The sequence below is a fragment of the Pelobates fuscus genome, chromosome 10 (genome assembly GCF_036172605.1).
Source record: "Pelobates fuscus isolate aPelFus1 chromosome 10, aPelFus1.pri, whole genome shotgun sequence".
NCBI classification, from domain to species: Eukaryota; Metazoa; Chordata; class Amphibia; order Anura; family Pelobatidae; genus Pelobates; species Pelobates fuscus.
The window spans coordinates 36,192,900-36,264,988 of NC_086326.1; positions in this window are offsets into that span (position 1 = coordinate 36,192,900).

Here is a 72,089-nt window from a genome sequence, read left to right on the forward strand (position 1 = left end):
TATATTAAAGATTCTGAGGGTTCTCCACTCCACGATACTTAACCCTCTTGGGTTTTCTTTGAGCCATTCAGACGATTACCTAATATATACGTAATCACACTGTTACAAACTGCTTCTAATACCTCACTGAACTACTGTGTATTGTTCTCTAAGCTGACAACAATGTATTTTAGGAATTTGTCAAGCTAGGACTACCCTAAAGTTTGAAACTTCTGTACCACTCGTGCATACTGTAAAGTATTACATGTTATGAGATGTATGACTCCTATATCCTTTTCACATGATGTCAAGTGCAAAATTAAACAATAAAAGTTATAAAAAAAAAAAAAGAAAAAGGAATAGGGTAAAAGATCAAATGTAAGATGTGAAATAAAACCATAAGATTAAACATAGTAAAAGAATGAAGGAAACTAATGTAAGAGAAAAGGATAAGAAAAACAGAAGCTAGAATGAGTATAAATACAAAATGTTGTATTTATACTCATTCTAGCTTCTGTTTTTCTTATCACTTTCTCTGATGTCTTTTTATTAAACATTATCTTTTGCTGCACTTTGAGTGATTGTCACTGGGGGGTTAACAGGATATATCTCTGCCAGACCTGATGCAGCTAATAATCTAAATTATAGCTGTACAAAATTAAAGAGATGGTTTTGAATGCTTGCAAATATATGTGCGTTGACAGTAACTCTGTCATGTCTATTGTTAGTTTATCTAAGTTACACCATTGCATATGGCTGGTGGCTATCTTGATCTTTGAAGCACATGATCAGCAGCCATTTTGTTGCTCCTGAAAACACAGGATCGGTGGCCATATTGGTGCTCCTGGAAGCACATGTTTGGTGGCCATCTTGGAATTCCCAAGTCACATGGCCAGAAACCATCTTGTAACTCTATAAAGACACATTACATTTTAGCACAGCAGTTATTATGAAACCCTTTAATTTTGTGCAAGCTAATTCATTCAAAACCACAAACCACAACACATACAAAATAAGAAATATTATAAACTAGACTTGTGCATGGCAGAACATTTTTGGTTTATTTAAGATTTAAGATAAAAAACATTTTAGTTTAGATGACTAGGTTTTTGTGGTGTTTCAGTTTGGATACATTTATTTATGTGATTGTTTCAGGAAAAATATTAAAATGAGCCAAAAGGAGCAGAAATTAGCCTATTAGTGTACTGCAAATGCAGAAATACTAAAATATTGCCTGGCCTATAGATTACACAATATCAGGGATTGTTGCAATTCCAATTGTAAGTTGTCATAATTGTCATAATTCTGTATTAAGTAAAAATATTAAATGAGAACTTTCTCATGTAATATACATATGGCATTTCCTGTCATTTAATTCACAGATCCAGCGAGAAACCAATAGAGGAAAATATTGTAGGAGCAGTAAAAAAATCTATATTTTTGTCACACTCTCTTTTAAAAAATAAAATTTAAACAGCAAGTTGAAAACATGCAAGTGATAACATTTTTAAATGTATTTTATTTATTTTGCAGCAGAGATAAACAAGTCTTACTCACACTCATTTATAGTCAGTTATGATTACCAGCATGTAGAAAAATTATTTTTTCTGACAGAAGCCACTGGTCATTGGTATAATATCTGTACATTTGTTGAAAAAAAAAAAAAATTGTTGATAACTTTCAAAAAGAAGTTTCGATGGGTCATATCATTCCTATACTCAGGGAAAGGGAGAAGTGACTGGACTCTACCATTTCACTTTCAGCATTACATTAACAGTTCAGATATTGATAAAGATTGTTATAGTAGTTTAAATTACCTTTTTGTTTTAGAAATATATTTAACAGCATTTACTCTGTGGGCATTATGGTCAAATACAGACATTCTTTTCACATTCTGTTGCAATATTTAGTAAGCTTTGTTGCTAGTGATGTCTTCAGAGTCCTGGCAAATACCTATAAGCAAGGTATTTGACCATTTCTATTTATCTATTTTTTTTGTTTTGTTATTGTATGTGAGAAAAATTGAATGTTTGCTTTTATGCTAACATTCCAGATCCTGTGTGAAATATTGCAAGATTAGGGACACTGTTTTTTAAAGCTTTTAATTCCCCAAATATCATGACGTATTATGACGTAAATATGAAGACGTAAAGCAAATTTACATAATGTAAATTTTTAAGTGTGTCTATAAAGCAATCTATACACAAGATTGCTGTTTTATCATATGCTTGTATGCTAGCAATAAAACTGTATGCCAATAATTTTTCAATCAGAAAGTGCTCAGTAGTGAAGGGGTTATTAAGTTACATCTAAAAAAAAAATAAAAAAAATTCCACTGTGGTACTTACAGCAAGATTTTCCCAAGAAATATCAAATGTAAACACCATTATTTAGTTATAGAGTCAAAGCACGATTAAGTTGGAGAGTGATTTCTAGAAGATTTTGCAAACTAAAAGTGTTCTCGTCCCATGAGCTTGCAATCTGTCAACTTCCATAAGAATATCAAATTACTTGTCCAAGGTCACTATTCAGCATTATATGAGGAGATATGTGTATATGTGTGAGAAGCAGTATTAATGATGTTGTCTAATGGTAGATCTTTGCATATAGATTGTTTAGAATATTTTCAGTATTCCCTTTCGTATTGCATAGGATACTCATGGATTATTACATTTGAGGAATTTGCAATAAGCACTGAATCCTCTTGTTAGAGTTGTTTTGCGGCTGTAAAATAACATAAATTTTCATAAATTACCATAACATATTTTTTTTCTTAAAAAATGATTGATTTGTTAGCATATATAACAGGAGAGAACAAAATAAAGCAAAGAGCTTTTGGCATTAAGAAAGGTCAGAGAGTGCTAGAGTCCAAACATTCTATATACATAGAGGATCTGTCTCTTTCCAAGATCGCTCCTAATTTGTAATTTGATTATTTGGTCAACATCCAGTTCGGCAAAGGAACATCATCCACAGTGCAAATAAGTGCACTAGCCCTCTTCCAAAATCAAAAATCCTTATTCAGTATACATTTAAAAAAATTACCGCCAGAGGGGACACTACAATAATAAAAAAACAGACAAACAGAATTTGTGTAAATTCCATTCTATCCACACTGAGAAAAAAATAATGGCTTAAAGTTAATTCCCTATGGAATGGTGTAAAAGGTTAGCAAAATTTAGACAGAAAAGATATCATCAAATGTTGGCCAAACTATGTTCACTCTTTGGGAAATAGCATAATAATAAATGTTATGCATTTTAATAATGAATATAATATAGTTAAACTTAAGTAGAAATGTAAATCTAATGTATCAGTTTTTTTCTAATTAAAGGTCTATAATTATAGGGCCAAATTCAGAGACAAAGTAAAAAGAAAACCGTATGATTGCAATTGCAATGGAAAACATATCTGATATTTATAACTGTATTTATGGTTCCTATAGAAAATCCCATGTGCTGTTTAATAAATACATTTGAAAATTAAAGTCCAAAAAATTATCATATGAACTCAAATTACTTTTTATTTTCTTCTTCTATAAAAAATATAAAAAAAGCAACAACAATATTTGCAATTCAAACATTATATCAGTTTTTATCACATTACATTAAAGCACAATACAGCTGGGCAATAAAGATGAAAAATATCCAGAACAAACAACCATTAAACACCTGGTATAAATCAAAGTGCAGCTGGCTAATAGACATACAGGAATAAGGCCTGAATAAGCTAGCATCAGTAGGAGATTGGTATAAAGCCTGGAACAGCAACACCCAGCACAGTTAACACTAATTGGGGGCAATTTCAGGGACATTGTACAGATGGCAAGTTGGAAATGATGGGCTTAATGTGTGCTTCAGGTGGCATAAAGAGGGTCAACATATGGCTTGGCATAAGGCCTGCACATAATTAAAGAAACTGTAGTAATTTAAAGGAACATACCCCAAAAATACAAAAGAAAAAGTGAAAGTGTACAAAATACATGCAACAACTGCCCTTCAATATTTTCCAGGGGCTGTAATGAAGAAACAATACATAGTAATACACGTATTTATTACAGCCACAGGAAATCCCTGAAGGGCAGTTGTTGCATGTATGTTGTGCGCTTTTACTTTTTCTTTTCTATTTGGGATTTAGTGATTAGTTTCACGGGTGATTATAGCTTTACTTATTTTGTTGGTATTTTATTATTATTATTTTTAAATGAACACAAATTCAGCTTGTATAATTTAGTAATTGAAAAAAAAAGGGTGTAAACAGCAAATAAAAGCACTAACGCATTTCGCTCAACGGCTTTATAAAAGTGTCAAAATGCTTTGGCAAACTGTTCCAGTTTCATCAGGTTTCTTTAAAGAAAAGTTTAGTTTTTTTACATTTCAAATCTTTAAAACCCCAAATAAAAAAACAACGATCCTGTTTATACCGAGTTATCAATAAGGTCATGTTCAAACATTAAATTACTCTTGTTTGTCTCCAGTTATCATTAAATATGACTCACATGCCACATGCAACATAGTCATAAAGCTTCTAAGCAGTCAAAGTGCATGAGAATCTAGCACTCACGAATCACAGAAAGACAAAGACAAAATACAAGTCATATGATTTCTATGGTTTGGGATCGTAGAACATTACTATATGTAGGCTAACAAGCTACTCTAGACTAGTACAAGCTAAAGTGATTTTTGTATATTAAAGGAATCCAGAAACAGAATAGAACAAAGAGCAATCTGGTTACTGAAGATTATTGTCCTTGAAAAAGAATGACCAAACACCAAGCCAAGGATGGCTCACTGTAAAATATGAATCATCGTACACCAATAATCACCATTTAAAAGTTTTCTTGATGAACAAAAGCTAAATTGAAAAAATACATTTCAGACATATTTTACAAAGGAACATAATAAAAAATCTTTGTTTTGCTTTTTTGGAGACATTTGTTACCCTACATTCCAGCCTATGGTGAAATATATTTCTGTCACTGCCAATCATTAATGGCTTCTGGCCTAGACTTTGATATATTGCTAGTGAGGGTTGTATTGTTCCTGTCAGTAAAAATGTACATTCACAAATTAGGCTAGTGAAAAAAAAATATTAAAGGGACATTCTAAGCAGCAAAACAACTTTTCCTTAAAGTAACGCTTCAGGAACAATAACAACTCAATTGCCTCACATCTCCTGGTTGTGACTCACCCAGTCTCCCTACACACTTCCTGAAAAAGAATCAACATGTTTTAGCTTCCCTTACTTATTAAGTGTTTAATTGACAATGTGTCTCTTGCTCTTTTAATTGCATTCTACAGCTTGCAAAAGCCTTGCATGCGTGATCAAAAGGTAATTTAACAGAGCTGGATATAAGAAATTCTAAAAGAAACACACTGTGCTGTAAGATATGATTGAAAACTAAAATATTTTTTTTTCATGGAGGTTGTGTGAGTCAGTGTGGGTTGCATAAAGAGAAATAAAAGTGAATTAACTCCTAAACCTCAGAGAATTGAACAGTTTACAGAGATTGCAGGGGCATGATCTATACACCAAAACTGCTTAAGTAAACAAAATTTGTGTTGGTCCCTTTATGTTTTAAAGACTTAGATTGATTTATTATGAATATTGGTTAGAGATTGTGTAAGCAATTATTTCTAATAAACTCATCTGTATTTTTACACAATATTCATCATAACATTTATTTTTTGCAGAGCTTTTTTTTTCTTATTATTCAATAAAACTTGATATTATAAAAGCACTTGCACATTGTTTTTTCTAATAAAAAAACAAATCACTATAATAATGTTATCTTTAGAGGAAAACTTTACTTTCTACATACATGCTCATAAACGTAGATTGATTAAAAGTGCTCCAAGGGTTCTCTACATATTGTAAGATATTTATTTTCAGCTGTTTGGCATAATTAGATTTTCGAAAGGTTCATCTGTCCAATGCTGATAGTTTTAAATCGTGCTAGAATTTAATCCAATATTTAATCATCCGAGATTGTCCTGCAAACATGAATATTTATTTATTATAGGTTAAAGGGTTATCGCATTGAGGAATGTTAATAACCTGCAATAAACTACAGGTTGCATGTTTAGCTAGCATAGTCTTTGGAGTTTATTGTATATCTTATATATATATATACAGTATTTTTCTGTGTATAAGACACCCCCATGTACAAGACTACCCTTATTTTTTTAGCCCAAAAATAAGAAATAAATATTTTAAACATCAAATAGAACATCTTTTATATTTTAGAGGTGACTTCTGAGGAGAACAACGCACTCCTGATTCTCATTCTTCCCCTGTGAAGTTAAAGGCTCCATAGTGCATGCTGGGAGACTACTGCTCCCACAATACAGCAGGTGGTGTGAGGGCATGCTGGGACATCATAGTTGTTTTCCCTCTGCTCCCTGATCTCCATTTCATCCCCATAAATATCAATCAGGAAGCAAGACCTACCTGAGGTGGAGTAATACCTTTATACGGCTACTCCTTTTATGGTGTGGCATGTCTCTGGAACTCCATTGGTGGTAAGTGCTGATGTCTGCTGCAGCTCCCACGTATATAGGGACCTCTTCCTCTTTTCCACAGCATTCATCAGTGGATCGGCGAGAGGGAGGCCAGGTATGTGTATGTGTGGGCCGGGGCACACTGAAATGCGACTGGCACCATCTTGGCTTAGGCCCTGGCACAAGTGTTTTTTTTTTAACCCCTGCAGTGACATTCCGTGTAGAAGACGACCCCCCAATTTTAGATTTTTTTTTTTAGAAAAAACGGTACATGTTTTATCAGTAATCATATTAAATATAAAGTTCAATATTTTTTTTTTTAAAATGTTTAATCAATGTTATAGTGATACTATAAGGTTCCAATAATTTCATAAATAACATCACAGATATGCTGAGGTGACCATCCCATTTTTTTTAATTTATGGAATGACCTCCTTATACAGTTTGACGTTTGGATGTTTTGAATACAATCTTAATTTTTAGTAGCGGGAATACTTCTGTAATATTAAATTTTATCAACAAAATAATATTTATATTGAAGTGGCAAAATACTTCCATCACTGATAGGTTGTCTTTTCTCCCAGCTGTTTCTAGCATTTTGCAGCTCAGAAGGAACTCGACTAGGGTGTCATCTACTAGCTTCCACTATTCTCCTCTTATAAGTATGAGGGAACAATAATATTTTATCATAGATGTCCTGTCAGTTGGGGTAATTTTTAGTGGTTTCAGACTGACAGATGCTTTGTACAGAGTACTCAAGTTGAGTGCTGCATACAGCCATTTACGTGGGGATTTAAATCCCCATTGCTGCAATGTTGTGTGAGCAAGGTTAAAACCATGCTCACACCAGGGAGACCCAGTGTGACTGTCAGCTGGGTCACATTTAGTGGCACCAGACTGTCCAATGAGCTGTAGGCAGTGCTCAAAGTGAATGCTACATTCAGCCCTTTAAATTCTTTGAGAACACCAAGGCTGAGCGATCGCTCCCAGCAGTGATTCTTGGAATTCGACTCCTCAAGGGAAGCCCCCAGGGTCTAAACAAGTCTACTTGCATGCCCCCAAGCCAATCCTGTTATTCAGCATGTATCAGAGTGTAATGGACTGAGAAAGCATGCTTAATTTCAGTATTATAGTAAGATCTCTCTGTAATACTAAAAAAACAACCAGTAGATGGTGGTCACAAGTTCCTCTCTGCTGATATTAGTACTGATATTAGCAGAGAGGTTTAGAGTTTAGGGTTAGGAGTAGGGTTATGGGTAGTTTTAGGGGTAGAGTGAGAGTTAGGGATATTTGTAGTGTTAGGGTTAGTGTAGTTTTATTGATAGTGTGAATGTTGGTAAAGATTAATGCTGTGATAGGGTTAGGGATAGTGTAGGGTAAGGTTAGAGTAGGCATGCAGTTAGTGCTTGTGTAAGCATATGGTTAGGCATAGTGTTGGTATAGTGTTGGTATAGTGTTGGTATAGTGTTGGGTGGTGGGGGGGTAATATAGGGTTAGCTGCAACTATTAAAACATTTTTCTTGCCGTGGATGTGTAGAAAGTATGCAAAAATGTGAAAACATGAATTTGGTCAATTTAGTTTTACAATTTCTAAAATGTTTATCCTCACTTAATGTTGCATTATGTATAAATATTGACTATTAAAATAAACCCCTTTCTGTCTTTTATAAATATATTTAATATGTATGGGGCACTACAAAAAAAAACCTTAAATAATGGTGAAACATTTTTTGAAAAAGAAGGCTGCAAACCTTGCTGAGTCCAAAGAGATTAGGTAAATCACTGTAAATTCATTATTCAAAGGGAGCTATATCACAGTCTTTCAGAAACAAATACAGTGTATTGATAAGGTAAACACAAAGGCCTCAATTTAATATTTTGGGAAAAATTCTTCAAATGATTTAAGGATTTTTTAGATAGATGTTTACAATTTGTTTTCAAAATATTAAACATAAACGTTAAATCATATATTAAAATATATGTATTTAATATTTTTATATATATTTTTAAAACTATTTAATATTATAAAAAATATTTTTATATATTTTTTTTTTAATTCTTTATTTTTCGTGTGCATGGTATATCGTACATGCTGTAAAATGCCATGTTAGTTGTAACAAATGCATTGATAACTTTCAATATTGGTCAAGTACATGGTAATACGTAGTCTGCAGATTTTTTTTGAAAGAAAACATAAACTGAATAATATGACAATAGAGTAACACGGTAGTTCTACAGGTGTGCATTGGAGTCGATGTGCGTGCCCTTACAGTGGCGATATAATATATGCAGCAAACAATAATTTGTCTGAGTAGTATCGTGTCGGTATGACCTGCTGCTTGCGTATGCCTTGTCTAGTCGTCTATATAGAGTGCACGGTAGTCCGCTTATCTGGTGTGTGGGGTCTACCTGGGTAACTTACGTGGAGCGTTTCTTGGGGGGGGGGGGGTTCGATAGGCTTGCAGTCTGTCAGACAGGCTAGTGTCCCCTGTAACCCTGGGGTGGAGGGGGGGGGGTGCGGCGTAGGGGCCAAGGGGTGAACCTCTTCCATGTGGCCTGGTCTCTGTTGGCGAGCTATGTGGGTGCGGGGGTTAATAAAGCAGTTTGACCGCTTAGTGGGCTTAGTAGTGTGACGAGTACGTCCCTTTAGGGCCTATCATGGAGTGTCTAGGGCAGTAATGAAGTTAGATCCATAGGCATATCGGAAAGGTTATAACGAGGAAAAAAAAAAAAAATAAGCAATGCTAATCATAAAAAACATAGAAACAAGAAATACAGTAAAATAAAACCAGCGGAAAGCCGATTGGTTGTTTTTTCAGCGCCTCTTTACGAGATTAGAGGTGTACTGGACTATACAGTCAGGGTGTCAGTCCCGTAAAGCTTCCTCCAAGTATGATGGAGGACGTGTCGTTGCAGGTGCTGGGCCTTCATGTGGTCGCTGCTACTTTCTCAGGTTTCCCTGTTCCTCGTGGGATGAAGGGGATCGTCTTCGCTGGGTCCCATCTCGGAGCTGCTACTGTTGTTGTTTCCCGTGCTGTGATGGGTGGTAGCCCCTCCAGAGGCAGGCCCAGTAACCTCAGCAAGGCCGGAGCCTCTTGGATGTCCGAAATGGAGTGAGCCTTGTTGTCGTGTAGTACGTGTAGGGTGCGTGGCATGCGCCAGCGGTAGGTAATCTGCTTTTCTCGGAGCAGTTTGGTAACGGGTAGCAGGGACCTGCGCCATTGCAGAGTTTCCCCCGATAGGTCAGCAAAGAAGGATAGGGTCATCGATTCAAAGCTGTAGGTGGCAGCTCCCTTCAGGGCCGTAAGTACCGCTAGTTTGTCCGCCGCGCTTCTGTATTTCACCACCAGGTCACGGGGGGCCGCTTCAGGGGCTCTCCGAGGTTTTGGGACCCGGAAGGCCGCTTCAAAGCCGATGTTCCTGGCTTGCTTAGGTGTCAATAGGGCTCCTGAGAGCCTTCTTAGTAGATGTGGGATTTCCTCAGTGGGTATGTCCTCCCGGATCCCGCGTATCTTTAAATTGTTGCGGCGTCTGTCATCCTCCAGTGCCGCAAAGCGTTGATCAGTTTTGGCCTGCCTTTGCCGCAGTGCCTGTAGTTCCTGCCTGAGCTCTGTTATTTCTTGTGCCTGTCTCGTAGAGGCGACCTCGACCGCCTCAGTACGGCCTACCAGGCCCGTGAGGTCTGCACGTAGCTGAGCGACGTCCGCCTGGAGGGTTTTCTGTAGGTCCCCCAGGAGAGTCTTCAGCAACGTCGCTGTCACCTGTTCTGTAGCCGTCGTGCTTGGCGCTGGTTGTTGGGATCTCGCTGGAGGTAAGGTAGTATCTTCCTCAGGGTAGAAATCCCCCGAGGAGTCAGAGAAGTCCCCGAGGTCGGCGGCCATCTTGGGGCCATATGCGCCGTGCGCCTGGTTGAAGAGATCCCGTATACTGGGCCCTTGGTTGGGTCGGTCCGGTTTTTGTTTTTTGGTTTTCCTTCCCATTTTCGTTCTGGGTTGTTTGGGTGTTAGTATCAGTTGTAATGTGGCTGAAAATAGTCAGTTTGCTTCGGATAGGCACGGAGCCCATCTACCCTGCGTCCGTTCGGATCGGCTGCCATATTTTTATATTTTCACATTTTGGTATACATATATATGTATCAAAATGTGAAAATATGAAAAAAAAATATTTTTCATGATACTAAATTGTTTTAAAAAATGTATTAAAAATATTACATCATTCAAAAAGCTTATAAAAAATATTAAATTTAGTCAAGGTTAGTTAAATAAATGATATCAGTAATATTGGTGAAGATCGAGAACTGAACAGAAGACTGTGAAAACTCAAGGAAAGTCTAAAGCTTGGGGGATGAGATAATATATTCCAAAGAAATGTCCAAATCCAAAGATAGTGTTTCACTCAGGTGACCAAGCAGTGCCCGCTATCACTCCTGGAGGACCCCTTAGAGATATTCAAATTCAGAATCCAAAGGCTTCACAGTATGGTGCAAAAAGTGATATTTATTGATCAGAAGAACCAAATCATATATACGATGTCTCGACATCAATCATGACTAAGGCCTGATGCCGAAATGTCGTATATAATTTTGTTCTTCTGATCTTCAATAAATTATCACCTCTGCATCATACTGTGAAGCCTTTGGATTCTGACTTTCAATATTCTGAAGAAATGAATTACACTTTTTAGAAAGAGCGTCAGTTCCCTTAAGAGAAAGAGATTTTTTTTTTTTTTTAAATACAAAAAATTGAGTGTTTCTATGCTATGTTTCGGAGCTGTGACTTGTCAATAACTCACTTTGAATTTATATTGAATTACTGACAGTTCACATCCTAGTGAATAACTTTCATAGGACAGAGCTTTGTAAACTCATTTACATTCTGACTCAATAGTTATCTTTGATGAACGTTTTTGTTCCTCTATTTCTCTAAAAGTAGCACTTTACTTCAAACCACTCCAGTCAGCTTTTTTTTTTAAGTGGTAGTTTACTTATGGTTACTTTGCCCACACTTGGCTGCAATACATGTACATTGCTCTGTGATGACTGTAGAAGAATGGTGATGCACTCTGCTTAAACAATGCGTACATCTAAAATTACCTCCTACAGGAAAAAAATCTCATTATTACATAATACTTTTATCCCATAAATGACATGAGTGACAGATCAATGTATACATAACTTAAGACATATTAAGCCATCAAGCTGTCATATACAGAGCTGAGAAAACTTAAAGTGTATTATTTTTCCAGCTAAATAGTGTCCTTTGAGGGACCCTAATGTTGAATGAAAATGGTGGCTTAATACAGCAATGGTTTTCTGTCAAATGCTTCAGTAGCTCTTTGCCTCAGAGATGCCCTTGGGGTCCTGTGTTCTGTGATGGTTGTCCTATAAGAAAATGCTTTTAGTGATTGCTTCTTCCCCCCCCACTGCTCCCACTGATCTCGGAGCATTGCAGCCGTATTACTGACAGATACATTTCATCATTCCACCTCTCTCACTTACAAATACTCCCCTTATCATGCCACCTCTCGCTAACAAATAATCCTTCAGGATATCTAACTGCAGATCAGGCTGACATCTCTGCAACTTACACAATGAAACCCTGACTATTGGGAAATGGAACTTTTTAAGACAAAAAGCAATGATGATTGTATTAAATTTTTTGCTGAAAAGTCAGGATGCAGAATAAAATGCTTTCACAAGTATTTCAAGCAGCCCTGTCACATGAAACAATGCCACATTAATCACTGCAGGTTTACAATGGTTACTGATCACTGACTTTTAATAATACATTTATACTTTCATTAGAGAACTGATGCATAGAGTATAATGGCATGCTATTCAATTCAAGGGACGTTCCAAACACCTTAACCACTACATCCTGTTTTAGTGGTCATGGAGGTAGGAAACTGCTATTAAAAAAGGTTATCTTTAATTTTATCACATTTTCTTTTTTTTTTCTTTAAGCTTAATCTGTGACACTAAAGTTATGTGGTGCAAGTTGCCTCCTTCACTATTAGAAACAGTGCTATGTGCAGACACATACTCCTAACACAGCTTTGCATACGTGTGTCAATGAATCTTCCTCTTCTACTGTTTCAATATGTCTTTCTTTGTTTGTGTTTGTTACTGGTGAAAATTGTGTTTGTGCACTTACGTCTGTGCATTTATGTATATATAAGCACAAACAATAGGGTAAGTGGCGCTAAACAATATACGAAAATAAAAACAAATCCCAGTGCGTCTAAAACCAAACCAGTGTTTTAGTCACCCTTAAAATACTTACATTAGTACAAATGGATACAGGAAAAGGTGGTTTTGCGCACACAATGGATAACTGATGAGATAATCTGTAACATAAACAACTAACATAGGGCAATATGCATACAACCAGTATCTGGTATGAAAAATAATTAGGAGCACTCATACTTTAGAGAGCCATATAAGTCGTCTCTCTACTGTAGTAGCATGTATAATACTCAGTACTGTAGTTGGAATGGTCCCCCAGGAACAAGAATCAAATTCTGTCTGGATACAATCAGGAACCAAAATAAAATATAAATAAAATATTTTATTAAAAGTAAAAGCTGGATAAGCACAATGCGTTTCGACCACTGGCTTTGGTCTTCCTAAGGTGCAATACTAGTACAAACATATAGCATGCTTTTATACCTTACAAAATTCAAAAACAACACACATATGTGTAATGGGTGGGGTTTGTATAATACACATATGTGTGTTATTTTTTCATTTTGTAAGGAACATACATGTATTTCTGACCCTATAGTGTTAAAAACACTATTTAGGCTCTAGGCCCCCTCTTATCCCACTTAAAAAGAATACAAATCCACCTTTATTCCAGTGTTGCCCAGGTCCACCGACACTGGCTTCACCCCTTTGGCTGAGTTAATCAAAATGGGCGATCTCAGCCAATCCAGTGCTTTCTCGTAGGAGAGCATTGGGAGGGTAATGTGCACATGCATTAACTCAATACACCTCTATTAGAAAAGTTCAGATGGAGATGCTGAACGTCAGTGACAGCCACTAGGGATGTCCCTTTCTCTAAAGGCAGTGTTTACAGCAAAAAGCCTATAGAGCCAGGCTATATACACCAGAACAACTACATTAAGCTGTAGTTGTTCTGGTGACTATAGCGTCCCTTTAAATCACTAGAAACACAATTATTTAATTTCCCCTCATTGAGGAATAAAGGGAGTTTTGGTTTCTTCATTAAACTTACTTAAACTTATTTTATTTAAAAAACTATTTTTTATTTAAAAAACTATTTGAGTTTGCATGTATATTCACATTTCCAGAACAAGCTCCAGACTTTGGGAAAACATTTTTTGTCTCCCATGAAAAGTCCGCCACATTGTAAATAATGACAGCAACAGGAAGTACACACATTGTATTGCTTGTCTGAGGCTTAGATGATTGATCGAACCTTTAATTACCACCACTGAGCACGCTTTTTTTTTATATGTAGATTCAATGTGCTTAATCACTAAACAGTGATTTTGGATAACGCACATGCTGCCCAAAAAAATGAGATGATTGATGTCTAGGCGACAGTCTCTAAATATTCATTTTATTCGCAGATTCAGTGAAAAAGTGAGCAATAGACAGGAAAAAAAGGAAGAAGAGTAAAAAAAAAGAAAAAAAAGAACAAAAAATTAATGAATAAAAGTATTTCCCTCTGCTAACTTTTTCTTGCTTCGTCTATGAACCATATTCTATGAACCACATTTCTATAGTTACAATAAATGGCTTGGCCAGGCCAAATGTTCACGCAAATATAGTGCCTATTGTCTTCCATTAGATAAAGAACGTTTTTTTCTGAATAAAAAGACTAATACATACATGACTTTCCCAATACTGCATGGATAAGTCATGAAACGCCTTAAAAAGAGGTATTCAATTATTTGTATGCCCTACAAGAGACTTCAAGTAAAGCTGAGAACGTCCCTGTAGTAGCTTTCTATCCGTGTTGTATAGATAGGGAATTTGGTATTTTACCTTTCACATAAATATACATTTTACGATGGGGTATATTCTAACAGGTTTTATGTTAGTGTGTTATTATCTGCTACTTTAGATTTGTAATAGGAACATCATGTTTTGTAATTATAATAATGTATTTTATGCTGATCTATCAGAAGTGAACATTGCATATTCGTTTTTTTTTTTGTCAAATGACTCAAAAATTTCTTGACAGTAAACTAGTGGATGGCTCCCATAAGCTAATGGCACCATAACTGTACAAAATGCATTGCAGTAGTTATAGTGCGTACATTTTCCTTTACATGTGATCTAAAACCATAGGTAGAAAGACAGTTCTGAAATGATGTCTGTTATGAAAGTGTAATTGAGGTTATTTTATTTTTTGTTATAAAACAATATTTTGTGTCTAACCTTGAAATATCTGCTGTTTGCCTCCCCTGTCCTTTGAGTATAAGTATGTAGTACTGATGTTCTGCTTCACCTAAGGTTTAATGTCATATCTTGTATTTATTTGAGTAGTTATAAGATCTAGGTTTTATGAAATACTATTTTTTATTTTTGTGCAAGTTCTATATTTGAAAGATACTGTTATGTACTCCCAATCCACACTCTTCATATTAATTGCAAGACATGTTCTGGGTAACAGGAATACAGGAAAAATGTAGCCATTTCAAAGCATTTCGAGCTGATGTCTTGTAATTCTCACATTATATATTTAAAGATCTTATAATCACGGTTATTCCCTGGACGTTCTGCTGAAAGCAGACATTAACACGTACAGTACAAATTATACGTTTCCTTTGAGATCTCTCATTATTGCATGCAGAAGTAACTTACAGTACATTGTATGTCATTTTCCAACATGAGCTGGTGAAATAATTCTAATTAGAGAAATTGAGTGGCCGTATTAAGCACTGCATGTTGATACATAACATCCTGTAGGCAACCTTTTACTGTGGCATATTATACTGTGATTGTGTTATGAGTACAAAACACATATGTGAAAAGATTCCATTCCACTTGAAGTTCTTTAATATTGCAACTGTAACCCTTTCTTGCACCAACCTGACTTCAGAGATCCACATTATGTCAAGGAGGTCAATTATGGGAAGGTAAACCACGGTCTTGTTTGGTAAAACCCCCCAAAAAGTGCTCTGTGCAAATAAAGGCGCTTACTATCAATAAGAAAGACTATCTTATATATCAGCTACAACACACATGCCAGTACCCTCACACTTAGCACACATGCATGCAAAGAAAAAGGGGATGTAAACTGACGTAAAACGTAAACATAGTGGAGCGCTATTTATAATAAACTTACCCTTAAAGTATAGGGTGCAATAATGGTCTTAACAAAGTGTAATAAAGGGAAAAATAAATATATAATAGTGTAGTAAGTCCAAAATAAAAAGGATCAAGTGCGGTGGTGATGGATGCACTCACATGGGGCAGAGCCTGACGGGGATAGGCTCAAATCACACCAACGTTGGTAAGTTATGCAATACCAGGGCCTCTTCTATTTTCAGGTGCAGGGGAGCTCGAACAAAAAGATAAAAAGAGAAGGGAGCGCAGCTTCTCATGTAAACCCTTCTAGAACATTGAAACATTGATTCTAGAAGGTTTTACATGAGAAGCTGCTCTCCATTCTCTTTTTATCTTTTTATCTTCATCAGGCTCTGCCCAATGTGAGTGCACCCATCACCACCGCACTTAAGTTTTTTTATTTTAGACTTATTATACTATTATATATATATATATATATATATATATATATATATATTGTTTTCCCTTTAGTACACTTTGTTAAATCAAATTTTGCACCTTATTGTTTAAAGGTAAGTTTTTTATATTTAGCGCACCGCTAGGTTTATGTACGTGGGTTTGTCCCACTCAGTTTACCTCCCTTTTTCTTTGCATGGTCTTGTTTGGTACCTGACATTCTTAATTTAATGAAGTGATATATTGATAGCAAGCTGGCAAGTAGAGAGTTAAGAAAAATCAGTAGCTCAAAGGGTATCAGCACTCCAATGTGCTGCAAGTGGCACACTCATACTCCATTTAGAAGAATGCTTGTTGGCAGGCTCACTCATACGAAGAGATTTAAAGAAAAACAGGCCGGCAGGCACACTGAGACGCCTGGCACATTAATACTTCTTGATTTAGAGAAAAGGAGTCTTACTCTCAAATTCATGTGCTGATTTACATAGTCAAAGAGGTCTACATACTGTGTGAAGCACCATCTAATAACAAAATCTAAGTTACAGATGTTAGGATTAGGGTGTTTTTTTAAATGTCCTGTAATTCCTTATGTATATTATTGCTTGTGGTTGGATAATTTGTTTACCCAATGTTTTCCTCTTTCTCTTTTGTACCTCTTCTCATTGTTTAAGGAAAGAAAAACAAGTAGCAAGAGAGGTGAGAACGGAAAACCGCTCAATTAGCCTGCCGTTCGGTAGGTGCCCGCTCAGATCTCAAGCTGGTTTTAGCTCATCTTGTGCCATTACAGAGAGAATATCTCTGAAGCATATCAGACTGGTCCCACCCGTATGGACAGTTCATATCTGAAATGCCAGCAAGTTCCCACTGCACGAGAGATACAGCAACCCCAGATGATTGTTTCAACCTTGTAAGGTATCATCAGTGAGGTATAGCCAATCTGAGGACATGAAGGTTTGAAATGTTGTGTGTGAAATAGTGACAATTCTTTTTTCTCTCATCTGAGCAGATAATATAGAAATATAATTAATTAATTAATTAATACGATGAGTCTTACTTCAGCAGCATATCCAAGTAATCAATACTGCAATCTTCCCACAATGCTTTGCATTTATATCTTCTTTCTATGACTCTAGACTAATGAAATCATGAGTAGAAGTTTTACCAGTGTACAATAGTATTAAAACACACACATATATACGGCTAATAGCAAGTAGTAAGTGCAATTACTTCTGAAGTGATAAATCATCATGATTAAATATTGCTCAGCCTATGGACTCCTCATATATTCACCAATACACCAGTAAAGGTCTGTGGGCAAAAAACCTAACGATATACCTATCTCAAATCTTAATAGATTGTAAACTCATTTAAGCATGGACTTCCTCACCTCTAAATATCCTTTTTTGTATAATTGTAAAGGGCTGTGGGATATGTTTGAGCAACATAAATGGTAATAATAATAATCTCTTTCAATATAGCTATGTTCTTTTGCAACTTTATAAAAACTCTCAGTACAGAAACACAATGGCTTCTGTGGAGAACTTGCTCACGGACAGCAATTTTCCTTTTATTTTGTAGATTTTTAGAATTCAGTGTGACCTATAAAGTTATATGTAAAGTTATATGTATATCTGTGATTAAGCCCTCATAATCTATACCTACAGATTTAGATAAAAACAGACTTTATAAAGTACAGTTTGTGCCACTATCACTTTACATAATGCATGCTTTAAGATTACCCGTGACGGCAATGTGCTGCAAGCAAGTGGGAGTTTAATGCTTAACGCTGTAATATCATTTTAGACTTCTGTTTAATCTACATACCTTAAGCTACTTATCCCGCTCACAAGTCATCATGTGCTTTCAGCTTCTAAACAGCTGCACACTCTGAGCTGGGGGTGTTAATCTATCAGTAGGTAGATAATGATTATATCTGTGACAGGGTCTCATGTTAACTGAAACTAGTTTGTTCTTAACCTAAAATACTTCGCAATTTATCTAACATTCAAAATCTAAATATAGTTTATACTATATTTTTTCTCTCCTTTCGCTACGTGTTTGGTGTGTTCGGTGTGTGTGTGATGCGAATGGTTAATATATAAACATTCCTGTTGCATGCTCTTACAGTTGGCACTGCAATCTAGGTATTCCATCTCTCCTTATCTCTTCCTCCTCCCTTGCTCAAATTTTCCCTCTGTGGGTGTCTGAAACTTAGGACAAGAGTTGCCAAGTGCCTTCTCTGGAAATTGATCTTCCTTTACGTTAAATGGTATGTAAAGTGGCAGTACAACAAACAATAAAGGAATAAGAGTCCTGCGCATCCAGTATATTTGAGGACAAAATCCAAACAGTTAGCATTAAGAAAGGGCTGTCGCCCAAAACGTCTGCTGTTTGGATTTTGTCCTCAAATAAGCTGTGGTAGCACCTGGGTGTGCACGACTTATTCCTTTATTGTTTGATATAATCATTCTAGATCTCTGTTTTCTATTGTTGCCACTGTTCTCCACACTGTCATCCTATTCACTAGATTGCAGAACCACAAACCACAGGCAAAAGACAATGTTCTTTGATGTAGTCTGGATCTTCTATGGACAGGAAGAACTCCAGGTACCACTCACACTAATGACCACTGAGACCCTGGTAGGTATGTCACTGGCTAAAAAGTTTGTAAAAGAAGAAAAGTAATCTGCATTATAACAATTATGGGGCATGGATCTGTACCAAGATTTTGCTGTTACCTGTCTGTGGTAGCATAAAAAAACATAATGGATTTATAACAGGAAATTAATGACAGAAAATTCACATTTTTATTGATACTCACTAAATCTTGCTTGAGGGACATGCTGATCAACCCTGTGGCACTCAAAGAAATACATTCTATTAAATTATTTTTGTGACATAATTTAAAATAATTAGAAGCAGTATTGTTGATTTTATGTTTTGGCCTCTTACTGTTTCACTAATTAGTCTTCTCTGTTCATTTCAGCTTCATGTTGAGAACCACAAAAATATTGCAAGAAACAAAATATGTTATCTTCATATTTCCTCTTATTTGGTTTTTAATAATAAATACTGCTTGCTGACATTAAATATCTGGTCCATTTACCTATCTGCACCTACTATGCTCTGCTGCTGTTAAAATGTCACTGTTACCCAAACTCCTCTACTTACTCAAGGCACTCCAGAAAGACCTGCAACCCACTTACTTGAAGTCGCTTTCAAGAATATTTCTGAAATTTATATGGCAAAACAAAAAAGTTAGTTTCCACAAAAATCCTGAATACACCGGTGACTGAGGGGGGGCTGGGGATATCTGTATCTGCAACAGTACCACAAAGCAGCGTTGTTGAGTATGATACTCGACCTGCACGGCAAACCCCGTGTTCACAGTCCTCCGGAATTGAAGCGCATTGGCTAAAACTCACCTCACCGCACCTAATATTTTGAATAGACCGTAGACAGAGACCAAAAACTAATAATTGCTTATGAACACATGGAACGGGGTGAGGAAGTCATTGACTGACTACCCCGACATACCTATGGCGACACCTCTACAAGCCATTAATCTCACAATCCTAACATTCAACCCAAAACCTTGGATAGTCAGAGGTATAACACACATTCTGCAGTTGTATCAAGAGGATTGCCTCAAACCATTCCCACACTTGCAAAAGCAATATATTCTCCCTTCCAGGCTCAAATACATATTTATTAGTGACGTACGGAACTGTTCGCTGGCGAATAGTTCCCGGCGAACATAGCGTGTTCGCGTTCGCAACGGCGGGCGAACACATGCGTGGTTCGATCCGCCCCCTATTCGTCATCATTGACTAAACTTTGACCCTGTGCCTCACAGTCAGCAGACACATTCCAGCCAATCAGCAGCAGACCCTTCCTTCCAGACCCTCCCACCTCCTGTACAGCATCCATTTTAGATTCATTCTGAAGCTGCATTCTTAGATAGAGGAGGGAAAGTTTAGCTGCTGCTCATTTGATAGGGAAATGTATAGCTAGGCTAGTGTATTCAGTGTCCACTACAGTCCTGAAGGACTCATCTGATCTCTGCTGTAAGGACAGAACCCCAAAAAGCCCTTTTTAGGGCTAGAACATCAGTCTGCTTTTTTTTTGTGTGTAATATAATTGCAGTTGCCTGCCTGCCTGCTAGCTTCTGTGTCAGGCTCACAGTGGATACTGTGCCCACTTGCTCAGTGCCACCAATCATATCTGGTCTCACAATAGCTTGCATTTAAAAACATTTTTTTTTTCACTGTAATAGATTGAATAGCAGTTAGTTGTCTGCAAGCGTCTGTGTGTCAGGCCTACAGCGTGTACTCTGACAACCTCTGCCAGTGCACAGTGCCACTCATATCTGGTGTCACAATAGTGTGCATTTAAAAACAAAAACATTTTTTCACTGTTATAGATTGAATAGCAGTTAGTTGTCTGCAAGCGGGTGTCAGGCCTACAGCGTGTACTCTGCCAGTGCACAGTGCCACTCATATCTGGTGGCACAATAGCGTGCATTTAAAAACCCCAAAACATTTTTTTCACTGTTATAGATTGAATAGCAGTTACTTGTCTGCAAGCGGGTGTCAGGCCTACAGCGTGTACTCTGCTAACCTCTGCAAGTGCACATTGCCACTCATATCTGGTGTCACAATACCGTGCATTTAAAACCCAAAAACTTTTTTCACTGTTATAGATTGAATAGCAGTTAGTTGTCTTCAAGCGGGTGTGTCAGGCCTACAGCGTGTATTCTGCCAACCTCTGCAAGTGCACATTGCCACTAATATCTGGTGTCACAATAGCGTGCATTTAAAACCAAAAACTTTTTTCACTGTTATAGATTGAATAGCAGTTACTTGTCTGCAAGCGTGTGTCAGGCCTACAGCGTGTACTCTGCCAACCTCTGCAAGTGCACATTGCTACTCATATCTGGTGTCACAATAGCGTGCATTTAAAACCCAAAAACGTTTTTCACTGTTATAGATTGAATAGCAGTTACTTGTCTTCAAGCGGGTGTGTCAGGCCTACAGCGTGTACTCTGCCAACCTCTGCAAGTGCACATTGCCACTCATATCTGGTGTCACAATAGCGTGCATTTAAAACCCAAAAACTTTTTTCACTGTTATAGATTGAATAGCAGTTACTTGTCTTCAAGCGGGTGTGTCAGGCCTACAGCGTGTACTCTTCCAACCTCTGCCACTGCACAGTGCCACTCATATCTGGTGTCACAGTAGCTTGCACGCATAGTACCACTAATCCAAAAAAAAATGACAGGCAGAGGCAGGCCACACCGCAGGGGCAGTCATGGTCGTGGTGCTGTGATTCCCTTTTGCCCTAGAATAATGCCCAATTTTCAGAGGCCACGTACCCTGAACTTGAAAAGTTCTGAGGACATAGTTGACTGGCTAACACAGGACACCCAATCTTCTACAGCTTCCGCTCGGAACCTTGACGCACCATCCTCCTCCAGCTTAGCTTCGGGCACCTCTCAAGATACCACTCACCCGGCTGCCGCCACCACCAACACTAGCACCACAGCCGCTTCACTTTATCTGTCAGAGGAGTTATTTACACATCCGTTTGAAGAAAAGAGTGATGCACAACCATTATTGCCAGTGGATGTAGATAACAGGGATATGTCTCAGTCAGGCAGCATTAAACACATGGAGGTACGGTGTGATGATGATGATGTTGTACCAGCTGCTGCTTCCTTTTCTGAGTTGTCAGATACAAGTGAAGCGGTTGATGATGACGATGCGTCCATGGATGTCACGTGGGTGCCCACTCGGCAAGAAGAAGAACAGGGCGAAAGTTCAGATGGGGAGACAGAGAGGAGGAGGAGACGAGTTGGAAGCAGGGGGAGGTCGTCTCAAGGAGCTAGTGGCACAGTCAGACAGCATGCATCGGCACCCGGGGCCAGCCCGACAGCACGTCAATCAACGCATGCTGTGTCCACCACCAGAATGCCGTCATTGCAGAGCTCAGCAGTGTGGCATTTATTTTGTGTGTCTGCCTCTGACAACAGTGATGCCATTTGCAACCTGTGCCAAAAGAAACTGAGTCGTGGGAAATCCAACACCCACCTAGGTACAACTGCTTTGCGTAGGCACATGATCGCACATCACAAACACGTATGGGATCAACACATGAGTACAAGCAGCAAACAAACTCAAAGCCGCCATCCTCCTCCTGGTCCAGCATCTTCAGCCACGTCAACCACTGCTGTCCTCCTTGCCCCCTCTCAACCATCCGCCACTCCGTCTCTCGCTTTGAGCAGTTCCCGCTCATCTGCCCACAGTCAGGTGTCTGTCAAGGACATGTTTGAGCGTAAGAAGCCAATGTCACAAAGTAACCCCCTTGCCCAGCATCTGACAGCTGGCTTGTCTGAACTATTAGCCCGCCAGCTTTTTCCATACAAGCTGGTGGAGTCTGAGGCGTTCATAAAATGTGTGGCTATTGGACACCGCAGTGGAAGGTACCCGGACGAAATTTCTTTTCACAAAAGGCAATCCCCAACCTGTACTCGATTGTGCAAAAGGAAGTAATGGCATGTCTGGCACACAGTGTTGGGGCAAGAGTCCATCTGACCACTGATACCTGGTCTACAAAGCATGGTCAGGGCGGGTATATCACCTACACTGCGCATTGGGTAAACCTGCTGATGGCTGCCAAGCATGGAATGCGTGGCTCTGCAGAGGAGTTGGTGACACCGCCATGACTTGAAGGCAGGCCTGCTGCCACCTCCTCTACTCCTCCTACTCCATCCTCTTCCATAACCTCCTCGGCTGAGTCCTCTTCTGCTGCTGCGTCTTGCTCCCCATCAACGGCACCCCCCCAGCTCCCCAGGTACTATTCCACATCCCGGATACGGCAGTGTCACGCCGTCTTGGGTTTGACTTGCTTGAAAGCAGAGAGTCACACCGGACAAGCACTCCTGTCCGCCCTGAACGCACAGGTGGAAAAGTGTCTGACTCTGCAGCAATTGGATATCGGCAAAGTGGTTTGTGACAACGGAACAAATTTGTTGGCGGCATTGAAGTTGGGCAAGTTGACACATGTGCCGTGCACATAAACGATTCGACCGACAGGTAGCAGACTACCTCGCCTTAACTGCAGATATCGACACTCTGAGGAGCGATGAACCCCTTGACTACTGGGTGTGCAGGCTTGACCTGTGGCCTGAGCTATCCCAATTTGCCATAGAACTTCTGGCCTGCCCCGCTTCAATTGCCCTGTCAGAAAGGACCTTCAGTGCAGCAGGAGGTATTGTCACTGAGAAGAGAAGTGGCCTAGGTAAAAAATGTCTAGATTACTTCACCTTTATTAAGATGAATGAGGGATGATCCCGAAGGGACTGACAGTGGGTGATACATTCGACTAAAAAAGGTCTGATGAGATGAGCTGCCTTGGGCTAAAAATGGTGACCCTATGTAGGAGGGACAGTCCCTATTCTGCTCTGTGTCAGTGTGTATCAGGGTCCCTGAGGACAGGTGTCAATCCATCTCTGCCAAGTGACCCTATGTAGGGGGAACAGTCCCTATTCTGCTCTGTGTCAGTGTGTATCAGGGTCCCTGAGGACAGGTGTCAATCCATATCTGCCAAGTGACCCTATGTAGGGGGAACAGTCCCTATTCTGCTCTGTGTCAGTGTGTATCAGGGTCCCTGAGGACAGGTGTCAATCCATATCTGCCAAGTGACCCTATGTAGGAGGAGCAGTCCCTATTCTGCTCTGTGTCAGTGTGTATCAGGGTCCCTGAGGACAGGTGTCAATCCATATCTGCCAAGTGACCTTATGTAGGGGGAACAGTCCCTATTCTGCTCTGTGTCAGTGTGTATCAGGGTCTCTGAGGACAGGTGTTAATCCATATGTCAAAGTGTCAATATGTCATATGTCAGGTGTCAATCCATATCCATTGTGATTTAGGAATGCTAGGTGATTTATGCCCTTTATGGATTAAAACCAGACTCTGCATCAACTGTGTAATTTTCCCTGGGAGTTTTGCCATGGATCCCCCTCCGGCATGCCACAGTCCAGGTGTTAGTCCCCTCGAAACAACTTTTCCATCACTATTGTGGCCAGAAAGTATTAAAATTCTCTGCCCATTGAAGTCTATGGCGGTTCGCCCGGTTCGCCGGTTCGCGAACGTTTGCGGAAGTTCGCGTTCGCCGTTCGCGAACCGAAAATGTTATGTTCGCGACATCACTATTTATATACATATAGTTAATGCAATGTTAAACACAAATACACACACCAGTCAAGCCATGCCTTTCTTTTCCCACAGAAGCCTCATTTTAACAGTGCTCTCACTACTGCAAGGGATTCTGGGTAGGCATATGCAAATGAGCTCAACAAAGAACCACATTTTTGCCTCATAATTCCACATAATACATGGATTCCTTGGAGTATGTGTCTGCTGCATACAACAGCTTTGAAACACAACTTAGGGAAAGATGCAAAGCCAGTGAACCACTCATGGACAAAATTTCTATTTTCTAAAAAGGCATTACCTTGAACACGGATCATGTTTATTGGTGTTTATTAAATAAGACTTCCACTGTTTTCCTTGTTGTTAATATGCATCACTAGACATTTTTATTAACTTTCATTCAGCACCAATAAACTAAACAACCAATGCTTCTTCAATGATCTCCTACCAAGCCAAAAACAAAACCAGTTACTTAAAGTTCCATAGAATTTGGGAGTTTATTCCTTAAGTATGTGCTTTATCAACACAGCAGCATTTTTGGGGATTCATAGTTCAATTTCAAAACTACAAATCCCAGAACTTTAAGTCAAGTAAAAATGTGCGGCAGTGTTTTTGGAAAAAAGAATGAAACATTGCCCAGTGGGAGGGAGAGTTAGAAAGGATGAGCTTAAAGAACAAACACATAATAATTAAATACATTTTAGTTGGACACAATACAAGGAATGTGTCAATTATCCTGAAATGACCAACTAGTCTAATGAATTAACATGCCTTGTACTCCTCTCTGATTCGCTGGAATCTACTCAAGAGTTTAGGCAACTATGACAACAACCAGATCAAAGCCTACATCCTCTCCTTTCCTGACTTGTATTGAGTGACAGACAAGAGAGCATGGAAGATAGTTCCTATCTCATGTGCCCACTTCTTTTCATGTTTTATAAAATTACTGCTATAAATACACTGCTCAAAAAAATAAAGGGAACACTTAAACAACACAATGTAACTCCCAGTCAATCACACTTCTGTGAAATCAAACCGTCCACTTAGGAAGCAACACTGAGTGACAATCAATTTCACATGTTGTTGTGCAAATGGGATAGACAACAGGTGGAAATTATAGGCAATTAGCAAGACACCCCCAATAAAGGAGTGGTTCTGAAGGTGGTGACCACAGACCACTTCTCATTTCCTATACTTCCTGGCTGATGTTTTGGTCACTTTTAAATGCTGGCGGTGCTTTCTCTCTGGTGGTAGCATGAGACAGAGTCTACAACCCACACAAGTGGCTCAGGTAGTGCAACTCATTCAGGATGGCACATCAATGCGAACTGTGAAGAAAGTTTGCTGTGTCTGTCAGCGTAGTGTTCAGAGCATGGAGGCGCTACCAGGAGGCAGGCCAGTACATCAGGAGACGTGGAGGAGGCCGTAGGAGGGCAACAACCCAGCAGCAGGACCGATACCTCCACCTTTGTGCAAGGAGGAACAGGAGGAGCACTGCCAGAGCCCTGCAAAATGAACTCCAGCAGGCCACAAATGTGCATGTGTCTGCTCAAACGGTCAGAAACAGACTCCATGAGAGTGGTATGAGGGCCTGACGTCCACAGGTGGGGGTTGTGCTTACAGCTCAACACCGTGCAGGACGTTTGGCATTTGCCAGAGAACACCAAGATTAGCAAATTCGCCACTGGCGCCCTGTGCTCTTCACAGATGAAAGCAGGTTCACACTGAGCACATGTGACAGACGTGACAGAGTCTTGCTGCCTACAACATCCTCCAGCATGACCGGTTTGGCAGTGGGTCAATAATGGTGTGGGGTGGCATTTCTTTGGGGCGGCCACACAGCCCTCCATGTGCTCGCCAGCGGTAGCCTGACTGCCATTAGGTACCGAGATGAGATCCTCAGACCCCTTGTGAGACCATATGCTGGTGCGGTTAGCCCTGGGTTCCTCCTAATGCAAGACAATGCTAGACCTGGAGTGGGTCAGCAGTTCCTGCAAGACAAAGGCATTGATGTTATGGACAGGCCCGCCCGTTCCCCAGACCTGAATCCAATTGAGCACATCTGGGACATCATGTCTCACACCATCCACCAACGTCACATTGCACCACAGACTGTCCAGGAGTTGGCAGATGCTTTAGTGCAGGTCTAGAGGAGATCCCTCAGGAGACCATCCACCACCCCATCAGGAGCATGCACAGGAATTGTAGGGAGTTCACACAGGCCCATGGAGGCCACACACACTACTAAGCCTCATTTTGACTTGTTTTAAGGACATTACATCAAATTTTGATCAGCCTGTAGTGTGTTTTTCCACTTAAATTTTGAGTGTGACTCCAAATCCAGACCTCCATGGTTGAAAAATATGATTTCCATTTTTACATTTTTTGTGTGATTTTGTTGTTAGCACATTCAACTATGTAAAGAACAAAGTATTTCAGAAGAATATTTAATTCATTCAGATCTAGGATGTGTTATTTTTGTGTTCCCTTTATTTTTTTGAGCAGCGTATATAACCTAATTTTTTAACCTAATGGGCAATGTCCCTCCATACATGAACTTGTAGTTTGTGTGTTCATTTTTGTGTTGTTTTTGTTCCTTTGAAGGCTGATATATTTGTGAGAGGTTGAAAGAAAGTAGCCAGAAAATGGAAGACCAGACTATTCAGAATACATTATTCCTTTCGAACATTCACTTAACTGAATGGAGAGCTTCTACAAAGCACTGTGCAAAGATAATAACTTTAAAACCTTTAAAGTGATTTTTTATTACTTTATTCCCCCTCATATATTCATATTTCTCTGTAGGAGATGGATCATAAAAGCACAATGTACTTTTATACATTCTCTTTTGCTCGTGGAAATATACGGAGACCCAGATGGATTGTGCTGAAAATCTAAGCTTCTCAGGGAGATTAATACGACTATTGTGTGCATCCTAATCACATTAAAAAATATAAACCTTCATAACACTCAATCTCTAAATTTATTATAGTTTAATTTAGTCTTCATGTCTGTGAGCCCCCATATGATGGACACATTTTGTTGATTTACACCAGATCACCAGCGTAGGGGATGAACCTCAACGAGGTCTACATTCCATTGCTGAAAATCTGTAACGAGAACAGAGGTGATTGTTTAGGAAAGAAAGGACTGGTGGTGCCCATGTAAAATTGAGTTTGTTTATCATCCCTCAAACATCTTTATTCAATATTTCTATGAGAATTGAATGACATTTAACTAAACACTAACGTTTTATGATCATTTTAGAGAGAGGTATAAAGACGGCATCATAATTATTGTATTGAAAGAAGAAACGTGAAAATGCATAGCAGATGTGAGCCCACCTCGACTGTTGCTACAGCATTTGAACCGGATAAATAAATATTTTATTTCCCTCATGAAAAGTGCATTCATATTTTAATTTTTAAAGTAACAGTGTTATCATTTTCTCACGTCTGCCTTGACAACACATGCAAGTCGGTCTCTGACGATGTGGGAAGACTAATGTATTTCATGATTTAAATAAAGAAGAACATTTATTCTGACATGATGATGATTTATTAAGCTTTCCAAGAGCAGGCAAACAGAAATATGCCTTATGCCTCTACAACACCATATCTTGCTGTTATCTTTTAACATGTTTGAAACGAGGTAGCCTTAGATCACCCCAGTGCCACAGTTAACGTCTTTTGGAAAATCGATTTTTGCATAGAATACTTGCCTTATAAATTGACTTGTTAATGACGATATTAAATCGTGTTATGAACATGGAGGAATGTGATCGGTTTCATAATGCTAAGTGATGTGAAGCTGCCTTTAGTAGTTTAGATGTCAGATATTACACAAATTAGATAATTAAGAAAGACACAGAAGTGGAAACATAGCTGGGAGATATGTCTTGCAAATAGCACATTCTCCATTAAACAAGAGCATTACTCACAAATATATAATGCGTGTAGAATAGAAATAAAATCTAATACAGAAGGTATTTGTGCAAGCAAACGTGAAATGAGACGAGAAAAAAAATGCTTTGCTAAGAAGTTTGACTTTTCAGTGCCAACGCAGCTTTTGTAAGATTTATAAAGGAAAAAAATACAAATGGGGATCTATTAACCCAACAATGAAAGGCAGTAGGATGGCATTTTGTTGTCCAAATTTAACTGTTACAACCGAACCTTTGTTAAATAGCGCCAATTAAGCTATTCACAAAAAGCTAATTAGTTATTAGAGCTAGATTTCCACTTCTATTCATTGTCATTTGGTTAACTGTTAAAATACTATCCTTATATTTGTTAGCTTATTTTTCAATTTAAAAACAATTAAAATGTAACCAAATTCCTGTCAATAATAATATCGTACTAATCTGATGCACACCAGGGAAATTACACCTAGGGCCACCATCATTGAGCTACAGCCTTTAAGGGGTCCAGCCAAGCCGTGAGACCCCCATGATGCTGTGCAGAAATTCATGATATAGAGGTTTAGGAGATATAAATATCTTCCCTAACTGGACAACATTGCTGAACTCCAACAGTACAGGCTCCCTTTCATCTCTTGCATACTAACGCCAAGAGGAAGGGATGTAATACAATTTCTTCCCTATGTATGAAGGAGGCCATCAAGGAGAAAAATAGATCCTACAATGTTTGCAGCAGGATCCCCTCTGAACCTCTGGGAAGCCACCTTCCTGTTTTAAAATAGACAACCAATAGACAACCAGAAGAGCAATAAAGCTACATAGTTTTTTGGGTTTACTGTGCGTTGCAGTGTAAGCTTGTGTGTATCTATCTGACAGTGTGTGTGTGTATGTGTCTGGCAGTGTCTGAATGTATCTGGCAGTGTGTGTATGTGTCGAGAAGTGTGTGTATGTATTTGGGAATGTGTTTGTGTCTGCAAGTGTGTGTATGTATCTAGCAGTGTGCATGTGTGCTTAGCACAGTGTTTGTGAATGAATGTGCATGGCCATATCAGTGTATGAGATTGCTAGTCGGTATTAGTGTGTGTTTGTGTCTGGCAGTGTGTACTGGTATCTGTGCTTGTGTATGGCAATGAGTATCCATGTGTGTGTGTGTGTGTCTATCTATTAGTGTATTTAATGCATATCTGTGTGTGTCTTTAAGTTGGTATCTGTATCTAGGAGTGTGATTGTCTGGAACTATATTTGGAGGGAACCCAGACAGTTTGGTTGTAAGGGTCCAAAGAGTTATGATGACAGCTTGGATTACACCAATAAAGTACTACTCTTATCTTAAAATAATCTTGTTTTTCTTATGTCAGTGAAATCTACCTGGTATTATAATTCAGTTGCAATTCAATCTCAATTCAATTGAGTTCAAGCAGCGCCTAGAAGTGACAGCGTGATAATAGTAGGCAAAGTATTTAACTCTCCCTCTTGGATTCTCCATAGAATAACAAGGCTAAGCTAATGGCTACAAAGACACATATTTTAGAACAGAACATCACATGTACATTCAGGTTGACTCATTAGACAGAGAGTTATGACAGCAAGGTTAATGGACCAATCGCCACATTCTAGCTTTTGATACATGGCATTCTATGCTTGACTTAGCCACAGCCAGAGTCTGAATTTGTGATGTGACGGTTGATTTTATTAGATTTTATCTTCAGACAATGGACATGTACATTTGCCTAACCACAGGTGCGTAACCTACAAAAACGTAGCTGCAGTGACATATCTATAATTACAGGTTCACATACACATATGCATACAAATGACCAAATGGTCTATAGCCTCATATAATTAGTGTTATGCTACCTATGGATTTGGAACTCAACTGCAGAAATTCTTAATAGGATAAACCTTAGAGGATGATCAGAATAAGAATTATAATTTAAATAGAACAATTCCTAATAAGGGAATTTGATTTTAAGGTGGATTACTGAGAAGAGTACCAGTAGCTTTAAGGAATACAATATGAGGATAGTTTGTTGAGAAGAGTTTCTGTAGCTTTAAGGAATACAATATGAAGATAGTTTGCTGAGAAGAGTTCCTGTAGCTTTAAGGACTACAAGATGAAGATAGTTTGTTGAGAAGGGTACCTGTAGCTTTACGGAATACAATATGAGGATAGTTTGTTGAGAAGAGTTCCTGTAGCTTTAAGGAATACAATATGAATATAGTTTGCTGAAAAGAGTTCCTGTAGCTTTAAGGAATACAATATGAGGATAGTTTGTTGAGAAGAGTTCCTGTAGCTTTAAGGAATACAATGTGAGGATAGTTTGTTGAGAAGAGTTCCTGTAGCTTTAAGGAATACAATATGAAGAAAATTTGCTGAGAAGAGTTCATGTAGCTTTAAGGAATACAATATGAAGATAGTTTGCTGAGAAGAGTTCCTGTAGCTTTAAGGAATACAATATGAAGATAGTTTGCTGAGAAGAGTTCCTGTAGCTTTAAGGAATACAATATGAAGATATTTTGTTGAGAAGAGTACCTGTAGCTTTATGGAATAGGGTTAACACAGTAAAGGAGTTTAAGCATGCGTGGGATAGGCATAAGGCTATCCTAACTATAAGATAATGCCAGGGACTAATGAAAGTATTTAGAAAACTGGGCAGACTAGATGGGCCGAATGGTTCTTATCTGCTGTCACATTCTATGTTTCTATGTTTCTATGTTTCTATGAATACAATATGAGGATAGTTTGTTGAGAAGAGTTCCTGTAGCTTTAAGGAATACAATATGAAGGTAGAAGCTGGAACAATTAAGCAGAGTGGTTGCTGCAGATGGATTAGGTAAGCGAAGACCAGTTTATAGATGAAATATCAAGGATTAGATATTTCATTAGTTGAACTCAGGAGGTGAGGAAATAGATTTGCAATAGTATTGAAATGCCAGAGGAATGATACAATCCAACTTATATAACTTGCCGTTTCATTGAAAGGTTCTCCAGTAATGTAATCTGACTAGCGGAAGTAGAACAATATCACAGGTAGTCCGAGGTCAAGGGAAGGAGAATGGAGATGAGTGGTTTAACAGTCCAGGTTCCGTACACGTGTAGAGAAGTTTAGCAAGAGAATTGTTTGTAGCCGGTCAGAAGATCTAGGAAGCTTCAAAATAACCAAGCACTTTGAAACTGGTGCAGTTCCCCTATGTAGCAGGAGGAAGCCGCTGTTGTTCCATCAACCCAAAAGTGTCGGAATAGCGAGAAGCCGACAGTTAAGTTCTGACAATTAGCCACACAGACAGATACAACATGGCTACAGGCATTTGATGGTGGTAGTCACTCAATCAGCACCTGCTGCTGGTTTCTCGGGGGAAACATTTGCCATAGTGCTCTTCCCTTGGACCTGCTAATGTATCAGGTTCATATACAGAGATCACTCCATGAAAAATAAAAAGGATGGATCATAAAAACTTTTTTAAATTCCACATTGCATCGTCTCCACCCGTAACAGTTTTGCGCAAACAGAGGCCATCAAAGAAATGTCAGCGGTAACAATTAGGTAAGTTTTCACAGATTTTAATAGTATATATTTTCATACGTGCAACTCACATGTGGATATTGTGAATGTTCCTTTAATCTCGGAAAATAAATATCACTGTTGACGGATAGTTTAAATTATGCAAATATACAATTAAAAAGTTGCTAATTGAAGGACCAGAGCCACAACAAAACTTCAGCTAACACTTATCTGGCATGAAAGGAATATCACTGTTTGATGAATTTAAGGTTTTTGAGAACCTATGTTCAATGACACTACAGTTACTTTAATAAACCTGATTTAAGAAGGTCTTTGAAATCTAAATGTGTTTTGAAAACTAATTACATAACGAAGGTACTAATTAGCAATAAACAAGTAAATAAGTACATAGAGTGAAACTAACAGCCTCTTGAGGTTAAAACCTTATTTACATTAAGTAAACCTCAATCGATAGTCTTATATCAAAGGACATTGGATGGTGGATTTTTAACCACTCTTTTTAAGTATGTTATGGACATAATGCATCAAAAAGCATTTAATAAAAATAAAATAACTTTAAAATATTATTCACTGATGCCTTATCGTCAGCATATTCTTGGTATTTGATTGTCTTCCACTAATCTCTTTATCAACCATGGGGTTAGTAAATTGTCTTGGCTCTACCTTCCTATAAAACCTATTGGTTGGAAGATGACCGGATCCAGATGACCGGATCATTATGGGACAAAATTTCAGCTTATTCAAATACAAATAAGTTATATACCGTATTTTTCGCTCCATAAGACGCACCTCACCATAAGACGCACCTAGTTTTTAGAGGAAGAAACCCAGAAAAAAAATATTCTGAACAAACTGTCCCATAGTGTTTCTTACTATGGGACAGTTTGTACAGAATATTTTTTTTCTCCCCTGTCCCATAGTGTCCCCCCCTTCCATAGTCTTCTCCTCTCTCCCATAGTCTTCACCCAGCCCCTCCCCATAGACTTCATCCCCCCCCCTCCCCATAGACTTCATCCCCCCCTCCCCATAGACTTCAATCCCCCCTTCCCCATAGACTTCATCCCCCCCCCTCCCCATAGACTTCATCCCCCCCCCCTCCCCATAGACTTCATCCCCCCCTCCCCATAGACTTCATCCCCCCCTCCCCATAGACTTCATCCCCCCCTCCCCATAGACTTTCATCCCCCCCTCCCCATAGACTTTCATCCCCCCCTCCCCATAGACTTTCATCCCCCCCTCCCCATAGACTTTCATCCCCCCCTCCCCATAGACTTTCATCCCCCCCCTCCCCATAGACTTTCATCCCCCCCTCCCCATAGACTTCATCCCCCCCTCCCCATAGACTTCATCCCCCCCTCCCCATAGACTTCATCCCCCCCTCCCCATAGACTTCATCCCCCCCTCCCCATAGACTTCATCCCCCCCTCCCCATAGACTTCATCCCCCCCTCCCCATAGACTTCATCCCCCCCCTCCCCATAGACTTTCATCCCCCCCCCTCCCCATAGACTTTCATCCCCCCCCCTCCCCATAGACTTTCATCCCCCCCCCTCCCCATAGACTTTCATCCCCCCCTCCCCATAGACTTCCATCCCCCCCCTCCCCATAGACTTCATCCCCCCCTCCCCATAGACTTCCACCCCCCCCTCCCCATAGACTTCCACCCCCCCCCTCCCCATAGACTTCATCCCCCTCCCATACTGTCCCCCTCCCCTTGTCCTATAATTACTTACCTGTCTTGCAGCGTTGGCCGGCAGCACAGGGCGCACCGCGGTAGTGGAACTTGAATTTCATGTTCCGGTTTCCGGCGGGACTGAAAGGAAGTGCGCACTCAGCTTGTGCGCACTTCCTTTCAGTCCCGCCGGAAACCGGAACATGAAATTCAAGTTCCACTACCGCGGTGCGCCCTGTGCTGCCGGCCAACGCTGCAAGACAGGTAAGTAAAGCATCATATTCGCTCCATAAGACGCACATACATTTCCCCTCACTTTTGAGGGGAAAAAAAGTGCGTCTTATGGAGCGAAAAATACGGTATATTTTTTGAATCTGAGAAATGTTATTTTATTTTAAGCTGGCAGAAGAGCTCTGTTGTTAAAATGTACAGTATTACATTTTAGAGGACATTTTAACGGTCAGTCCTATAAGGCTGTTGCACACCATCATGGATTAGACGTTGTTGGGAAAAATTGGTTTAATTCAAAAGGATTCTTTGAATTTTAAAGAAACTTTGAGGAGATTAAGAATGCTGTCATTTTCTGATGACCACCGACTTGGTATAAAAGGTGATCCCATTTTGAGGCATAGGTTATATTAACATCTCCTAATTTTCCGACTTCTAGAGATCCATGGGTATTAGAACGTTCTAGGGCAGTGGTTCCCATACAGTCCCTCATACAGTACAGGATTTAGGGATTACCCAGTTGTGTCTAAGGTGTTTTTAGAAGAAAAAAAAAAAACACTTTAGACACAACATGGTAATCCCTAAATCCTGGACTGATAGGGGGTACTTGAGAACTGGTTTGGGAACCACTTTTCGAGGGCATAAGCTGCATTAATTTTAGCTGCAACAAGGGCTTTGTTTAAAGACATCAGCATCTTCACACAAGCCAGGCACATGACTACGCGTATAGATTAACTGTAGGGATTAAGCATGTCCCCAACTATTGCCAATCCTAGAACCAGAGCTCAAATAAAATACCATATACCAAAATTTAAATATTTTCCGTCTTTTTAGTTGATTTAAGATATTAAAGCTTTCATCGACGTACCTTTTTACCTATTTATCTATTTTCTTACTTGTATTGTTGAATAATTTAAATAGACCGTCAGACACTGTGAGGAAGTGGAGCTAATCTACGAAACGCGTTAGGCAGACTCGCTCCATTTCCCGGTGACACACATTTCATCGCTGTGAACAGTGCGTTCCTCACTCTTAGATTCGATTCCGGTATCCGCCGAACAACAAGCTTGAGTTTGGATCTTGTAAGTGCGTTTTTACTTGCGCAGTAATGGATTTGTTTTTATGGTAACTACTATGTTGTGCTTTGCTTTCTTACAGGTCACTTGCTATATGTTGATCTCTATGGTTGTTTAGAAGAGTGTTTAGTGGTCACTCTTGAGTTCTCCCCCACCCCTCATCCCTTTTCTTCTTCATTTTTGTGTCTTCTATAAATTACCAGTAAGTATTGGGATTTAAGTCACTACCCAGACAGACTATTACTCTGGCATTAAGCATTTCCCTTGCTTTTGATTGTTTTAGCCTCAGGATGTAAGCGTTTGTAGGGAGCAACAGCAGAACATTTTGTCTTTGGCCAGAGCGATGATTTCTCATCACTTATTTCTTCCAGGTATCTCACAGAATGTGCTCCTAATTCTGGACCCAACTCTGCACATTTCATGGGACTAAGGACTTGAGGACTTGATTTAATATTTTTTGGACAAGCTTTTCAAATGATTCCAAACTGTTACAAAACAATTTTAAATAATTAATCTACAGAATTCACCCATTAGAACTATTAGAATTGCTGTAGTTAAAACATTTGTAAAGATTTACAAACAGATCAAAATTAAAAAGAAAGAGACAATGCTGGGGGGCAAGTTCAAAAATAGAGAGTTAGCAGCAAAAAATTCCCAATGATACAAACGGTAAAAATAAATACCTTAACAATCAGTATAAATTTAGAACTTAAAGTACAAGGTAACAGGATATTGTCAGTAGTCCAAAATTGAAGCCATCTGTTTAACACTCAACTTTATTTATCCATAGTAAGGAACCTGTAGGTAGTCCCCGTGTAGGTCAGAGTCTCTGTCCAGTACTGACTCTGTGTGGCCCCAAATAGAGATTACAGATAATATGACCAGGTCCAGTAGAACTTCTCCTCCAATAGTGGAACTCCAGATATGTCCACAGTCTTCTGTTGCCAAATGCATTTCACCCCTTTGCTCCTAGGCTTTATCAATGGCTTCATGCTAGTAACTTCTCTCCTGGTCTTTTTAAATTGCACGCTCTTACGTGACGGCTATAAAAGGCGGGGAGAGAGGAGGTACATTTATCGATCATAATCAGCTAATTCCGTGCTCCTTCAGAAGCCTAATTAAGTTAAATGAGTCCATTCACAATCACATAAGAATAATTTGAAAAGTTCATCCAAAATATTAAATTAAGGCTTAATTTAATCACTGGTTATTGTGTTTATAAAGGTAATGGGCATATTACCACTTTGTTAATCACGTCTTAAATCGGACCTTGTATATTGCAGTGACATTTGGGGCATATGTTCATAAGAATTATGTTACAGAAGTAGAGAGGATTAATAGATTTCACAATCAGATTTTAATAGCTGGTTATAGCTCTAACTTTTAAACGAGGACTGCTTAAAAACTGACTATTTTACTGTGAAGAAAATGACATTTAACGTGTAAAGAATTACTTTGTTTCATGACCGATGTGAGACTGATGCATTACCTGCATTCTAAAATCCTAAATATATTTCCATGTTAATGGTGGTGTTCAAGGACTGTAGATTGGAGGCAAAATCAACTGTCCTTTACAAAGTACATATTCTTCTCCAATCTCCATTCATTTTTATCATTGAAAAAACGAACACGCTCTTACTATTGAAATAACTCTACGGCTGACTTTCATAGATACTGCATAGATCTTTATAAGATTATGAGTCAAAAGGATCAAACTTTCACAAAGATACCAATAATCATCTGGTTACTGTCACGGAAAAAATACCATGCTTGAGATCATAGATTAACCCTACACTCTCAGAATAACATCTGATCCTATTTTTGCATGCATCTCATTTCTGATAATTTATGCCTTAAATATTAACTTTATTATTTACATGAATATATTCTATAACATCTGTCTTCCATCTGCCACGTTTGGTCTGTTTCAGAGATTTGAGTTGATATAACTGTCTCATTGTTAGGTGATGTCCTGGAAATGAACATCCTCTCTGCAATTTTGCTGGCTGTTTACAGAATATATTTTTTGCATTTATCGTTAATTGTGGCGGAGTACTTTGTAGTGGGAATTTAAATGTTTTTTTTGTTGCCGTTTGTTACTTTGATTCCTTCATATACTTCATCTACCCTTGTAGTAGATTACGGCCTTGATTTAATATTTTTGAATAAGCTTTTCAAATGATTTTATTTTTGTGGATAAACTTAAAATTATATGATATTTAAAAAAATATTTTATTATTGATATGTTTTTATATATTTAGACATATTTTAAATATGATGTATTTTTTATATATTAATATTTTGAAAAAAATATTTTAAAGTTGTATCCATAAATATTAAGTCATTTGAAATATGTATAAAAAATTATTGCATTGAGGCCCACGTCGATCATTCTCCGGTCAAAGGGCGGGATATATATATATATATATATATATATATATATATATATATATATATATATATATATATTATTATTATTATTATTTTTTTTTATTTATTTTTTTAAAGAGAAAAAAATACCCTAATAGTCAGTCATTTTACAAAATTTAGGAGACAATGGGGGATATTTATCATGACAAAACAGGTACTACTATGGAAACCAAAATAATGTATTTCAACTCTCACAGTCTATAACATGCATGTTCCACAATAGCACTTGTAAAGTATGACTAAAACAGGTTTATATTGTGAAAAATACAATTACTGTGTATCTGTGCCTTCACACAATTACTGTGTAGTAATACTGTGCAGTTAATGCACTTTATGTCCTCCTTCTATTGTAATGTAAACTGTGCTAAGTGCATTGTACGTTTGTTAGTGTTATATAAATAGAATGTACATACACTGTGTACCTACTACGCATGTTGTACCATCTTGTACTGTAACTTAACGTGTAAAGTGTTAAGTACACCAATAAGGATTATATAAATTAAATATACATATGATGTATACCAACTGCACTTACTGTACCTCCCTCTAATGCAATGTAACCTGTAAAGTGTTGAGTATACATGTTACATAAATAAAATATACATATACTGTATACGTACAGTGCTTATGGTACCTCCCTCTACTTTAATGTCAAGTAAAATAAAATGCTAAGTACACAAAGTCAAAAACAAACACACTTGTAGTACCACTTGAGAGCTACGTATACCCTATTCTCCTAGTAATAATAAGCTCTTTGTAAAAGGGTTGGCAAATTATTATTTCTTTGTGTTCTGAGATACAAACAACTAGTTTTGGTTAACAGATGCAGGGCCTCGATTTAATATTTTTTTAATATGATTGACGTGTGGCTCGATTTAATATTTTGTAATACATTTTTCAAATAGCTTACTATATATGGATACAATTTTAAAATATATATTTTTCTAAATATTAAAATTGTCATCACAAGTTGTCATTGCTATCAAAAAATATATCATGCAGGGGTTACTTGGAACCATCTAAAGTGAATTCTCCACTATATTGCACTGCTGGCTATTCTTAACTTGACTCACAAGAAACACCGCGTCTCCTTCATTAAAGATTGATAGAAGATTGCGGTATTTTGTTCAGTCCTTTGACCAAGCAAATCACATGGAGCTGTTTGGTGGGGGCCTTTTCCAGTTTACTGCTGGGTTCGAGCTTTGCTTCAATAAATCTTCAATTGAAGCAGAGTTGCTGCTATTTTATTTTTAATTTAGTTGGCTTCTCTGGAGCTTGGTTGCTCCTTTCATTGGAAGCAAGTAAAGAAAGCAGTATTTTCGTGGAGAGCATTTTGATCAGCTCAAGGTGTCAGCTTCATGGATATCCCAGCTAAGTGAGCCTCATTTCTTGTCTTTTTTAATTGGTAACTTGAATTGGTTACAGATTCTGTTGAAATAGTTCACTGGTCAAGTGTGAAAGAAAATCTCAAATAAATAGAGTACCATCCACTAATTTCGCACGACTGATAAATATGAGCAAAAAAGGCTGTGAAAATGTGTCTTTATTATTTAATCTTCTGTTAAAAAGAAATTTAAAATAAAAACTCTCATGGATATCAAACAGTTTCAAACACAGGTTTATAAAAAATAAAAACATCTTTGCTAAATATATGTGTGGCATAACTCCCTTTGTCAATATAATAGATCTGAGCCTTTTCCTATAATGTGTGATGTGGTTCTCCCAGATACTTCATATTTGGAGATCAACACTGATGGACTCTCCCCTTCAGGTCACCCTACAGGTTTTCCATAGGGATCAAGACATGGGACTGGGATGGCCATGACAGGACCTTGGTCTGCAAACCATTTTTGTGTCGAGTTTGATGTATGTTTTGGATCATTGTCCTGTTAAAAGATCCACCCACAGCCCATTTTAAGCTTTATGGCAGAGGCAGTCAGGTGTTCATTGTATATCTGTTGATTTTGATATATTCCATGAAACCACAATTTTTCACAGCCTTCTTTATTCATATTTTCAAATGGTTCCCAGCAATGACCCAGTCCCACAATTTCATAATGTGCTCAATATTGGGGGAACTTGCTAAGAAGACGGCTGTCATTTGCATTCACTATACATGTGGGTTATACATTTTAGCTAAAATGTAAACAAAAGAAAACATTTTGTCAATTTCCTAGCAATTTAGCGAACACCACTTACAGTGTTATACATTATTTTTTAACTTTAGGCCGCATAAAGAACAGATTACGAGAGGTCCAAAAACAGAGCATTATGGAATCTAACATCTGATTCTTCAAACTGAAAAATAAAACCACTAACCACACAGCAGCTTAAAGCGACACTCTGGGCAACTTTAATGTATTTGAAAGGTTTTGGCCTCATTAAACCCTTAAGGACACATGACATGTGTGACATGTCATGATTCCATTTTATTCCAGAAGTTTGGTCCTTAAGGGGTTAATATGCTGTATTTTTTGCATGCTCAAATCTTTATCATTTTTGCTGAAAATTTTTTTTGCAAAATGCTTCACTAGCAAACTTGTATCCCTTGCCATGCTCCACCATGCCAGAAAGACTTTGTTATTATTATTATTATTATTATTATTATTTTATTATTATTTATATACAGCCAGCAAATTCCGTAGCTCTACACAATGGTGGACTAACAGACACGTAATTGTAATCAGACAAATGGACGCACAGGAACAGAGGGGTTGAGGGTCCTGCTTACATGCTAGAGGGAGTGGGGTATAGTGACACAAAGAGTATAAGTAGGGGTAACGAAATAGGTTGCTAGAAAAGTATTTAATAACAGTGAAAAAAAAACAGAGAAAAAAGGGAGAACGAATACTGAAGGGAATGCTCAATATCACCAAGTGTGTATCACTCCAAATCACACAAATAAAATCAACAATATATAATATACAATATGGTGAGAGCAAAGTAAGTGGTGAATATACCAAATGTGAATAATGAATAAAACATGCAATATTACCATGTATCTGTGTATCCTAAATATATAAAACACAAGACATAGTATAGCCTGTATATATAAATGAAAAAAGTGGAGAAGAAATAATCTCACCCACATATTGCTGAGCCTATAAAAGTGGCTCAGACTATAAGCGCCTTAGGGTAAATAGGAGACCAGATTGCTGGATGTAGTATAGAAAATCCACTGCAGATCCTCTGTTTTCCTCCTGGGTGATTAAACAAATACCAAACGAAGGTGCTGATGCAGGGACAAAATCTTTATTTGACAGCATAAAAAAGGATCTCCAATCAATAAAATGCACAACGCGTTTCGACCGATGGTCTTTTTCAAAGTGCTAAATCTTGTGACTACTTGTCAGGTTTAAATATCCGAAAAAGGCGCGTTTTTTCGGCTTTGTTGTATCGCTTCCGGTTTCCGGTTGCGTCATATCCTCTCTGAATACTTCCGGGTCAGCGGCCGTTTTCTCTATCTCTTGATGACGAACTTCCGGTATTATGGAGAGATTTTCTTTAGCATAAAACAGTTCAAAGTGCGCATGTGCGCTAAAAAATTCCGTGAAAACTTCTAAGTTCATTATAAAATATCGGACTACATATAAATAACATTAAAAGGTAACAGTTACCAATACAACATATTTTACAATTATACATTATAAAAAGGAGTATATAATAAAAGACTCAAATCATAACAAAGAGAGGAGAGAGGGAGAAGAGAATAAATAGTTAGATAAACAATCAATATATTATAAGAGGCAAAAAATATCATACAAATATCTAAAAAACATAAATGAATCTAAATACTAATAAGAATGTAAATATTAGGAAACCTATTATAAAAAAGAAGTAATCTCAAAATCTACGTTTAAACCCTCTGGGGTTAATGTATTTAGGTTAAACATCCACTTCATCTCTGCTCTGCTTAGAATGTTATCCTTACATCCTCCTCTCCAGTGGACTTTAATTTTTTCTATACCTAGAAATGAAAGGCCTTCAGGACTGTCTCCATGATATTCTAAAAACTGTTTAGAGACACTATGATTCGTAAATTTCTTTTTTATATTGGTAATATGTTCACCTATTCTTATCTTTAGCTTTCTGGTAGTCTTCCCAACGTATTGATATCCCCATGGGCAAGTTAGAAGATATATTACATTAGTTGTATTGCACGTAATTAATGTGTGGATTTTATATCCTACTTCTGAATTTCTTAATCTACATCCTGTGCAATCATTACAATAATAAAAACCCTTTTGTCCGTCTAAAAAATTGGTTACTTTTTTCTTTGTATCTAAAAAACAGTTTGTTAAAATCTGTCTAAAATTCTTTGCCCCTCTAAAAATAAATTTAGTTTTTTCAGTTATAAAAGGTAAAATATCCGAATCTTCTTTTAAGACATGCCAATGTTTTTTAAAAATATTGCAGACTGATTTATTATTATTACTAAAATTTAAAATAAGGGGAATGGACTCACTATTTTCCCTTTTTTTGTTATTATATTTCAAGAGTTGGTTTCTATCCTTCCTACCTATCTCTTCTATAATATTTGCAATGGAGGTTGGATCATATCCCTTATCTATAAATTGATGTGCTAAATTTCTTGATTGGTTCTGATAATCTTTAAAATCTGTACAGTTTCTTGACATTGAAAGAAATGGCAGTAGTGATACAGGGCGGTAGTTTGACAGGGAGTTGGGGTAAAGGTTGGACTTTTTCAGAATCAGCGTTATAGTTGCATGCTTGAAGGGTGAACGAAATGTGCCAGAGGAAAAGGAGAGATTAAATTTTTTAGTGAGAGGAAGAACAAGAGAGGGAGACAGAGTGCATGTGAGATATGAGTGAATAGGATCAAGGGAACAGGTGGTGGGGCGGGAGGACAGGAGCAAAGCAGAAACCTCTTCCATTGTAGTAGGTGCAAATGATCATAGAACAGTGGAGTGGGGTTGGGTGATGTTTTGGAAGATGTATTGGAAGGGGAGTGAGAGAGGTTAGAGATATCTTCCCTGATTGAAGAAATCTACTCAGTGAAGTGAGTTGCAAAATTTGAGGCAGAAAGGGTGGTAGGGGGTGGGGGAGCAACAGGGCAAAGGAGAGCATTAAAAGTGTGAAATAGGCATTTGGGTTGGCAGGACAGTATGCTTATGAGGGTGTTGAAACAATTTACTTTTGCAGAGGAAAGAGCCAGAGTGTAGGAGTGCAGCATCAATTTATAGTGGAGGAATTCCGGTGGCAGAAAGTGAGACTATCTCCAACAGTGTTCAGCAGTTCTGGAACATATCGGGTCAGCTTAGTGTGCCAAGGTTGTTAGTGGAAGCAAAAGGCTCAGCACTAAACCAACTGTCTTTAAATGTATTATATTTCCCATGCTCCATTCTCACTAACGTTGATTGATATCCTGTGTGAGCATATGAGTGTATGTGTACTCTACAGTCCAGAAGGCAAAAGGACCAACTGTCAAAAAAATCACATGAGCCTACATTTGACTTTTATTTTCTGTCAAACACATTCTGTAGCACTATATTTAAGTAGGTAGGCATGTATGATTGGGTATCTTTCACAATAACACTTAATGTTGAGGTGGTCTGTCCAGGATTCAAGCCTAAGTTTCCACGCTCAAAAGCAGTGATGTTATCACTGTTCTCACCAGATATTATAACAGCCAATTCAGTGATGTGTGTGAAATCAGAGAGGTAGCAGTGTGGAGGCAATTGTACTTTGTTCAATTAAAAGAGGGTTTCTTAAAGGGAAACTCCAGTGCCAGAAAAACAATCTGTTTTTCTGGCACTGGAGGGTCCCTCTCCATCCCACCCCCCAATCCCCGGTTACTGAAGGGGTGAAAACCCCTTCAGTGACTTACCTGGGACAGCGGTGATGTCCCTCGCCGCTGTCTCCGCCTCCACAACGCTCCTCCTGGTGATTACATCGGCCGGTGGGCGAGACTAATCTCGCCCACCGGCCGAGGAGACCTAATGCGCATGCGCGGAAATGCAGCGCATGCGCATTACGTCTCCCCATAGGAAAGCATTGAAAAATCATTTCAATGCTTTCCTATGGGGTTTTGAGCGACGCTGGAGGTCCTCACACAGCGTGAGGACGTCCAGCGATTCTCTAGCACAGGAAACCTGTGCTAGAAACTAGGAAGTGACCTCTAGTGGCTGTCTAGTAGACAGCCACTAGAGGTGGAGTTAACCCTGCAATGTAATTATTGCAGTTTATGAAAAACTGCAATAATTACACTTGCAGGGTTAAGGGTAGTGGGAGTTGGCACCCAGACCACTCCAATGAGCAGAAGTGGTCTGGGTGCCTAGAGTGTCCCTTTAATGAAAAACATCTGGAAACAAAGTTTAACATTGTATATTTGTTTTACTGTAGTCTAACAGTTTGTAGTTTGTTAAATGTTTTTTTTTTAAAGTGCATAATCTACACTTCTATTAAATAGTCCCTAGGGACTTATTAGCTCAAGAGATGACCCATTTTGTTCATTTACAACCAAAGGATTATGTTACATTTTTAAAGCAAGCATTTTTTTATGAAAGAAGTGAGGTCTTTTAAGGATGCTTTGATCTCTGATGATATGGGATATGACAGTGTACAGCTCTGGTTACTGATCAGGACACCTGAAGTTGAGTAAATGCTATGCCCAATTTTCATCAGACACTATGTGTCACAGTGATTGTTACTTGGCATATATGCACATCTACAGCAGCTGGGGGACGCCACCTTGCCCTGTGCCTTTGGCATATTCTGCAAACGGTGAGGAAATGCAATTTATCCCATTGATTTTCATGTGATAGGAAAAATCTCATTCGTGGTTATCCATTAAAGTGACAATTCAAAGTACATTTTGAAATTTAAGGGCAAAATAGACACATTGGAAAAAAAATACCTAACTCAGTTATGCTTCTGGTTCAGCTTTGTCTATTACCTCAATTTAATAAGCTTTCCAAATGATTCAATACTGTCAGAAAAACTTTTCATAATGATTTATCTACAGAAGTCACTACTAAAGTCGATTTTGCAGATAAATCATTTGGAAAAAATTCTTCTAACAGCATTGAATCTTTTGGAAAGCTTATTAAATCAAGCCCTGGGTGAGTGAACACATTTTTATAAGCAAACTAAATACTGAAAAAATCAATACATTCTGTAGATAGGAAAAAAAATATCACTAAGAGAGTTATGAATTTATAAATTTTGTCTAAAATGGCCAAACTGAACTTTTTACCTGGAACTTAAAATTCCCTAATTAAACATTTTAAGTGAGTTCCCTGCTGAATTTAGCATTTATTATTTTTTTCCAACCGAGTGAATTCACCATGTACCTGTCAATAAACCCCTTCTTATTAGGATTTATTTCTAACAAAAAAATATTTATATATTGATTCTGTTTATATATTGATTCAACAAAAAAAATAAGAACTATATGTAAAAGTGTATAAATAAATAGGTAAATAGTGTGTCCCATACACACACACAAACAGATACACACATTGGCACATACAAACACAGATACACACACTTTGACACAAGATACACATACCTTGACACACAGATACACACCTTGACACACAGATACACACACACATACAGATACATACTGTGTGTTAAGGTGTGTGTATCTGTGTGTCAAGGTATGTGTATCCGTGTGCCACTATGTGCATCTGTGTGTCAGATACATACACATACACAATTACACATTGACACCCAGATACACACACTGGCACATACAAACACAGATACACACACCTTGAAACACAGACACGCACTGGCACATACAAACATAGATACACACACTTTGACACACAGATACACACCTTGACACACAGATAGATACATACATAAATACACACACTGATACACACACCTTGACACACAGTGTGTATCTGTGTGTCAGATACACACACACAGATACACACTGACACACAGATACACACACTGGCACATACAAACACAGATACATACACCTTGACACGCAGACACACACCAGCATATAAAAAAACGTTTATGCAGCACAAAATAGTTTTTTTTTCTTTTGGGGGGGGGGGGGGAGTGGGTAAGGGGGAGGGAGGGGTTCCACGATGTTGATACACATATATGTCTGTATATATATATATATATATATATATATATATATATATATATATATATATATATATAGTTGTAATCAAAAGTATTCAACCCCACATTGAAAATCAGGATATTGTCAAAATTTACAGACTTTCAGCTGTTTGCAATGAACAAATCAAACAAAAGCAATTGTAATAGCTTAACACAATAAATGCTTCTAGTGGTTTCCCCAAATTCACCTGAATATTGAATGGGCTGAATATTTATTTAACAATTTTGAGACTTGGCAATAAGTATTGACATCCATAATTGTTCTCAAATTTGTGCATTAGGTATGATCCCTGTAGAATCTTGGAGCAATGACAAAAACCTTGGTAGCTGCCTTTCAATGTATATTGTACTAACGGGAGTCACACAGAGACAGTTTTCTGCAATTACTCCCTACAGGATGACCTCCACAGTTCAGCTTGATTGCAATAGATGACACCAAGTGCCTTAGACGTAAATGCCACTTGGAGGGAGATTCTAATGAGCCCACGGCTAGATGCACCTGAGTTCATTTTTTCTCCAATCTTTCCCTTTTTGATTTAGTTTTGGTATACCTTTTCAGTTTGCTATGTGGTAATTGTATTTCCTTTATTAGGGCTTGAAAGACATAATTCTTGGCTTTCATGTAAATACTTCAAGTCATGGATCGAGCATGGATCAAGGAACAGAGAAGTGAACTTTTGGAGGGTGCTAGTGAAGCCTAAAAATTATACACCTATGGGTCTCTGAAATGTCAATCAGACCCAGAGTAAATCACATCTGCATGTGAGATGTAAGGAGTTCACAAATAACTTCTGAAATTCAAGGGTGTTTTTGACATTTTTCTGAGTTTGCAATTTTAGCATTCCTTTTGTCCATCTTGCCACAATAAATAAGGCTTTTTTTTTGGACGATTCAGCTCTAATTACAATAACTATATATCAAGCTATGTGTCTTAAATTGTTTACACTGGATGGAAAAAAACATAGTGTTCTAAAAGCAGCAACAGTTGAGAAAATACAAAGTTTACGCACATATGGATGGAATTACAAATTCCTTAAAATAAACATATGGCCATGTACAATACCTGGAATGGTTCAAAGATGATTATCATGACATTTTGACTTGAAAACATGTTAAACGTATTTGTACATTTTTAAACAAAGGAATGTAAAATCTAATTTTAGAAAACTATTTGTCCTGACATTAACTCCATTTTTATTATTTTTATTCTGAACTGATAGATTTTTCCACTGGAAGAAGTGGTAGTTACCGCAGGCTAAGCTCTGACTCTTAATTATAAAACCCATGGCTTTATTTCAATTGAAATAATATTGAATGTCTTTTTCCTAGCTCTTAACTTATACTGTGTTGACCAACACATTATTTGATTATGAGAATTATCAGCCCACTAGTATACATATGTCTACAAGACAAAATTCCTGATATCTATAGACAGTATTTTAGTAAACATGTGATTTCTTCACTAACATGTGACTATGGAGAATTGACAAGATAATTTCAGACAATAAGTCAAAATAATTGTACTGGAAAAATAGATGAGTTTGAGAATTATTCCATCTTGCTGTTTGGTCCTAGAAAATAATTCTTGGATGGCAGAATTTCATGCATCTGGAAGTTCAGCTCATTGGAATTTTGTTTGCCAGTAAAGATTTGGGAAAATGAATTGGATTTTTTTTATTTATTACTGGTATTTATAAAGTGCGAACATTCGCGAAAGTGCGAATTCTGCAGCGCTGTACAATAAGTGGAGGACGTACAATATACACAGACAAATACAAAAGGTTTAGAGAGCCCTTCCCGTAAGCTGAGATCTAGCCATTAAATCTCTTTTATACAAAGTGCTTAGCTAGAAAGTCTGTGAGCTTACAATCTAAAGGACACAGTGGGGATTTGAAACAAGAGGTAGCAGGGGAAATTTGGAAGTGATGGATCTGGGATTTAATGTTGCAGCGTTCAAATGTAGAGGCTTGTTGAACCAAAAGGCTACAAAAATGGGCCAATCAGTGTACTGCAAAATATATACACAAATTAATAAATTGGGAGGAGGTCCTATTGTCCCCGCAGCCTGTTATTTCCACCTCAGCCCACACCCATCAGAGGTTGCGGGGGTGGACCTATTGCCCCCTCCCAGTCCCTCACCCATTGGTGGCGGCTGAGGGCCTTAAATATTAAAGTGAGAGGGGGGCGATTGTATCACCCTAGCCACCACCTATTGGGGAATAGGTATCTCCAAATCCCTAGTCAACCCCCCTCCCCCCAATAAAAAAATACCTTACAATTATTTATATACAATTATTCCTGGATAAGTAATAATACAGAAAGCACATAGCTAACATATTATGAAGATGTATCAAAAGCAGAAAAAAATGTGTAAGTGCCAGGAAAACTACTTCCTGGAACCTTAAACACCAGTTAGACACTCTAGGTGTGTCTCAGGGCTTAACCCTATGTTGCAAATATCAATAAACAAAAATGCACTTGGTCCACACAATGTGGGTAAGAGCAAATCTGGAAATGAGATAAGTATTTTATGAAATATGAGAAATGCTCAATATTTAAATGTATAGAGCAAGAGGGTACAAACCAGTGATAAAAGTACGTATAAATATATATTAGCCTTATAAGGCCACTCCAGTAGGACTTCAAATAAAGCCCTCTGACTCGAAGCATAGTACAGGTTAAAATATAACCAACATCTAGTGGAAGTGTGAAGTCACAACATTCTACTCCATTGACTGACTAAAAATATTCTGTTCCAACTGCAGTTTGACGTTAATTCCATTCACTTTACAATAACAGATCTTCTTTACCTTTTTTTACCTTTAGGAGCTTAATGGAATATAATATCAAAAACAAATGTTAAAATGCTGCAGATGAACCCTCTAGATCAGGGGTAGGTAATCTTCGGCACTCCAGATATTGTCAAGCTTAACTCCTGTAATGCTCTTACAGCCATAACATTGGCAAAGCATCAGCGGAAGTGAAGTCCACAACATCTGGTGCACCAAAGTTTGACTACTCCTGCATCTAGAGTCTCAATCTTGATTGTAACTAAATATATCATTATTCTGATGTCTGCATTTTAGAGAATGGGCAGAAGAGTTGCCAAGAAAATTCATTCAGGATTTTACCCACGGTGGCCATAATTCTTTCTTTAAGATATCTATTTGATCAGACAGAAAGGTTGCAGGCTTAGTTGCCAGTGGTATAGTCATTTATCACCTCCACTGATGGAGATATAATTTGCTTCAGGTTAAAACAATTTCTTTGACCTCCGGAAACAAAGATCATCTACCTCTGAGGAATAGACATTTTGAGATACTGTCAGAAATAAAATTATTTTCACATTATTAAAGTCAAACTGTCAGAGATTATAAAATGTTCTTTCTCAAGTTGGCAACATAACAGAGATAAACCATGGAGGAAATGCATGAAAAAGACTGCTACCCTTTACCCCCAACTTTAAGGTAAATGTAATGAACAAACAAAGAGATAGCTACCAGTAACAGCCTTCTCTAGCAGTTGTCTAGGCTTGAGTTGTAGGTTGGAAACCTGGCAATATAAGTCTTGCTATATTCTCGAGTTTTATTAAAAGAACATATTTTGTGTTAGAAATACAAAGATGTGTTCCTTACAATAACATGTTCCACTGACCCCCGCACACCCCCAGCATTATTCACTTACCAGATTACAGCACTGATAGCTCTCAGCATTGGGTCACTCTCCGCCTCTCCCAAAGTTAGAGGACTTTTACTTGTAACTGTACGTATGTGTACTTTATAAGCATGTATTTGTCAAGTTCAGTAACACAAGTTACAGACTTTACCTGCTATTGGGGGCACCTGTTTATCAGCCAAATACTATTAATGTCTCAAAACATGCAAGTACTGTAGACTCGTTCAGACCCAACAAATACTTCCTTTGAAAATCTGTAAGAAACAGATTTGCCATCATAAAGGCTTTCCCCTTATCCATAGAGAAAAAAGGAAGAATTCATTAGAATAGTTAATATATTAATAAATAAAGTATAGCACCATTTAATATGTTTTGTAATATAATTCTGAATGTATATTATCATACAATTTTCAGCTGTTTTTGACGAGGTTCCTATTTGAAAACGCATAAGGATTTGAAGATGAGTAAGTCCCATTGAAGTCTGTTGCTGTAAAGGTTATCGAAGTGTCTTGCTGTGCTTTCTGAAGCCCCCATTATTGTGCTATCCATTCTTAGCCATCTCTTGCCCAGCATGTGACCAATGACCACAGCGCTAGCTGCAGAACGCTAATTGTCTCACCACGAACCTCTTTGTCTTACAACATAATCTGCCCTGTTAAATGAAATAATGATCAGCTAACACTGCAAGATAAAATGTCAAAGATGTAGAAAAAAAACAGATTAAAGAATTGAAGAGGGTGTGAATCAGGGTGGACAAATCCCAGTGAATTCTCTCTTTGTGTTTCAAGTCTGCATCTCAATGGGGGGCATAATAGTTATGAAGTCTAAAACAGTATAACAGGTTGAAAGCACAGACCCATTCATTTCCCAATATTTTCTCATCATGGGACATGATATTATAGGCAACAGAGGGCACCGTCCCCCACTGAGTTCTCAGGAGTATCTTTGAAAATAGAGAAACAACATGATAGTTAAATGCTAAAACTTATATCTTCACTTCCTTGACCAAACATGTTACAGTATATCCCGTGCTCAGCAGGTGGATCAGAGCATAGTCATTGTAAAGGATTTTTCTTTTTTTTCCCAGCAGTATGTTATGTCTCTTAAGATTGTAACATAACATAATAGAGAGATGGATAACCAATTAGATAAGTTGCCAGGTTGTTTGTACAGTAGAAAAGCAGATAATTGGATGAGAGCATTTTGGAAACAAACTAAATTTGGCTTTTATTAAATTTGTTTTGTTTTGTTTTTTTTAAGATTTTTTTTTTCCTGCTTTCTCTCTCTTCATATAGCAAGCGATCAAAAAAGAAAACGGAGTGTGGTCACTGTATTGCCAAAAGAGAATATATATAATTCACTCAGTGCAGCAAAAGTGTATAAGGCAGCTGTGGTTCATCAGCAGCCATATGTAACAACAGAAACAGGAGGTAGCACAATCTGCAGCTTAGTAGATAAGGTTCACTTATGACAAACGCTTCGGGACCCCGATCCCTTCCTCAGTGTAACCAAGTGCACTATTAAAAAAAAGTTTTAGGTAATTTTCCCTGTCTCAGTTGTAATAATTGCAATGATATTATTAAGGGTGATATTTGTACCCACCCCAGAACATTTCTTTGATAGGCTTTTTCGCATGTCTGACTGATCATGTGGTGTATCTTTTGAAGTGTCTGTGTTGTCTTGGATGTGTGTGCAAGACAACATTGACACTGAAGGAGAGAATATCTCAACACAAGACGTCTATTAGAAATCCACACTTGGATAAGCCATTGGCAAAGCATTTTCACAATATGTTGCAACCAAGGTATCAAGTTCTTGAAAATGTTCCCCAGTTAGTGGGGAGGGGGATATTAGGGAAAAGATTCCCCTGCAAAAATAGGCTAGATGGACGTACCTCCTAGATACAGTGTAACCCCATGGTCATAATGAAAAGCTGGAGTGTCACTGGTCCTTGTGAGGTGCTTCCTTATGGGGGCACCCTCAGATGGTAAGTGTATCCTGGCTTGGATTTGAAACTCCTCTGGTTGTTTTTATGTGAATTTATCCTTTTATATATTTTTTCCACTCTATTAATGGGACGCCCTTGAAGAGCCACCTTACCAGTGAAACGCACGTCGGGGCTCAGCTGTACTGTGCACCCTTAGCTAAAATCTACCCCTCTTCGACTCCTACCTTGTCTATATACCAGCTAAGATTCGCTGACAATTTTTCTTTCTGTGGTGTTGTTAGGCAGTCAGGATTTCAGAGGTGATGCTAGGGTTAAGTTCAGTCAGTGTATTTTAATTATTGGCACTTTTGTTAATCTATAGTTTAGTTTATTATCAGGTGCCCCTGAAGGCACAGTTGTAGGGTTATTGCTAAATGGTTAGAAATTGGCATTTATCCATGCAAGACTTCTAGTATTAAGCGGACATCACAATTAACCGTTATACAGATCGGGGCTTCACTGCATGACTCTTATCGATCAGCACACCCTCAAAACTCTAAGCTTTGATACCCTATGTTTATACCACAGATCATATGCTATAACTATATGCACAACGGTTACAATTATATTATATACTTTCAGATAGTTACTTCTTTCAGTCACTGACCTTATGACAAAGTATCTGTCTGACATATTATCTTTGTGAAAGGTATCTACCACTCTTGCTTGTATATATCGTTGTCCCCTGTATATATTTTCCCTATCCCCTGTATTCCTCAGTTTTAAGGTCCCTTAACCTTTTTAACTATATCTATTAAACGTTAGATTTTAAGTGTTTAGTTTATTTAGGATCCCCACCACCAGGACAGATTATTGTTCTCTCATTCATTCTATTTAACTTTTGCAAAGGGTTACCCCCTCTAATCTGTCCTTAAGATAGTCATTACATACTTTAGCAACTTCTTCAACTGCTTACTTTCTTCTTTTGCTTATGAGTTGTGTGCTCCTTGAATGTATTAGGATCTTTCTTTATTTACATATATGTATTTACTTTTGTATGTACAGCCTTATCTTACGTGATTGTGTTAACTTTACTGCATTTTGTAAGACTATATCTTTAAAAAATATTTTTTTATTTTGTAACTCTTCCCCGCAGTCAGGATCCTTGCTCCATGCATAGGGGATCGCCTAGCAACTGTTGCTATGTAACGAGACCCACCCCGAACAAAATCTCGTGTGAGGTCATCCGGTCTCGCATGACTTTGGATGGGAACAGTGGCTCTGGAATCTGGAGTTGGTGATATTGGTGTCTGGTTTGTGGAGTTTTTGGAAGGGACAGGGGTCTCAAAATATTTGTCTTTCATATGTTCTACAAATAAAAGTGTTGTTCCACAAGTGGGCCTTATTTACTAAGCTGTGCATTGCGTTACCTCCTGTATTGTTCTCTCTTCATATCTGTAAGGCAAAAATATTAATATTGATCATCTAACATGGTTGCAAACTAGGCATGTCTTGGAAAGATATATAGTTAGATGCATTAAATGAACGCTCCATGACTTTAATATTTTGATTCTTCTGGCAAACGCCTAAATATGCCCCACATAAAACATTGATCCACAGCATTGGCGATTCATCTCAGATTTGTGTGTCCATATCCATTTTTTTTTTTTTCGGAGGGCAAAAGATCCTAGAACCACCATAACAGCTTGCCATGGTCTATCTACCACATTGTAAACTTTGAAGGATGTCCACACCGCTTCTGAAATCTGATTTCACTAAATGCTTCCGTAATTTCAAACATCAGGCTGCAATCCTCCAGTCTCAAGTCCTACAAGTCCAACATAGTACTACATAGGAGTAAATATAATTATACTGCGGCACTTAAGCATGCTGAAATGATTTATGTGTGTAGTATGACCTCTTTTTTCACTTTACAAAAAGTGCAGATCTTAATTGAATTTGGCACGTTTATTAATTAACCTTGCTACTCCCACTGGCTGTCAATCAGACAACTTTTTCTATTACGTGCATGCTTTGATTGAAGGTATATCTACTAAATAATAATATTTTAAATTTTAAAATATATATATATATTTGGGCAGTGGAATGTCTACTTAAGTCACCAAAATACCTACACACTGTCTGTAACCTTCATGGTCATCCTAGATATTATTTCATAAGTATCACTGCAGGTTTCAAGTTGCATAAGTATCAGTTTTACTCATACGTCTATCCAGGGAGGTTTTAGCCACGAGGCAAACAAGGCATTTGCCTGGGGCGGCATTTTCCAGGGGGCGGCAAAAAAAGCCGCCCCCAAATGCCCAGGGCAAATGTCTTGTTAGCCTTGTTGCTAACTGACAAGCCGGCCGGGCGTGCGGGCTGCTGGGCAGGCGGCGCTGGCGGGTGGCTGGCGAGGAAGCACTTTCCTCTGAGCTGTCTGCTCAGCTCCCTCACGCGCCGCAGAGTGAGGCTGGGAACTGGAATATGACACCAAGGGCAGCACAAAACCAGGAAACACCACTGCGTCCATCACAGCACAAGCCCATGTTGTCAATACGGTGGGCATATGGTGAGATGTACGACCACAAGCTTCAAAGTGGTAAAATATCACTTCCAATCACATCTAAGAGTTGATCAGCCTCCTTCATGAGGGCTGAACCAGCAAGCTTGTTTGCTAAACTTCTGCGACCCAAGTCAGAGAATTTGCGATTTTTTGGGCAGACTAGATGGGCCGAATGGTTCTTATCTGCCGTCACATTCTATGTTTCTAATAGCAAATGAACTTTTGTATCTCGATGTGTCACATGCTTAGGGACCTATTCGGCACTCAGTGGACACCTTATTACGTGAGCTGCAACCTCACGATGAATGACTTCCTGAGGATATACCTTATATTAAAAAACTTGGAGAATCTCATATCGTACTAACTATAAGTACCATATCTTAATTTTGTTATTTTAGTTCTGGGAATCTTGAATAGATTATATTATTTTCTGATCGAGACTAGAGATTTAGTATCACTGTATCTCTCAAATAATCTTAGAGAACCTGCAATTTTTATGATTTCTACTTCCCACTCTTGAACAGCCTGTACTCCTTAAAATAAATAATACGGACAGAACAAATGTACTGTTTTTTATTTGTGCCAATATTAACTGAAGGATTATATTCATCCCTTGCCCTTGCCCTCATTCAAAGTAAAATTGTCACCTCCAAGATTTAAATATATTTGCATTCATTATCCCGAGATTGAAATGTTTTTTTTTGTTTGAATATACTGGAACTCTCATGTTTAACCCCTGAAGGACCAAACTTCTGGAATCAGGGCCGGACTGGGAAGAAAATTTGTCCCGGGCATTTTTTAATTACAGCGGCCCACTAAAAAGGGGGCAGGGCCAGATAGGGTGTGTTTTGTCATCACCAATGACAAGCATGCCCCATCACAAAGTGAGCATGTTGGTTCAATGTTCTTCCAGGGTAGATCATGCGCAGAGCTCTGCTGAAGAGCTCAAGCATGAGAAAAAGACCCTGTATTTGTTATGCACAGCGCAAGCAAATTCAATAACATGCTTGCACTGTGTTTGCTTGAAATTTGTCTCTGGTGTCTCCATAGTTGGGATACCAGGAGACAAAAATGTTAGGAAAGCATATTGTGCAGTGTGTGTGAGGGTGCTGTGTGTGCGTGTGTGTAAGGGGTGTAGTGTGTGTGCGAGAGGGGTGCAGTGTGTGTGTGTGAGGGGTGTAGTGTGTTTGTGTGTGTGAGTGATGGGTGCTGTGTTTGCGTGAGGGTGCAATGTGGGTAAGGGTGCTGTGTGTGTGCTGTGTATGAGTGGGTGCTGTGTTTGCGTGAGGGTGCTATGTGCGTGTGAGGAAGCTGTGTGTGTCAGGGGTGCAGTGTGTGTGAGTGAGGGTGCTGTGAGTGTCAGGGGTGCAGTGTGTGTGTGTGTGTGCTAGTGAGGGTGCAGTGTGTGTGCTGTGAGTGTCAGAGGTGCAGTGTGTGTGTGTGTGCTAGTGAGGGTGCTGTGAGTGTCAGGGGTGCAGTGTGTGTGCTGTGAGTTTCAGGGGTGCAGTGTGTGTGTGAGGGTGCTGTGAGTGTCAGGGGTGCAGTGTGTGTGTTTGTGTGAGTGAGGGTGCTGTGAGTGTTAGGGGTGCAGTGTGTGTGTGTGTGTGTGCTGTGAGTGTCAGGGGTGCAGTGTGTGTGAGTGTGTGAGTGAGAGTGCTGTGGGTGACAGGGGTGCAGTGTGTGTGTTTGTGTGAGTGAGGGTGCTGTGAGTGTTAGGGGTGCAGTGTGTGTGTGTGTGTGTGCTGTGAGTGACAGGGGTGCAGTGTGTGTGTTTGTGTGAGTGAGAGTTTCCCCCCTCCCTGCTTACCTTATGCCTGGGATGGGGGATCCTGCTGCTCCTGCCACCATCCATCCCTGGTGGTCTTAGTGGTGAGTGAACTCTAGCCTGTGAAGCTAGAGTTCACTCTCGCGAGACCGGAGCGTTGCCATGGCAATGCTCCGAATCTCGCAAGAGGAACCCAGCGAAGCTGCAAGTTAGAGCTCCTCCGGGTTCCTCTGCTGGCAGGCTGGCTCCCTCCCTCTCTCCCCGCCGGCGGCCGCAATATCCTGCATGTGGGCCTGTGAGGGAGATCTTTGATCTCCCCACCGGCCCGCCATGGACTACTGCAGGGCCGGCGCTCGGATAGTGCCGGTCCTGCAAAGACCGGCAGGGAAGATCCTGTGATCTCCCTGCCGGCCTCGGCCTATGGCCACCGTGGCCCACAGGGCATTTGCCCGGTGTGCCCGATGGCCAGTCCGGGCCTGTCTGGAATAAAAGGGAATCATGACATGTCACACGTCATGTGTCCTTAAGGGGTTAAATCTCCCTGTGCTGTTTTCTGTTTAATTCTTCACTTGCCTACCCTGAGTTACCTTTGTTATTTCTCTTCCTCCTGTGGAAGCTACAGATATGTCAAATAATGGAAAAAGAGAGAAAAAAATGAATGGAAAAGAAAATCTTGAAAATAAAGTTTTTAAGGCAAAATATCACTTCTCGAATTTGCACAGTTGTATAAAACACTGAAAATCACCTATAACTTGTGCTATCCTTTGTTTCATGAGACGCTTCATTATATATTAAATATGCATTAAAGTTTTCACAAGTTACATCACAATCCAGTTCAGACAAGGCAAACCCAGGGCAAACGTTGCAAATGAAGAGGAAATATGCAAACAATGTTTCATTTCTAATCTTTTCTGTATGCTTTCGCTATGCTGATTGACAGGCACTTATAACATTGATTGGCAGGGAGCTAAGATGGAGGCACCAAATTGCAGAAATAAAATAGGTGTGCATCCATGCATTTAATTTTATTTTTCAAACCTCACAAATACAGATTTGTTAAATAAAGGGATAAGTGAACATTATATTAGAATTCCAGGGAAGTGAGAGTTTCCCTTTAAGCAGGCCAGCAGTATGGCAAGCACTTGGAAAAGTAACAGATGCATGCTCAGTGGAGCAGCTTGTTTTACCATCACACAGAATAACTCGGCAGTGAAAACTGGCTTCTCTTGAAAGCCCAAACATTTCCTAAGTGATTACAGGTGCAGTCTGTGCTTTGTAAGCATAATTTGAAAGTGTTTTAATCCCCTTGCTGTCAAAATGCCAGTTAGGCTTACACATTTCATCTTAAAACACACATAAATAATTATCTTTCCAGCAATAAAATGTCAGACTTGATGGCATGTTTTACAAGTTTGCATTTAAACATCCAATCTATTATTTAACTTCATTTTTCACAATCTTAGCACTATTGCTAAATATATATTTATTTAATTTTTCTCATGCCTGGGGACCTGAAAAGATTTTAAAAGACCAATAAGATTAGTAAAATCTATTGAGAAAGAAAGCATTATTTTTTTACAGAGTAATCTGAAAACCTAGTAGATTCATTTTTTTAAAATTACTAATTAATGTCTACATGCAATGTTAGCTCATATTGAATATGTTGGAAAGTCACGGAGAATGGTAACTCATGTTAAGCTTCTTCCCACTCTCGTCCAACTTCATCCACTATACCAACTTTCACCCACTCCTGGAGTCGACTGTGCGACTCCATCCACTATACCAACTTTCACCCACTCCTGGAGTCGACTGTGTGACTCCGTCCACTATACCAACTTTCACCCACTCCTGGAGTCGACTGTGCGACTCCGTCCACTATACCAACTTTCACCCACTCCTGGAGTCGACTGTGCGACTCCATCCACTATACCAACTTTCACCCACTCCTGGAGTCGACTGTGCGACTCCATCCACTATACCAACTTTCACACACTCCTGGAGTTGACTGTGCGACTCCATCCACTATACCAACTTTCACCCACTCCTGGAGTCGACTGTGCGACTCCATCCACTATACCAACTTTCACCCACTCCTGGAGTCGACTGTGCGACTCCATCCACTATACCAACTTTCACCCACTCCTGGAGTCGACTGTGCGACTCCATCCACTATACCAACTTTCACACACTCCTGTAATCGACTGTGCAACTCCATCCACTATACCAACTTTCACACACTCCTGTAATCGACTGTGCAACTCCATCCACTATACCAACTTTCACGCACTCCTGTAATTGACTGTGCGACTCCATCCACTATACCAACTTTCACCCACTCCTGGAGTCGACTGTGCGACTCCATCCACTATACCAACTTTCACACACTCCTGGAGTTGACTGTGCGACTCCATCCACTATACCAACTTTCACACACTCCTGGAGTTGACTGTGCAACTCCATCCACTATACCAACTTTCACACACTCCTGGAGTTGACTGTGCGACTCCATCCACTATACCAACTTTCACACACTCCTGTAATCGACTGTGCAACTCCATCCACTATACCAACTTTCACACACTCCTGGCTTTGAGATTTCTCCAATCTGCTTTCATCCTGCTTTAACATTCTTCAGACATTTGACTTCAAGATTTGGGAACCGTTTCCAGTGGGTTTTTTTTTGTTACCAAACATCAAATGAATGCCATTTTTCTAACACAGAATATTTTGTTTATTGGATTTCGAAGCTCAAATCGGTGTTAACTACAATTCGGGTGTTTGGCCGAATTCCTAAGCCACAATGTACCTGAATCACGGACCAAACAAGCTGCACAATGATCAAAACGTGTGTTCTGAATTCCACCCCTGGTGTCAAATAAAAAGAGGAACTGATGGTCAAAATCTGATTAATGACTAATAGTCGGTCAATCAACTAAATGTTGATTTTATGCACAGATTAAGTGAAAAGTGACCAATAAAAAAGGGAAAAAAGGAATAACAGGAAAAAACATTTAATAAATATATAATATATAAATTTAGATTTTTTTTTTTTTACTGCTTCTCCTGTTTTTCCCTTTGTAATATTTTGTCACTTAATCTCTGAGCCAAATTGCAGGAAAAGGCACCCATTCCGTATATATTTTGCCATACACTGACTGGCTCATAATTTAGGCTAAACCTAATTTTCTCGCCTTGCACAAATCTAGTTTTTATAAATTGGATCCAGTTTAAATTCATCTCTACAGCATGCAGGCTTTTACACAGCGCCGCCGGTAAATAGTGTTCCCAGCTATGTACAGCCAGTAAAAATCCCTGGCAAACTCACTGCCCTATTCAATCACTAAAAATCTCACCAGGATATCCACCAAAGGGTGAACTGTATGGAATGAAAAGCTCAATAATTTAAAATACTAAATTCTCAGCTATCTTTTCAGTTTGGTTATTTTGGCCTTAAAAAATAAAATAAAATTAACTTGAAATTTTCTTTGAATTCCTGACAAATCCACACTTTAGTAAATCATTTTGTGTGTGTGTGTGTTTGTGCGTGCGCAGACACCGATCATGTATATTACTATGGTAGTCTCCATATGTTGCCATATGCCATTAATATGGGCCGTGCTTAAACCTATATTTTTCTCCATAGGGCTATCTGCTGTATAGAAAACCTTGGAAAGGGAAAAGCAATAATAAAGTGAAAATATGGCCAATTACTTTAATTGCTCGCAAATAATACTTCATCTTTCATTGTTTTTTTTTTTTTAAGCTGCTACCTCAACATTTTCACAGTTGGCCTTAAATTCTTTGCTTCACTTTGATAATGAATATTTAATGCATTCGTGTTCCTTTTTTTGTTGTTATGAAGGCTTCTTCCTTGCCCTCGGGTGAAAATTTCAGCGTTGTTAGTTAAAAGAAGCAATAAAATACAAATAAAAAAAATGTTGGTTTTACGTTACTGGCTTTGCTACAAGACAGGATACAAGACAGGATACGTAGACAGCTGACAAGTCTCTGTATTATAAATCTCACAATGCTCAGTCAGCCAATGAGCTGTAGTCTGATTTATCTGGTATGTTATATGTCTCTTCTTTGGATGGCTAAGCACAATGGGAGTTCTAGGATACAGAATCTGGTTTAAAATAAAATGCTCTGATTATTAAAATATTCACTAAAAAGAATGTTTTAGTTACATAAAAATGTGCATAAAAATAGGAATTTGGTTCAAGAAAGTCTCACGTTTGTGTTGCTGTCCCACAGTACCAAGCTTGATCTCCCCTAAAATACAAAATTAAGACCTGCGCTCAAACTCCCACTACCCCTGGGGAACAGCAATGACTATAGTACACATCAGCCCCATTACATACAAGAAAAAAAAAAGTTTTTTGCACACTATGTCAATTCTCACATATAAAGAACCCCTGCCATCCAGGAGTAGTGGGAGTTTGATCACAGGAATTCATTTTCTATGTTTCTATTTGCTTTTGCATTACACAACCCTGTCACAGAGCTGCTGCTCAGCCCATCTGTTCTATATTAAGGTGTGATAAGTGTGAAGGGGTATAGACAACTACTCCTCTCTGACTTATTTAGCTCGAAGAAGCAAGGTAAATTGTAAGTGTATAACTCCCCTAAGAGGTTTTGCCGTGATGTGGCAGGTGAGCTTACACTTTAAAGGGACACTATAGTCACCAGAACAACTACAACTTATTGTATTTGTTCTAGTGTTTATAATCATTACCTTCAGGCTTTTTTGCAGTAATTACTGTCTTTTCAGAGAAAATGCAGTGTTTACATTACAGCCTAGTGATAACTCCACTAGCCATTCCTCAGATGGCTACTAGAGGTGCTTTTTGGGGCATTGCTGCACAGTGCGACTGACATTCAGTGTCTCTACCCTCTGCATGCAGACACTGCATGCAGAGATGTGTTGATTCAGGAGATGCTGATTAGCCAGGGCTGTGTTTGACTTGTGCTGCCCCTGATCTGCCTCCTTGACAGTCTCAGCCAATGCTATGGGGATGCATTGTGATTGGCTCAGACCACCACTTCTGATTATGTCAGCAGCAGATCAGGGGCAAATATAGATATTACTATATTTAGGGAGGCAAGGGAGGATGGTAGGGATCTTTGTGAAGTATGCTGTTGAGGCTTTGTACAGGAGGTAAATTAATTTGGATGCTAGAGTCCTGACATGTGATGGCGTTTTTTTATTAAGTTCTTTTACTGAGGGCCCATGCCATTGTATAGAACCTCACTGGGAGTATTGTACGCAGTACTGGAGACCGTATCTCCAGAAGGATATTGAAACTTTAGAGAGAGTTCCGAGAAGGGCTACTAAACTGGTTCATGGATTGCAGGATAAACTTACCAGGAAAGGTTAAAGGAACTTAACATGTATAGCTTGGAGGAAAGACGAGACAGGGGGGATATGATAGAAACATTTATATACATAAAGGGAATCAACACAGTAAAGGAGGAGACTATATTTAAAAGAAGAAAAACTACCACAACAAGAGGACATAGTCTTAAATTAGAGGAACAAAGGTTTAAAAATAATATCAGGAAGTATTACTTTACCGAAAGGGTAGTGGGTGCATGGAATAACCTTCCAGCTGAAGTGGTAGAGGTTAACACAGTGAAGGGGTTTAAGCATGCGTGGGATAGGTATAAAGCTATCCTAGCTATAAGATAAGGCCAGGGACTAATGCAAGTATTTAGAAATTTGGGCAGACTAGATGGGCCGAATGGTTCTTATCTGCCGTCACATTCTATGTTTCTAAGGAGTTTCATAATATATGGTACAGGAATTTTAGTTTTTGTGATTATTGACAATAAAGAAGTAGAATGTTCACAATTTTGACTTTTCTTTTTATGTTTATAGATACTGTATCTAAGTAGAAATGCAAATGACATGAGATTACCTTTATGGAAAGCTAAAATATATGTGAAATACTTAAATTATGGTTTTCAACTTCAATTAAACATCTAGCGATGTTAGTGGTTCTACAGCAATTAGTGTAATATTATTTATAAACAGGCATGTCTTTGGTTTATCGACGCACAGTTGCCAGGCAACTGAAGAATTGGAAGACATAACTAGTCAGCCTGCTTGTCAAGTAATATATATCAATTCTCACCCTAAATTATATTTATTAGTTAATTGCAAGTATTACAGTCTGTAGTGCGATAGCTACTGTTCTGCTTTTGAAAGCAAATATATGTTTTAATTCATCTGTTATGAAAATAAGTCTAAGCAAATTGCTTTTCATTGTAGCATAATACATTCCTGTGGTTGAAACACCAATAAATATATTTTTAATCATATATTCTTTCGGCAATATATACTAAGTCGAACTCGTTCCAAGAATGTTGTGTTTCATTAGACACAGCATTTGCCACATAGATTGGCATGAGCCAAAAAAGTCATTTACAATTAAGGTAGACTCGTACTCATTAAACACAGAGTTCACTCTGCTGTAGGGTTTAAAACACCCATCCCTGTTGCCCCCAGGGCTGCTCACTGTATGTTAAAGGACCACTAAATACACTCAGACCACTAAATCTCAATGCTTTATATTCTGGTCTGCAATGTCAATAACAGTGCCTTCCTTCTCCCATGTCATAGCTCCATTTTTCACACATGTGCTTGATGTATACACAAAACTCTTCAATTTTATTCTTTAAAATACATGGTGTACCAATAACACCACCAGAAGTGTGGGCCATCAGCTGTATCCCATAAAAAATTACTAGCAACTTATTCTTTTTTTTTCATTAACAAAGTGCATGGTGTCCAAATATAATCACCAGAAGTGTGAGGCACCAGCTGTATCCCATAAAAATGATTGCATGTTTTCATGTAATTAGGGTATTTAAGGTATCATTGTATCTTGCAGACTAAACACATGCTCTCTGTCATTGCTGAGGAGTGGCTTTGTTAATCTATTTAGACCTTAGCTTAGGATTCCATGAACCAGTCCTCTCAGTATGGGTGGATATAGACGTGCATTATGTACAGTAGCTTCCAATATGACCTTCCCTTTTGAATGTGCTGCCCTGTTGGTTGATGCAAAACACATCCATGATGTATGCTGTGACCCGGGACTTGAATGGCCTTGTTTAAAAGAAAGGTGAAGTTTAGTGATGTCGCGAACATTACATTTTCCGTTCGCGACTGGCGAATGCGAACTTCCGCAAATGTTCGCGAACGGGCGAACCCGGGGAACCGCCATAGACTTCAATAGGCAGGCAAATTTTAAAACCCACAGGGATTCTTTCTGGCCACAATAGTGATGGAAAAGTTGTTTCAAGGGGATTAACACCTGGACTGTGGCTTGCCGGAGGGGGATCCATGGAAAAACTCCCATGGAAAATAACATAGTTGATGCAGAGTCTGGTTTTAATCCATAAAGGGCATAAATCACCTAACATTCCAAAATTGTTTGGAATAACGTGCTTTAAAACATCAGGTATGATGTTGTATCGATCAGGTAGTGTAAGGGTTACGCCTACAGACCAAACTTCCCATTTAACGCACTGCAAACAACCGCAAACAGTCCATTTGCACAACCACAAACTCCCCATTTGCACAAGGTTGGATACCAAGCTAGCCATGTCCCATTCCTTGTCCTCACTGATGTCATTGAAGGTCTCTTCCTCCACCCAGCCACGTACAACACCAAGGGTCCCCGAAAGGTGACAACAAGCCCCCTGTATTTTTTTTTTTTAAATGTACACTACTGTTACACCAGATATGAGTTGCACTGGTGTGACACTGTGCCCTGGCAGGCCCTGAAACGCACACGTGTGAAGGAAACTGACTGCTATTAGATTACAGTCAAAAAAGTTTTTTTTTTTTTAAATGCAAGCTATTGTGACACCAGATATGAGTGGTGGCACTGGGACCACCTTAAAAATATTGGATATCGCTAAAAATCATGATCACTATATACTTTATCTACAGACCTCTAAAACGAACCAAACTACTCATCCACTTTATCCCACCTAGAACTAGTGCCCAGTTAAACTACTTGACTCTTACTTACCCACACTCAGTCATGCCACACACATTTCACCACTACTCTCACTGAATCCCTCTGACTACGGCTAAATTCATCTTCTACATCAGAACACTACTCCTAAGATTGGGTTGTATCCATGTCTCGGGTCTTTTATTTAGAATAGGGGCAGCTTCGGTCTCCTTCAACACTGACACTCCAGTGCATATTATTAAAAGATTGGGCAGATGGAAATCCTCAGTCTACAACCGATATATTCCTCATCCCGAGAAAGAAATGAGGAAAGCTTTTCAAAGTCTGGCTTTGTAAATTTGATGCAATAAGTGTGTTTTTCTTTAATACCTTTTCACCCTCTTTGCATGAACCCGATAATGACTATGGGGGATAATGTATAATAAACACAGGTTACTGGCTATTGGGGGGATAATGTATAATAAACACAGGTTACTGGCTATGGGGGGGGATAATGTATTATAAACACAGGTTACTGGCTATGGGAGGGATAATGTATAATAAACACAGGTTACTGGCTATGGGAGGATAATGTATAATAAACACAGGTTACTGGCTATGGGAGGATAATGTATAATAAACACAGGTTACTGGTTGTGGGGGGATAATGTATAATAAACAGAGTTTACTGGCTATGGGGGAGATAATGTATAATAAGCACAGGTTACTGGCTATGGGATGATAATGTATAATAAACACGGGTTACTGGCTATGGGGGGATAATGTTTAATAAACACAGGTTACTGGTTGTGGGGGGATAATGTATAATAAACACAGGTTACTGGCTATGGGGGGATAATGTTTAATAAACACAGGTTACTGGTTGTGGGGGGATATTGTATAATAAACACATGTTACTGGTTGTGGGGGGATAATGTATAATAAGCACAGGTTACTGGCTATGGGGGGATAATGTATAATAAACACAGGTTACTGGCTGTGGGGGGATAATGTATAATAAACACAGGTTACTGGCTATGGGGGAGATAATGTATAATACACACAGGTTACTGGCTATGGGAGGATAATGTATAATAAACACAGGTTACTGGCTATAAGGGGAAAATGTATAATAAACACAGGTTACTGGCTATGGGAGGATAATGTATAATAAACACAGGTTACTGGTTGTGGGGGATAATGTATAATAAACACAGGTTACTGGCTATGGGGGAGATAATGTATAATAAACACAGGTTACTGGCTATGGGGGGATAATGTATAATAAACACAGGTTACTGGCTATGGGAGGATAATGTATAATAAACACAGGTTACTGGCTATGGGGGAGATAATGTATAATAAACACAGGTTACTGGCTATGGGGGGATAATGTATAATAAACACAGGTTACTGGCTATTGGGGAGATAATGTATAATAAACACAGGTTACTGGCTATGGGAGGATAATCTATAATAAACACAGGTTACTGGCTATGGGGGAGATAATGTATAATAAACACAGGTTACTGGCTATGGGAGAATTATCTATAATAAACACAGGTTACTGGCTATGGGAGGATAATGTATAATAAACACAGGTTACTGGCTATGGGGTTAATGTATAATAAACACAGGTTACTGGCTATGGGAGGGATAATGTATTATAAACACAGGTTACTGGCTATGGGGGGATAATGTATTATAAACACAGGTTACTGGCTATGGGAGGGATAATGTATAATAAACACAGGTTACTGGCTATGGGAGGATAATGTATAATAAACACAGGTTACTGGCTATGGGGGAGATAATGTATAATAAACACAGGTTACTGGCTATGGGAGGATAATGTATAATAAACACAGGTTACTGGCTATGGGGGGGATAATGTATAATAAACACAGGTTACTGGCTATGGGGAGATAATGTATAATAAACACAGGTTACTGGCTATGGGAGGATAATGTATATTAAACACAGGTTACTGGCTATGGGAGGATAATGTATAATAAACACAGGTTACTGGCTATGGGGGAGATAATGTATAATAAGCACAGGTTACTGGCTATGGGAGGATAATGTATAATAAACACAGGTTACTGGCTATTGGGGATAAGGTATAATAAACACAGGTTACTGGCTATGGGGGATAATGTATAATAAGCACAGGTTACTGGCTATGGGATGATAATGTATAATAAACACAGGTTACTGGCTATGGGGGGAGATAATGTATAATAAACACAGGTTACTGGCTATGGGAGGATAATGTATAATAAACACAGGTTACTGGCTATGGGGGAGATAATGTTTAATAAACACAGGTTAAAGTGAAACATATTTATTTTTATTTGCCCAAATTGATAACTGAAGTAATAAAAAGTTAGCAATAAGTTTTTTTGTTATTAATAATCGTGATTTACTATATATTGTCTTCTTGCTTGTCCTGTCTACAGTTTGTTGGTTTTGCACTCCAGTTTCCCAGTCTTTCTGCCTGGTGCTCAGCTGCACAATATACACCAAAAAACAGGTAGTCAGCACTCAAGGTTTTGTAAAAAAAAAGCCAAGGTTTTGTAATAATACGAAGATCCCACAGTCAGTCAACGTTTCAGCTCATCTCATCGAACTTTCATCAGGACCTACTATACGATACTACGACACTATGTCCTGATGAAAGTTCGTTGAGATGAAACTGCTATGTTTACATCAGGCAGGGTTAACCCTATAGGGGCCTGACACCCAGACCACTTAATTGAGCTGAAGTGGTCTGGGTGACTATAGTGTCCCTTTAAATAAGGTTATACATGAACCCAAATGCAGCATTTGATGGGTTAAGGGGACAATGTACATATAAGCCCCGGTGTATTTTTTGATGAGCTGATGGTAGGGACCATAAGTGAACCCAGAAATAGAATTTGATGGATTTGGAATAAAATGTATGAGTGAACCAGATGTGGTCTTTAATGGGTTTAATGTACGTTTAAGAGTGAACCTATATATGTCGTATTTTATTGGCTAAAGTTAAAGGTACAACGTGGGTTCAGGTGCAGTGCTTGATGAGTTGATAAGTTAAAGACTGCACTATAACAACTTGTACAGGTTCTGTACCTTACACGCCAGTCGCTTACATCTGAAGCGAATTGCAAACATTACCCAGCTGCAAACCTGCTACTTCAGTGACATACTTTGTGATTGAAGTCTTAACATTATTTGACAAGCTGTGTGAATTGCTGCTTGTGTGCACAGTTACGAGGTCAGATTGATCACAGTGTAAATCTCTGCTCACATAACTGTTAGTATTAGCAAAAAGCTACTATCAGCATGTTTTGCATATTTGATTTGTAATGCATTATATACATAATCCATTAAAAGGCCACGGGCACGGACCCTTTTTTAGTTTTGAACTGCTCGAAAATGGTTTAACACTGAATGGAAGGACAGTGCCAAAGGACTCCAGGCACTATAACCAATTCAATTAGATTAACATTTTGAAAGTTTTTTTTTCAAGAATATAATGTCACAATTAAAAAAAGTACAAAAATATCAAATCATGAGGAAAGCACCAAAAGTACATAGTTAGCCTTAATTTTTTTTAACAGCTCTTACCAAATTGTGTTGAACACAAGTCTGCTACACGGTTAAAATTAGCTTTTAATAGACCTCTTAACTCTTTTACACAAACAGAAAAACTCAGTAGAACACATTGACAACATGCCAACTAATCTAAAACTATGTAAACTTAACTGCTATTCATAGAACTATTGGAAGGAAATAGTCTATAAACTATGTTTTGTTTTTTTTGTTTGTCTGTTTCCACCATAAATCAATACCGTTTTCCCAAGGATTCACTAAGCATGTCTTACAAAGCATGATTCATTTTTAAGGAAGACTGCATGGAAATGAATGTGTGCAGAATGATATTAAAGGCAGCTAGACTGTTTTTCAGATAGGTACAGAAATTACTTCAAATCAAAATGCCTTTATGCTTGTAGATGTGATTGCTACACCTTGAGTGGCCAGACCATTGTCTACTTTCCAAACTGTGAAGTGAGATTTGGCCTACATCGGGTCTAACTGCACAATGGTAATCAGGGGAGCGTGGTGCCCTCTGTACTAAGTCATTTGGTTGTCATATCTAGACAAATAAACATAGTCTTTGTGACTGTACCTCTTTCTGCTCTACAGATCTGGATTTTTCAAGTGTAGCCCTGTTGGTCTAAAGGTGAGATTTACATTTGTTTCACCATGCCTGTAGACATCCATAGGTGTCCCTTAATGGACCCCTTAAAAATGCAGATACAACTATTGATATTGTCAATGCCAATGCCCACTAGGCAGGGGGATGTTATGACCTAATTATAAATATGTCACTGTAATAGGTAATTAGCACCCTTTTAATTTTTGCTTGAGCATCTTCTTTATTTATTTTTTGTCAGCCACAAAAACATGGCCAAAAATAATAAGCAATAATAACCCAATGCACCTGTATTAAAATAAAAATAACTACGCTATGGGGGCGGGGCCGGACCGCCGAGCTGGCTGGTCGCATGCAAGACCAGCTCCTGCAACCTAAAATGAAACCATACACTGACCTTAAGATTATCACCTCGAAACAGACCGGCAACGGCGGCCCCCACCGGGCGGAGTATCCTGGACCCAGGGTGAGGCTGGCCTGATAGGCTTCAGTCCCCTGGGAGAGAAAGCCGATCTGACTCCATTGCGGCCTACCCCGGAGGCAGGCGGGGCGGACGGCCGCCGCCCTGCAGCACACCGTCCAGCACTCAGAGTCAGACCCATGGGGACACCGGCCCCGTACCCCCCCCCCCCATGGACCGGGGGGGTGATCCCGGTCTACACATCCTCGAGACCTGATCGTTACAACCGATCAGCAAGGAGCCCAGCATGAGACCGCATGGGACGCAAAATGGCCGCCGCGCCTAACACACACACCGGAGAAATAGGGGGCATGACAGGCACGAATGGCGAAACCTGCAATCCAGCCACAGACACCAAGTTGGCAGAGGCCAAGCGGTAAGGAGTCCTGGTCAGTGCCCTCTTGGGCGGCTCACCCACAACGGCAGCGCGTAATGGGCACAGGTCCAGGCCGTAATCCCACACCTGCTAGCACCCCTGCAACCTAGCATGCCGCCTGCCCCAGACTTCACCAACCCGCCGGACCCATGTGGCTGCCACATAAATCAAGGACATTGTCCTGAGCTTACCAGCTCTAAGCGCTGCAGAATATGTTGGCGCTACCCTACCTCACCACTCGAACGGAATACGGACCTCGGAGCACAAGTTCAGCACAGTCCACAATGCGACAGGGCTGCTGCCCAGCGAACTACACCGGCACAGAGCCCATCCACAACCAACGAGGGAAGATACCCTGCAGTGCTCTGGGCCCAGCAGCCTATCCTCCAGAGCTGGTGTGGGCTGACCGAGGTGGACTGACCCAGAGACAATCTGCGGCCCTGCAGGCCCTACAACAGAGACACTGCAAAATCCCACTGCACAGTATGTCTCACAGTATGGCCCTGGCACAACGCCACCTGGGGAAACAACAACATACCAGCAGCTGGGGTGGGCTAGGTGACTCCCGAGACTACTGAGTTAATTATCCTATTTATGCCGACCTACTTACTGCTAGACAACCTAATACAGTTGATTTTACCGGGCCTCATTGTTTTTGGTTCTGCCTAATGTATCCCCTAGCGTACCTTTATGATACCTCCTTTAACGTGACATATACCGTAGTGCCAACATGATCTTCTTTGTTTTCACAATCCCTATGTCTACTATTTACCAAGCCTGAATACAACTGTTTAATCATAAGATCTTTTGTTTGTATGCTAGTTAAGTTAATGCCATCTTTTTCATGCACATAGATATCTCATGGCAAGCATAATATACTACCAGTGTGAGCCTGATCAGTTACCAATATGATGTTTAGCTGCCCACTCTGACCATGTTAATGTCTGCCTACCCAATATGCCTTGATAACACGGTCTCACCAGATAATCTCTCTCCTGATGCCCATGACAAATTGTAACGTGCCCCCTGTACCTAACCGAGTTTAAGCTACCGTATTATTATTTTCATTTCAAGGAGCGCTACGTTAACATTTTGTCACTCATCACTATTTTATACCTAACGGGACTTTTTGCAACTAAATGGTTAACGCTTGTTTAAACATTAATATAAAAATGTGCCTGTTCCTCAAATATCACTTCCAGTTTTGGATGTATAGTATTGAAACTTGTTTACGATGCTGTGATATGTACAACGCTTATATGTAATTTTCTTAAATGCACAACCAAAATAAAGAATTAAAAAAAAAAAAAATAACTACGCTATTACGCTCTTTCCTGAAAAAGAAGCATAATCCAAATCATCCAGTCTGTTGGCTGAAGAAGCTCAAGAATTAAGAGCTTTTCGAACAGAAGCAGCTGTGACCAAAGGGTAACCAGCAATGTTTGCCACTAAAGCCAAAGGAAAGTACTCTTTAGTAATTCTTCCTTGTATTTCTTCTGCTTTCAATACTCTGGGACACTGACTTCTTATTCTCACTCTCCATAGCCTTGGTCTCGGATCTAGGTCCCTCTGCTCTTTCATATTTCTCAATTTACCTTATCTATTTGTTATGTAGGAGTCATTTTCAGGCACTTTATCCTCCTCTTTGCCACGTCTTTCCATTGGCATTCTCCAAGGTTCCGTTTGGGGCCAACTTCTTATCTCACTACACAACTTATTTGAGTGATATGATCTCTGCCTCTTTAACATTTTTATACTGAAGATATAGAGACCATCCTTTCTTTCCCTGACCTCTCTCCTTTCTTGAATGCTCTCATCAGAGTTATTTCTGGCAGGATGACTGAACATGTTCGGAAATGTAATATCTCTAAAAAAAATTCTCCTTGCAAAAGCTAATCCTCCTCTTTCGGTAGCCTTTTGGTTACTATTTACTGTTCCCTTTGACTATGATCTTACATGTGTCCATTGTAGGTCTTACTGTTTTCATCCCCCTAAAAAAGAGTGCAGCCAAAATGGTTTACAATTTTTGAGTACTGTAACCTAATTTTCGTTGGTCTCACTCATACTTTAACCCCTTAAGGACATATGACATGTGTGACATGTCATGATTCCCTTTTATTCCAGAAGTTTGGTCCTTAAGGGGTTAAAGAATGCTCCTGCCATACTTACCTTCCCAAACTCCCACTCATTGCACACCTCATCCTTTGATCACTCCAATAATCTTTGGGTTTCAATTTAAAATGCTGGAACAACTAATACGTGCTGTAGTGTCTATCTCTTCTTTTCTTTCTTTTTTCTATTTCTGTTATGTTTTTTTTCTCATCTGCACTACCTGCAGCGTCCCTTTGACCACTAGTAAAGTATCAAAAGGGCAGGTAAGTGTTTTTGTATGTTTTCTTTTTATAGATGCAATTTACCTACAAAATTACTGGCAGGGTAAGAATATTTTTTTTTTTGTCAATCTTTCTTTTATTGAAATGATAGCATTATACAAAAGAGAAAAATAGTAATTCAGAGCATGTCAGCTTGGCAGCAAGGTCAACATACAGGGTTCATCATCTATTACTCTGAACGATAAAGTGATTTTTTTTTTGTTTTAGTGTATATCACAGGCTAGGCTACAGGCTGAGGATATGTGTCTAGATTAACAATATAGCATATTCTTACGGAAGTATAAACAGTCTAGACTGAGGTAAGCAAACTTAACTATTATAAAGTATTATAGTAAAACAAGGCTTGTGATCTGCTGGTGCAACCAGCGCCATAGTGAAGGTTAGCAAGAGGATCTGCGTGAATCTACAGGATTCGCCCCGTTCGAACTGTTCTTCGGGCGGAGAGTGAGGGACCCCCTAGACCTTGTCCGTAATCATTGGGAGGGAGCTGGGGATCTGGAAGGTACCCCCATCGACCCATATGAGTTTAGGGACCCGCTGGAGAAACTCACCCACTTGGTGCAGGAGAACCTTCAGTCGACAGCGCACCTGGTATGATCGGGGTGCCAGGAGACATAGCTTTCAAGTTTGGCAGAAGGTTTTGATCCTGAAACCCGTCCAACATGATAGGCTGCAGGCTGCCTGGCAGGGCACATACCAGGTCCGTGTTCAGGTACCGGATTCCGACACCTGTTGCATGTCAACATGCTGAAGCCCTTCCACGAGCAGACTGAGGATGTAGCCCCCATATGTGCTCCCACCACAAAGGATAGCTATACAAAATGCAGATTGCAGGGCTGTTCTTTGTGGTTATTTTGCCAAGGACAGTCAAAATTAGCACTGAAGTATGCATTTTTTTATAATTCTAGTATCCCCATTTGAAGCGACAGTCTGGCAGCCCTTCCCAAGCACTGGAACCAAGGTAATACATCAATCAATACATGTTTCATTTGTAATCTATTATAATGCAGTTAGTTTCTCTTATTACCTGTAGCCTTAGCAGATTGCAGGATTGCCTGTTTTCTCTATCCTTTATTTAATGTGGCACATACTTTATTCTAACGTGGAAGGTTTAGTATAAATCCTCTGTCCAGCTTGTGTTCTGAACATGCTTTAACTAAAACCTTTCTAACAGTATCTATTAATATTAACTCTGTGACACCACTAGTAATATAATATGAGTTGAGCTCCGTGTTCTGGGATTCATCAATCACAGTAAAGAGGGAATATGACATAATTTGGATTATTTATGGTACATTTCCACACCTTAAAGACATTAAGCATTTTATTTTTGCTTAATATATTAAAGATAAACTTCCACATTTCACATACAATATAATATTTACCATCACAAGTCTAAAA